The sequence below is a fragment of the Lytechinus variegatus genome, chromosome 11 (assembly GCF_018143015.1).
Source record: "Lytechinus variegatus isolate NC3 chromosome 11, Lvar_3.0, whole genome shotgun sequence".
Classification (NCBI taxonomy): domain Eukaryota; kingdom Metazoa; phylum Echinodermata; class Echinoidea; order Temnopleuroida; family Toxopneustidae; genus Lytechinus; species Lytechinus variegatus.
The window spans coordinates 19086647-19158735 of NC_054750.1; the positions used below are offsets into that span (position 1 = coordinate 19086647).

Here is a 72089-nt window from a genome sequence, read left to right on the forward strand (position 1 = left end):
TGATCTTTCTTCATAAAAAATATACAGCAAGCCTGGTTGGTCCACGTAGTGGACCTACACTTCATAGGATAATGTGAATTTCTGTCGAAAAAATAACCTATCCTCATTCGATGTCCATTATTCACTTATACTGCCAATAAACAATAACAAAACAAAGTCGGCGAATGGCACCCCCACGATGTTTAAAACTTGGCTCAAGAACAACTTTCAAATTAACGTCAAACGTAACGACGGCGCCAAAATTTTGACATGAGTTCAACGTCTATTTCCATCAATCAATAAAATCGATATTTCTACAGGGGGTGCAACTTTTGTTCCGGCCAGTTGACAGTCACATTCCAACGCCTTTTCTATTCAGCTTCTTTCATTAACTTTACCTGTTCATTTTAAAGTTTTCCAACATCCTCGAACTTATCTCCCTTCTTCCATGTAATGTAGGTCTTTGTGGCGTTTTAGGTAAATGGGTTTAGGGTTGGGATCCGGCGTGGGCATTACGTAATGCGCCGGCCGGTATCTTTTGTTTATAAACACAACCACGTTGTTGAGTTCCCGCGCAGATGCCGTCTCACAATGGTTCGGACGGTGAACTTAAAGGGGAATCCAGCCTTGGCCTTAAACAGTTGTGTTGGGAAGGAGAAAAATAAATTAAACAGAATGGTGAAAGTTTGAAAGAAATCAGCCAAGTAGTAAGAAAGTTATAGCTACTTTAAAATTGAAATCACTAATAATATGTAGATTCCAAATTGGCAACTGGGTAATTAAATTATGACAAGGGGCAAGGACAACTTTCCATAGGCCATGTACTTTATTATCAGGGATTTGTGGTTTTCTCCTAAGTACCCATTCCCCTGGGGCAGTAATCTTAATATAACCCAGGTAGTATATTGTTTTATGTCCTCATGAAAGAAAAATATAATTTGAAATAAAACTTTTGGGAAAAATGACATTTTAGCCATAATATGTATTGGAGTCCATGGAAGAGTAGTCCTTGCCTTACATCACTATGACATCACATATGCGGCCAATTTGAAGTCTCCATGGGTAAAATGATCACCAATATTTACAACTTTTAAAAATTCATAACTTTCTTGTTGTTTGTCCAATATTGTTCAAACCTTCACCTATCAACTTGTCTGATTTTTCTTTTTCTTATAAAAACAAGTTTTTATTTGGGTTGGATTCCCCTTTAATAAGATAATGACCCTTATTTACTTGAAGAAAATAAACACAGGAGATAAAACCCGAGGCTTGTGGTGATTTATTACTCTTATAGTCAATAAAGTAAATAATGGTTATTAACCTTATAATTCTCAAAGATGTTCTGAGAATCAAGTCCGCAATCAAGTCACATTCACAAAATTACCATGAATTTGATTTTTAAGCATTATTTAAATTAACTGGTATGCAAACATTCTGATATTACCATTTCTGCACAGCATAACAAATTATAAAACATTTGATTTTAACATCGATTTCGTTAATTTGCTTCATATGAGAATTTTCGTATAGGGCCATTATAACACTAAATTAGGCCTAAAAGTGATCATGTTTTCATTATGTCAGATAGTTATAGTCATAGGAGTATTTTAGTATCGAATTAGGTTAAAAACTATTCTTTAATTTAAAATTATTGCAATGTTTTCTCGAAGATTCAACGGGGTTGTAGTAATATTTTTCCCCTTTTGCATCATGCCGAAGGTAGGGGGGATGCAAGAGAGAGAGAGAGGGGAAAAAAAGAAGAGGGGATGGAAAGAGAGATAGGGAGACAGAAGTAGAAAGGTTTGGGGTTTGCATGTCATGAAATCATGGAAAAATAAACATTATTTGCAAGTCATTCTTGGTGTACCAAGAGTCAAGACCTAGGAAAAAGAAACATATTGGACTTTGAACAGCGTGATTAAACGTCTGAAGTCGAGAACTATTTACAAACACAGGTCGATTGGTTCCTCAAAAGATTTTCATGAATGAACGTTTTTTCCATTGTAGCGTTAATAGTATACATTCCTGGAATGCCACGTTACATTGTTATGATTGTATAGTTAAAAGCTATCCCGGTAAAAAGCCGGGTCTTTATGCTTACTAGTTTCGATCCACCCCCTTACTAGTTTCGATCCACCCCCTTACTAGTTTCGATCCACCCCCTATGATCCGCCTGACTTACTTGCTTTGTTTTATACAATTTCCATTTTCTGTATCATCTTAAATAGTCTTTATTTCGTCCTTTTTATATGCTTGCGTGCTAACCTTTTGAATTAATTAATTTAAAAAAATAATAAGTAATTGGAAAAGCCAACAAATCCAGGTTTAAAATGGTTGATGTGGATATTCCGTGCATTATTTTTATTTACAATGAAAATGAACAAGGAATTGACGTTTGAAAAACTTGTATTTTTTAACAAGATATATTATTATATAGGGCCTACAGCCAGGCCTAGTGTTCGTAACTAATATAGGCCTATTGGCAGTAAAACATTAAACATAAAAATAAACCTACTTCTGCATAATTTATAAGCCTATTGGCAGTAAAACATTAAACAACAAAATAAACCTACTTTTGCATGAACTTCCTGTTCTATTTGGGAGTACAAATGTTTAAAAAATTAAACAACAATGATAATCTTATGAGCAAAACGTTAACATTGTTGTTTGAATATGAAACATTTTGCATGAACTTTTCACACTATCACAGTCGGTCATCTTCAGGCTTAAAACCTGAAGATACATTTTTATAACGAATGATAATCAATAAAAATTGCGACTTCCTTGAAATCATTCCAGTATACAGTATATAGGTTGGATGTGGTTTAGCAATATAGGCACGACATCCGGTACAAGGGCATTTCCTCAAAACCATCCTCAATTAATACAAAGTCTTGTTTTCCATGTAAAACATACCAAGAAGGAAACCAAAATAATGTTCGATTCCTCTGACTGATAACAACACTTCACTCTTGTACTTTATGCGAGGGTATATAAGACTGTGGAAAATTACTGAGAGCTCATAACCACAAGAGCCTCGCGTTTAGGATGCTCGGTTAACAGGAGATGCAGGCCTACACTACATCCTATTCGCCATATCAATCCACTTCGATCCTTATATCATGTATATAGAAATATCAATTTAAGAATCTGGTATACAATTTTATATGTTGTCACTAAGATGCGTGAAATAAACACAACAAGAGAGTGAAGAAAACAGTTATAATTGTCATAATCTATGTCTAATGAACGGATAATTACAACACACGAAGGATTATGCATGCTATATCAGACTCAAGACTAAAACGTGGGTGGAAAACCACCGTTACATTGGGCCCATACTTCCGCCTGCATTGGTGTATTTATTTACAAACGAGGGCGTTCACCTCGGGTCAAAAATATTTGGATGCACCAAACTCGGAAACATAAGAATTGTCATTCTCACATACTGGGAGCTACTATCATTTCCAAACAAGTTGTCATGCAGACAAATTACAAAGCCTTGTTTTTTGTTGAAGTTGTGTTGACATTGGTATTTTTAGAAAACTAATTTCAGAGCGGTCTGTAACACAAGTTGACACCATAAAGATGCAGGGTTGGTGAAGAAAACATGGCCTTTAGTCATGGTTGTGTGTGTTATTATTTTCATTTTGAAGTTGATGTAGGCATTGCAGTTGATAAGCAATAAGAGGCGATAATAAAATAATGCTTGTTCAGCCGCTAAATTACAACGAAAGGTATACCGTATGTCCTGCATGCCTCGACATTGATAAGCCAGGACCTGGGCTACTTTTATTTCCTCTGTTGATTGTGTTTGTAAACTGCTATGTAATTATTTTGTTTTATATGTCATCTGATTCTTTATGAATATCGAAATAATCAATCTACTCTAGGCCGACCGTTTTAGGCTCCCGTCATGTGTTTTATGTATCAAAATTTAAACAAATACGACCCCTATATCCTTACAAGATAATATTGTATCCACATTGCCAACAGCAAATTATCATTTCGATAAACATTTCGTACGAAACAATGTGTTGCTCTTATGATAATTATCTTCAATGACTAATCGTTGGGTCATCAACAAAGCAAAAATAATTCTTACCAGGAAATGTTGGTCACGAGATATGCGGCGAAGAATTCTATTCAGAATCCACAATACGTTACGTTAGTGTTATTCTCGGTGCGGTCATTCATACTCCGAAGCCCCTCCCCAATCTCCTTATTTGGATGATCACGCGGACGGAGCGTGTGATTTTGACGAATCAGAAGACACGCATCGCAGCTCATGAATATTCATCCACTACGTGAGCACATGTCTTGTGTTTACTAATACATGAGTTCGCCCGGGTATATAGTAACGGTTCTCACGGAAAATTTCCAGAAGCAATCGTGATTTCATCGGAGTAACATCTTTTCTTTGCACATTTTACTCCGGATTCATACTTTCTTTGTTCCAGTTACCATTACACAGCACTAACTGGATATTTTTCATAATTTATTACTCGCCTCATTATTATTCGTGCTGATATTGATATTGAAAACACTTGGGTCTTGTTTTGATTTTCATGTTTACATCTGTATTTTTGTTATTGTGATCAAATCGGACTTCATCATCAGCAAGACATCATGTCTGAAAAGACTAAGTCAGAGAAAACGGCCTACTCCGAAGTGGTAAGTTGTATATTGGAGTAGATTCTCAAACTTTCGATTTTGTTTATTTTTTTAAAATCTTATAATTCCTGTTTTTACATTTATCTTGCGAATTGCTATTTTCTTATTCATCTACATGTACGTACCTTTCTATTCTAGTCAAAGTCTCCCCAAGATTGAAGAAGCTAATTATTTACATGATTTAAATTGAGCTTATAGTGATACAAATTCTCTATTTTTATACAAAGTATTGTAACAAAAATATTACGATGAAATGTATTTTTTCTGATGTTTGTTTTGTATCTCTATAATCTCTCGATATAATACTGCCAAAGTGCTCTCTGATTAATCTGAGCTCTCTCCTGTATTCTTCCTCCGCTAACGGCGCCGTTGGGAGGGCCGCTATCAAATTAAGGCTCTAATAGATGCAATCATGAAGTACTGAGAAAGTTTTGACGAGTTGTGTGGAGGTTTAAGACATGTAAGAAGTATAGAATAAGCGTATGTAATTGGGTTTTTGTGTTGCTGCTAATACGCCCCGGTGGTAGAAAAAGGACCGACTATACGAAAAGAGCAGGGGTAGATTCAAAGCATGGTCCACTTTGAACTGCTTGGTGTTGGGATTAGCCTTAACCCGCTGGATAGTCTGCATAGATGCAAAAAAACTTGAAAACATTACTCTTGTATAATACACTGCATTTTAAGGCTAATAAATTAATATGCGTATTTTTCATAACACTGATTTTCAAATATCTTATTTTCCTTTCTAGCCGCAGCAGCAAACTCTGACAATGAAATTGAGCAACATTCCTGCTACTCCTCAGAAAGAGACGATCGAGTCGGAAGATGCAGATGATCGTGGCAACTGGTCGAACCATCTAGATTTTCTTCTCTCCTGTATTGGATACGCGGTCGGACTGGGAAATGTCTGGCGATTTCCTTATCTTTGCTACTCCAACGGCGGAGGTGAGTTGATGGCATTTTCCTATTTTGATATTCAAAAAATAACCACACGTCGAGCTTTTGATTTAAGAAAATCGCTAAAGTGTTTTTTGTTTATGTGCGATGAAAATGAATGAAGATATTGTACTAGCGAAGCCAATGAGTGATGCTATTCTTAACCAAATTTTGTACTTTAAGCCAGAATACAATTTTTTTTCTTGAGCCCAGGCATTATCTGGTACTTGCAAATACAATTAATGTTTACAAGGTGATCGTTAAAATCTATATGCTCCGAAAAAAATGTAATGGATCGTATCTGATTTTCTAACCTAATTCTTTTGATAATTATACCCCTATGTTGTGAATCATAGAAATTGCTGGATGAAATAAGGGAGAATTTGACAAAGCTTTTTTCAAGTCATTATAGTGCCAGTTTGTCTAGACTCTAGACTGAAATATTGAACAAGAAAAGCTAGCGTGTCGAAAAAGCCGGCTTATTACAAAACGCCGGTTGAAAATCACAACAAAAACGCCGGGTGCCCAGCCCTTTGGCTCCGCGCCAATTCTCATTTACATATTCACCCGCCTTCTCTGAAAAACGTTTCCACTGCTAGCGTGGGTAGCACGTCAATGACACACCTTATAAATATTTAGTTATTGTGACGTCAATATGGCGATGAGCCAATGGATGCTCGTATTCCGGGGGCTCGTCCATTGTGATTAATATTCATGAGTAACCGTCATCAATGAGTATCTGAGTGTGGGAAAATTCCATGACGTTAGTCGCCCTGGCAGCCGCTAATGAGCAAGCCAGAAAAGGCGGGTATGGACATTCCTGCGATATTAAAAGTACCTCTCCCTTTCGTATAAGGAAATGAATGTTTGAATCTGTTTCATACTATCCTTCTTTGAAAAAAATGAATTGCCATAACGAGGAAGTACTTGTAGGTTGATTTAATCGGAATATGATAGTTTAAGATATAAATATTTCTTTCTTAGAATATTTGAGGAGATTCTTATTACATTTTGTATTTTCAATCTCAAATGCATTTATTTATTTATTGGTTGGTGATATATATTTATTATACATGTATATATCACCAATCAATATATATTTATTGGTTGGTTGGTGTTTATTCTAACGGCGTTTGCATTCCAAAAGAATATTTACGTGCTTTCTGATCATATATATATTACTTTCGATTATTAATTTTTATTATCTTCATAGAAATATCAGTATAAAGAGCACAAGTTGCAAAATCCAAAACAAGGCAAAACCAACACAAAATAAAACATACTGAGCCTAGGAAACATAAATGAAGGTTATATGCTTTATTCGTCGGCCTACATTGCCTCATGAGGCGTCATCTACTATTCTACATCGAAATATTTATTTTCATTATTTTGATTATTGTAATTAATATATAAATGTGAATTTTACATTGGGGGATGAGTTTTATTTGATTCAAATGTCATACGATTCTACCCCGTTCTGTTTTCATAAAATAAAGCGTAAACTTGATGAGTCATTTTTCCCCAACAGTGTGAGTAATATTTGACTTTCGTTTTCATATATTTCTCCAGGAGCATTTTTGATCCCTTACCTTGTTATGTTGTGCCTGGCCGGTGTTCCGCTCTTTTTCCTCGAGTTGGCTTTCGGACAATACTGTAGTAAAGGACCAATCAGAGCCTGGAATGCTGTCCCTCTTATGCGAGGTAAGTGAACATTGACCAATAAGTAAACGCGATTTACTATGATTATATTAGGTGCGGTTACCAGACCACACTAAGTAATTTGGAGACCGCGGAATGTGGTTCTATTCATAAAATGTAACTTTTGTTGGTGGATGGTGGTGGTTGGGCAGGGGAGGTGAATGTGGGGGGGGGGGGGTATTTGGAGTCTGTAGCCCGATTTATAAAAATCCATTTCAATAACAGTAAATATGAGCGATTGCATTATCTTTAAAGTCCTTATTGGAGATGAAAGAACCCATCAGCCTTTATTTCTCTTTTAAAAAACTATATTAAGCTTGAATAACTATTTCATGTTGATGATTAAAACTTTGAATCTTATTTCATTCAAATAAAAACAAAAATTTAATATAAAACTGTCCTTTCTGTTGAATCTATTCATCTAGGTGTCGGCTATGGCATGGTTGTGGTATCCGCAATCGTGGGCATCTACTACAATGTGATCATCACCTACTCGCTCTTCTACTTCTTCAAGTCTTTTGCGAGAGTCCTACCCTGGGAGGGGTGCCATCACAGTTGGAATACACCTTACTGTTCTCAACTCGTCCAGGAATGCATCGAGTCTGGCGGCATCGTCAACGAGAACAACACCTGCGTCGCCATCGGTAACCTGACAGTCGCCGAGCAGGAGAGCTACAACATTACCTATTCCGATGATGGAAACCTCACGGGTTATAGCGACCCCCTCCATGCGAGCCGCCAGAGCGCCTCCGCAGAATTTTACAAGTAAGATAGCATGTCATCATCATTATTATCATTTTGTGTGGTTTTTTTTCGTGAATTTATGTTACTAGTTATTGCATTTCATGCCTTGGTCTACTTAACACTTGCGACAAAAGTGGGACAATCAGTAGCAGGCGTCCTCTTTTTTTCACAATGTCGATCACACGCCCTATGCGGAAGCTGGGTAATTAATTAAATAAACATGAGTCAGCAAAAGCTTATTGAGTAAAGAAGCAAGGACTGGGCAAATTACATCACAAGATGGCGCTAATCAATTCTTGTATCTAATTTGTTTGAAAATTGCCTTTTCGCTCACTGTTTTTTTCTCTCTCTCTTTTTGTTGAATCTTCAATAAATATTTAATGTTTACAGTTAAAAGCCTGGATAATTGAGATTCTCACCGCTTCCTTGATAATCTAGATTATTTATCATTTCACCATACCATTGTTTAATAGTTAATACTGATGTTTTTAAAACTCTTCTTGTCCCTTTTAGGTATGGCATGTTGAACGAATCTGGTGACATCAGCGAACCTGGTATGATCAGCTGGCAGTTGACTCTGTGTCTTCTCTTCGCGTGGGCCCTCATGTTCCTCTGCTTGGTGAAAGGTGTCAAGTCCTCTGGCAAGGTTGTATACTTCACCGCTACCTTCCCATACGTGGTCCTCTTCATCCTTTTCATCAGGGGTATCACCCTGGAGGGTCAGATCGATGGTATCAAGTTCTTCATCACCCCGAAGTGGGAACTCCTCAAGAATGCCAAAGTTTGGAAGGATGCTGCCGTCCAGATCTTCTACTCCTTGAGCGCATCCTGGGGAGGACTTATCACCCTTTCCTCCTACAACAAGTTCAAGAACAACTGCTTCCGTGATGCCATGATTGTCCCCATTGCCAACTGTGCCACCTCCGTCTTTGCCGGTTTTGTCATCTTTTCGATCCTTGGTCACATGGCTCATGTCCTGAACAAACCCGTCGGGAGTGTTGTCGATGAACGTAAGTTAATCAGTCAATAATTTTCTTTGAACTGTTTCGACTACATTGTCTATAACCATTTCAATTATTAAACATACAAATGTATTTATAAGATATTCGTAATTTCAATACATACTCTAAAGTTTTCTCATCGGACCAATAATTTTTTTTTCTAATAATAATGAATAATTACCGAATCGTCCATTAATTTTGTTATCAGTTTTCATTTTAGATTGGAAGAAATTATGTTTTCACAATTAATCATAGCTCAGCAAACCCAACTCTAATGGTTTCTTCTTTCATGTTTTTCATTACAGAATTCGGTCTTGCCTTCATTGCCTACCCCGAGGCTGTAACCCTCCTGCCAATCTCTCCTCTCTGGGCCATTCTTTTCTTCTTCATGCTCATCACTCTCGGTATGGACAGCCAGTTCTGTATCATCGAGACCGTCACCACCGCCATCCTTGATGAGTTCCCATCCCTCCGTAAGAGGAAGCACCTTATCGTCTTCCTCTACTGCTTCATCGGGTTCATCTTCGGTCTCAGTTGTGTCACCCAGGCCGGTGGATACTGGGTCATCCTCATGGACAAGTACGCCGCTGACTTCGCCCTTCTCATCTTTGGTCTCTGTGAGTGCATCGGAATCGGCTGGATCTACGGAGCCAGGAGGTTCATGAACGACATCAGGACCATGCTCGGTGATAAGATCGTTGACCACCCACTCTTCAACTTCTGGCCTCTGACCTGGTGCTGTATCACTCCTGGTGTACTTCTCTTTGTTCTTGGTTTCAACTGGGCTACCTGGACCTTCCCTACTGCTGGCGAATACGAGTACCCTGCCTGGGCCCATGTCATCGGATGGCTTATGATTTGTTCATCTCTTATCTGCATCCCAGCTGTTTGGGCCATCGAGTTCGTCCGTGCTGATGGAGGATTTGTTGATGTAAGTACAATACTTAAGCCATTGTTGATTTAAAAGAAAAATAGTCCTGTGGTGCTGAATAATGAATACTCTAAATTAATGTTACAAATGCAACTTAACAAAATTTTAAATCTAACCACTGGAATTACTATACCTGGAAAAAAATCAGATCACCTGAATTTGAAGTTGTATACTGACGATGTAGACAGTCCAACTTGGAGTCTAAAAACTAATGATTTGTATTCTTTTTTTTTCTTTTGGTTGCAGAGGATAAAATACATGGTAACTCCTCGACCAGAGTGGGGACCTCTTCACCTTGCCGACAGGCGTGAGGCCATCGAGATCCACAGGCAGAACGGTACTACCATGGGGGGCGTTCTAGACCCTAGCCTACCTGAGAAGAACGAGAAGGACTTAGAAGGGGGTGTCGCCATTCCCCTTCATCAAAACGGAGTCGTACCCATGCAGACCATCGATGTCAATGCCTTGCATCTAAACGGTGCTGTTGGTGGACCCGGAAGCACGGTATAAGCATCCTCGTGCCTTAGATGTTGACTGTATGTTGCCATGGCTGCGGGCTTTGCGCCGATGATGCAGTCCATGGTAGTTAGGGGATGAAGGGGCGGTGAGATGCTTCAGCCGGTTGAGACACTTCAATGATCAAGAACCTATTGCCGAATGGTAAAATAACCATTCTTGAAGTCTACATGCAAGACTGCGCAGGCTTTCTGAAGTAGCCTCGTGGAAATTCCGGCAAATCCGTCCTCGTGAAAATGTCTAAAGGTTATCTGGATGCCATTAGCGTCTGAGATCTTACGTACTCTTGATACAGGGTTACAGTATTTAGAAGAATAAGATATTGTCCTTCCAAGGCATCCAGTCAGTAGAATCTATCAATTTTCATGCAAGAATGCTACACCTATTGCCATCTCCTGAACATGAAATAGTCTCCGTGATACACGAAATCTTTTGCGGAGAAGATGCTATTTTCGTTGTTAGTTAAAATGTATTGAAATATTTACTGATGCTGTTTTAAGTACCATCTTATCATGTATGGTAAGCTCACAACTCACGAAAAATGCCATTTTGTAAACGTAAAACGTTTCTTAAAAGTTGCTTGTTATAATGAACAAAAAAAAGGAAATCAAATTTCATTTTTATGTTTACAATTTGTAATATGCACTCTTGAATGGTCTCGACATCGTCAAATATTTTTTTTAAAGACGCAACTGCTCAATGAAATGTTGCGAAATGACCTTAGCCCACAATCATTAAACTCCTAGCTGGCATTATTTATTACTATGAGAAGGTTGATATTGTAAGAATGAATCATATTACGTGGAATATATTGTTATGTACCGTGTTGTGCAATATTCCATTATCAGGTCGACTCATCAAACGTGCTATGAATGTAACTATATCTATTCATTACGTAACTACTTACCAAAAATCTAATCAGTGATATTACTTTGTAATTATGCTAATGAAAATGGTAATCAATGTCATTCTATTTATTTTGGGTCACCCGAAATCATTCTGTATCTCGAAGCCTTCCAATCCCCCCCCCCCCCAATTAGCTGCACATCGACTGCTGTATTTATGACTGTACATAATTATTGAACAACCATTCAAATACACTTAGCAATACCTTGTACATATTGTAACATAGTCCATGTAAATATTTAAAGTTATTTTATCTTCCAACAAGCACAAGGCCATGTACATTTCAAGTTTTATATTTGCTTGTATAATTGTTTTGTACTTTTTGTTTCTTTTTGGTGCAGAGCGGGTGAATCGGTGATGTGTTGGTTAAACATCAGATAATTCATACAAGTTCTTACCATATTTTTTTTAAGCTGATGTGTGCTTAGTATGTGTTAAAGCTTAAAATGGATCCATACGACTGTATTTAGTAATTCATTCAACGTGAAATCAAATGTTGGATGCATTCCGAATTGAAATGGTTTTGGGTTATTTTAAATTTATGCATTACGAGTATTGGCTAATTAGCAAACTGACAATTAGAATAATAACATGCACGACCTCAATATTAGATTCTAGTAGCGAGACTTGATCTCATCAAGATTAAAAACAAAACGAAAGGTGGGAAAACATGCCCTATTCAGAAGAAATCTATAGACTTAATCATCGCTCTCACCTAATTGTTGAGTTGATTGTTACGGTATATATTATCACTTGCCTAATCAATCATAACTTCATAAACCCGTATAGGCATCGAGTAATTCTGTTTTAATAACCATAAAAACAGTACAATCAAAACATATTACGATTCTGCCACAATATCACAACAGTGTTAGTGGTGTGGGTGTGTGTACGTATGGTGTGAAATTATTTAAGAACTACTTGCCTTCATCCAAGACTATGAATACTTTTGAAAAAAAGCAATGAAGTGTATATACTGCTTTTTTGCAGCTGTTATATAAATGTTGATATGTATATTGCATAAATAATATTTATTTACTTTTTGAAATAAACAACTGAGCCATAACTTAATGCATATGTTATTTGTTTGGGGGTATGTTTTTATGCACGTAAGCAAGTGTGTGAACCCTTCATTTTACATAGTTATTCGTGGTGCCTGATGATGAGGTTACGAATTGCGTAAGTTTCTCTAGATCATTCCATGTACTATAACCGGCATTTCTATTTATAATGATATGCCGTGGGAAGCATGAATTTCGATTTTGTTAGGAGATTAAAATTGAAAGAAAAAAAATCACTGTTGGGGGGGGGTAGAGCTTGAACATATTTTCGATTTTTATAATATAACGGCGATTTTTAAATTGGGAATTAAATATTATAATCGAAAAGTAAGTGAGTTGAGAGGATAGAGCGTGAATAGTTTGAGCATCTCGGTTATGATAAACAGTAATTCTTTTCTTGGAAATAAACGAATTAACAAATTTCATGTTACTTCAATACTCTGCTCTAAGACATATTTTATGTCTGCACAAAGTACCAAACTTAGCAAAATTTTGTATCACTGTTTCATGGGCGGTGCAGGGGTATTTTGTGGAGGGGATGGGGGCGAGACGACCTAGAAGGGACGTAACTTTGTTCATACTTGAAACACAAAATTATGTCTGCACAAAATACCTTAAACTTAGCAAAATGTTGTATCACTGTCTCCCTGCTCTTGTATGAAATAGTTCTGGAATATTTCCATGAATGAATAGTGTATGTTTGTGCGTAATTTTGCAGAGTGTACAAGCTCGATTAAAATGTTGAAATCAAAATCACTGAAGTGTCATTTGTATTTATTACTGTGTGTATCATTCTGTGGACTGTGTTTGAGAAGTCTGAGGCCCAATCTTTCCAATTAGTGTGAGTGAACTGTGGTTGAGAAGTTTGAGGCTCAATTTGTACAATTAGTGTGAATGAACTTAAGCGAGCATACAGGAATAATTGTCTTGATTTCATGGGCGGTGCAGGGGTATATTGTGTGCGTGTGGGGGGGGGGGGAGGGCGAGACGACCTAGAGGGGACGTGGCTTTGTTCATACTTGAATCACAAAATTTACAGGGGTAATAATGTCACCTCTTCTTTCTGGAAAACCATGGGGGTCGATTACCCCTCCCTCGCCTTACACCCCGTGACACCACCCCTTGATAATTATATACAGTGGCGTTTGAGGGGCCTATAGATATGGCATATCGGGCAATGAATTTTATTGTTCTTTTAATATTTAAAAAATAATATCACATTTCATTCTCCCCTTTCCCTTTCTCCTTTTTTTCTTGGTCGTGAATCTTTTTTTTAATTAATGTTATTTTTTCTTTGGGGGGGGGCATGGGCCCCACGCCCCCTCTTATGACGCCAGTGATTATAAATATTACAATCTTGCCCGAATTAAATGGATAACGTCAAGATAGTATGTGAACAAGTTAAGGGCATAAGTTGTGAAAAGTCGGATATGCACGCAGTAAATGAATCTTGTTACGAGTTTTGGTTCAAACTTGAATTGAATCATCGCAATGTGGGGGGGGGGGGATGGCTTGAACATACAATGGAGAGAGAAAGAGAAAAAAACGACATCAAAGTTCAGATGGAAACAATCGAGTGAAGTCAATCAAAATAAAACTTGACATGTTTGACATAGGCCTGTACAATGTTATTAAAGAAGTTAACTCTGACCCCCCCCCAAAAAAAAAATGTTATAAAAAAAAGCAGAAAAGGATATTGATGAAAGTCAATCAAATATTTTTTAAAAAGTTATTAGAATCTTATATTCTCTTCTGCGACGTCATATGCGAGAGTAGTTTTCACGTTATCGTTGAGTAAAAGCATCAATGAAATTCCATTTTCTGTAAAAATTTACTTTTTTATTGTACCTTCAGTATATGACAAAATATTGCACAGGCACTTCCTGAAAAAACCCTAGTAGTTAGTCAATTGATTGTATGCATAATTATGTTACATAACTGTCAGTATATCTGTTTCCCACTATTTCCCAAGAGTGTGGGAGGAATTAACACCTAGTCTACGAAACGATTTTGTCCTGGTCTGTGGATCTTTAAATCCATGGCTAAGATGCTTACGGACTGAGTTATTTGAATAAGATGTATAATGATTACTGCAGGGGGGGGGGGCTCTATGAGCAACAGAATGGAATATTGGTCAGCTTCATCTTTCCTATACTCACTGCATTAATTTGTCTAATCTAATGTTCTTTAATCCATTTGCTTTTATATACTTTTAGTTTGAATTACGTTAAACAATGTATATTTATTGTAATTCCTAGTGAACTGTTAACCTGACAAATTTCTGTTTAAATATACACTCATTTACCGGTACATTATTCTAATATTCATATTTTCTTCTTTTTATTAATTTCAAATCTTATGAGGTTTCCCTTTTTTTACTGCTTATACACCTTCCCCAATACAATGTTCTTTAAAGTTTATATTTACCTGGCTAATTCAAATGTATATCTAAATACCAATTTACTACAACTTCTTTAAGTTGCCCTTTAATTACGTTTCAATCACACTATATTGCATTGTTCTTATACATATCAATTTCAATATGCTTTTTCTATATGAATTATTGCTTGTATTAATATAATAATCTATATACATGTTTTTATTCTTGGGGTGTTTACATACAGGTCCAGGTCGGGAAGGATAGCCTGCGGGCTACAGTTATTTATTTAACTTTTTCCTTTTCCAGGCAACCTGGACTTGTTCTGCAAACATCCCTTTCCACTCTGTAATTGTATTTTCTCCTGTAAATTGATTGTAAACTTTTTTTTGTTGAAATGCCGAATAAAATAATAAAAATAATAATAACAATATATCATGTCACATATTAAAAACAAAATAAAAATCTTGTAACATTCTTAATCTTAGATGGACAAGATTTTCCTCAAAGCTTCACCAATACTTTATCATTTTTGTCTGGTATTTTTGCAACTATACAAACTTTTCTTCAGGGTTCACATCCCCTTTAATGAAAAGGAATCCAACAGTTTTCAATAGAGGGAGACATTACGGTTTCACCCACTCACCGAATAGAGTTCCTGTTTTATTTGTAATTCACAGATATTTCACGATTATTTACTGATAAGAGGAACAGTAGCAGTGGTACACGAACCAATTTTTGTTATATGCAGTCATGGCTGTGCTCAAAATTCAGCGCACCCCACCACAAAATGCGCGCTTTCAGGATGAGTGTTGTAAGCCCGGGGGGGCCACTTCCATTCACGAGTGGATACCATGGGGTCTCGAAAAGCACCCTAAACACGTAATTTCCATATTCTGAAAATGCACCCCTTAACAAGTATTGGCGTGTGAAACCTTACCCTTTACAAGTATTGGAAACAAAACGATATTCTTGGCAAATATTCCTTGAAATGGACCCCTAAACAGGTACAGGAATGTTTTATTGTTATACAGTAAAAACGCTGTTTAAGATTTTATACAACGCTGTTTACTATATGAACCTTACAGTAGTTGTTTAACAGTTTAAACAATCATGTCTAATTTATTGAAGATTAGATATTGAAAATTAAACTTTGTTGTATAAGATTTAAACACTTGTTTAAACTGTTTAAACAATTAATGTAAGGTTCATATAGTAAACAGCGTTGTATAAAATTTTTAAACAGCGTTTTTACTGTATACGGGTCCTTCGGTCGTCGGCTTTACCTTATTTGGTTTAGTACGACCCCAGCTTCTACACCTCGCGCAAATGGACTCTAAACACGAAGTGTTGGGGCAAAAAGGACATCCTTTATAAAACATTTTAATTTTGTTTTATCATCCCGCAAATTCGACCCTAAACACGTAATTCTCCTAGCGAAATAGATACCCCTTTTTCATTATTTTTGTGTTTTTGACACCCTTATCACGTTACGTACGTAACGTGCCCTATCGTGAAAAAGACATTCTTTTTACGTGTTTTTTTGGTCGCGCATGGTATCCACTCGTCAATGTAAGTGGCCCCCCCGGGGTTGTAAGTAATAACTCAATGTCTGACCAGCCCAGAGAAACAAACTTAATTGACGGTGATATTTTATCACCCGATTTCACGATAAATATCTAAAATATTGCAGAACTTAAACACTTTAAATATGTTCAGCTTCTGGTGGGGTACACTAACATTTTAGCACCACTGTTAATGAAATACAGTGCGTATCAAAAAAAACGGGACAGATTTGAAAAGTCTATAAAATTTTTGTTTCAAATTATGATGCCTATATTTTGGTGTTAATAGGTGCTCTAAGGTGTTATCTTTCAAATGCTATTAAAATTTATAGTTTCGTTCATGCTTGAGCGAACACAGAATGTTTTTGTCTGGGGTTAAAAAGGAGGCTTGCGCCAAAATGGCATAAAATGATAAATTGATGATCGGACTTCTTGCTAATTAGCAGACTTTCTCTCAACCTTTTCGTTATCTTTGCCATAATTTTCAAATCATGCGTTAAAAATTTACTTTCAAATCTATTTATTTGCTTGAAATTATTCTAATGTTTCTTTTTAATATGCTCTCTGTGAGCTTTGAATATTCCTTCTTTAAGCTAAAACAATTTTGTTTCAACCAAATTATGGGAGAGCGTGGATTTTTTTCAAATCCTTTCATTGTGTGCTACAAAGTTTGTGGTGCCTTTTGAACCGGGCCACACAGATGGGCGGGTGTTCAGGATGCTCCCCCCCCCCTCCTCCAAAAAAAATCATGACCAAGAAAAAAAGTAGACAGGAAATAAAAGGAAAGATAGGAAATAATATATGACATTATTTTCTGAATATTATGTCAAAATCTATCAGAAAATGTGATATTGTAATAAAAAAGTGGGAATATTTGCGTGCTCACTTCGCTCGCTCACAACTTTTTAATACATTTTACCCGATCTGCCATATCTAGCTCCTTCAAAATTGACTCAATACACCATTCTCATTGAATACATGCATCCCTTCTGTTTCTGTGTGTCCTGTCAAGCAATAAAACTTGGTCAAGGAATCAATGACCCCTTGAAAAAAGATTCATGTCTTTTAAAGTTACATAATTTGTTTCACATAATAAAAGGATTTGAATAATCACAAGTTTTCACAATTAATAATTCAAATCTTCTTGCTCGGGATGACATTTTTTTTTCTTTTCTCAGTTATGAAGGAAAATCAAAAGGTAAGAGAAGTTTAAATGAAAAAAAAATAATTCATTTGAAAAAATGAATTTGTAAATGAAATTTGACAGCATAACTCGAATATTGTGGCACAGATAATGAAAAAGTACAGAGGAAGTCTCCTGATTAGCAAGAAGTCTGATCATCATATGACTTATATTCTGCAATTCTGGCGCAAGCCTCTTTTTGGACCCCCAACAAAAACGTCCCGTGTTCGCTCAAGCATGAACAAAATTTATTTTTTTTTATTGCATTTCAAAGATAAGACCTTATAGCATCTATTAACACCAAAATATAGACATCACAATTTGAAACAAAAAATTTATAGACTTTCCAAATCTGTCCCGTTTTTTTTGATACGCACTGAAATATATAATCCAATTCGTTTCTAAATTAATCTAGATATTCACTCATGCAATAAAACAAACAAAAACGAAAAATGATTTGCGATACCACAAAATTCAATATATTTTAAACTCTCTCAAATTCTTTCATTGCAATTACCCTAGCCTTGACAAATAAAACAACAATAATGATAGTATCAGTCGGGTCGCGTGCGCGTGCGAAATCACTCGGGTTTTGATTTTTGGAGATTTTTTTTTCTAACGATGTCTTCAATATAAACACGCTGGGAAAATAACATTCAAATACGAGTTTCCTCTTTTTCCTTCATTTTCCCTCAGATTTGCCGACGGGAGCGCAAATTGCCAATGGAAACGTAGATTTGCCGACGGTATGAAGAATAGAAGGGATGTCGCACCCCCGGGCTCTACGGGTGACAAAAGTTACATCAGAATAACCGGATTACGAAGGTTCTCCTTGTTTAACATGTTTAATCAATGTACTTATAATGGATGAGGGAGGGGCTATGGGTAACGTAAACAGGTTTAGTTAAACATCTATTTGAGTCACCGAGGAGACATTACGTATTAATATGGACAATTCTTGAACGTTCGAACGTAGCCCCAAGAGATAAGGCATTTTTTTTTAGTTTATAAGAGTGTGAAGTAAAGCCGTTAAATCATGTAATTTGAAAAATAATAAAAAAAGGCACATATATCTTATGAGCAGTCATCCTTCATTGTCTACTTTTTTCCTCTTTTCTCCTCCTTCTTGTCGTTCTTGTTCTAGTTGTTGTTCTTCTACATGTTCTTCCTCTTCTTGTTCTTATTCTACTTCTTTTTTATCTTCTTCTACATCAACTTTTTTAAATGTAGGGAATTCTTCATTCAACCTTAATCATTCCCATTTCTTCCTAATTTATTTTTCGCTTGTTATTTTTTATTCCTTCCCCTTCCCTTCTCATTTACATAAAAATAAATAGGCTTAAATAGGGCCTATATATAAAGGCCTAAACATATGCATGCAATGCAATATTAAATTTCTACAGTATTCATGTTCAAAAATGAAAAAAAAAACACAAATAACATAAACAAACTGTATGTATGATGACCTGGGGAGCGTTTCACGAAAGGACTTGTCGGACGTTTCATCCGACAAGTCCTGTTTTATCCGACAGTTACTATAGTAACAGTGCTTCTCAACCAATCAGAATCCAGGAAAGCTGTCAGATCTAACAACTTGTCGGACAAAAATATTGATGAAACGCCTCCAGATAGGAATAGCCCAACAATTATCCCAAATGGAAATTAGACAAATTGGAAATAAGACCAAGTGGCATGTAGACGAAATGAATGTTAGACTATCAGGATATTAGACGAAGTGCAAACCGAAGTGGAAATTAGCCGAAAAGGAAATTAGACTAACAGTAATATAGACCAAATTAAAAATATACCAAGTGAGGATTAGACCATCAGGTATTAGACCAACTAGTATTAGACTTACTGGCATTAGACCAATGACGATTAGCCCAACTGGGCATTAGACAAATCGTCTATTATGCTTTTCACATTGCATTTCCTTAAACCCATACTATCCTTAACCCCATACTATCTTTTTTTTTCGATTCACACTGTCTTTCTTAACCCCATACTATCCTTTTTTCGATTCACACTGTCTTTCTTAACCCCATACTTACTGCTCAACCGTGGTTAATGCCTTAACCCCGGACCGTCTCCCTCAGCTCATGAATACTGCATGGTTTTACCATACAGGGCGTGATTAACGTGCAATTCGACTACTGTGATTGGTTAATGCTTAGCCCCACTTTCCTTAGCCCTGTTTCGTTTTCACACTGCATCTCTTCGCACCGCAATTGTGGTGCTAGCACCACAATAAGCCGGCTAACCTTGCTTTTTTTGCAGGGCCAGATAGTAACGTACTATTTACCGTGCTAGCCCAATTTGCTACAACGTAGTGTGAAAACGAAGTGGGCTAAGCTTAACCCCGGGAAATTGGTGGGGCTAAGACCCCCCTTAGCCCCACCAATTTAGGACAAAAAGTCCAGTGTGAAAAGCATATATTAGACCCAGTAGACCAATTAGCTGTTATAGGCCAAGTGGTCATTAAACTAATTTGCTATTAGACCAAGTGGTCTTTAGAGCAAATGAGAATTGGATTTAGCCCAAGTACATGCAGTTAGCCCATCTGAAGATTAAACAAAGTGACATTAGACCAACCGTTAGTAAACCCTGACCGCCTGTGAAAATTTTAAATACACCCCTAAGTTCCAGCTACATAGACGATGTGACGTCGAGACCCTTCTTCAAAAAGGTTAACACGGACGTGGTAGTGGTCTTTATTCAAGACGCTATAAAATTGCGAATTGACAGCGGTTACGCGCGTTAAAATCACGGGGAAAAAAATCGCTCCCCTCCCGTGCTGTGACCCACGGTACGCCGCTGACCACCTACATCATGCACCTATGGATCATTTTGTGTGGCTTTGAAAAAAAAACATTTGAAGACATCATTCCGTTATACTGAAGACACCATATCAGTGACCATGTGTGTTATTTCTTCTTCATTTACACACTCCGCTTTCTCCTTTTCGTTCGACATTTGCTCACTTTGTTTCTTTACTCTATGTTTGCATCCAATGAAAACGTCCATGATAAAACGGTCTTTGACGAAACACTTTTGGTAAACGGGAACTAGAATGCAAAACGACGCACAAACGACGTAAACCCCAATGCAGGTGTAGAAAGCCACGTCGTAAGAACCAGTCTGATCTACGCTCTCACCTGCAAGAAGAAAAAAGAGGAATGATAATTTATTGGTTATAGTTCGGTGATTCGGTCACAGATACCATTAAGGATTGGTACGAACGATATACGAACGACTTATAGACCATTAAAAAGATCTTTTAATAAAAGGCCGTACGAAACTACTATTCGCAAGTTAGCAGCCAATGCTGCACTCCGCACGCCATTGATAACAGCTGTTTTACGGATTTCTAAACGAACCTCATAAAATAGAAAGCTGGTGCACAAATTTACAGAGACGGCTGTTTTCGACCCAAGGGGGGGGGGGCAGTCAAATGTATTGCTGTAAACATGCGTGACCAAATTACTTCCAAACACCCCCTGAACGAGTTTTTCTGTGTGCAAAAGAGCCCCCTAAACAAGTTTTTCGCGGGCTTCATTTACACATTTATTTGGCCCCTAAACAAGTTGTCGCCACTGAATATGTACCCTAAACAAGTTTTGTGTACGTGCTTACAAGATGAACAATTGAAAAAAAAATCTCCGTGGGTATTGCATGCCCTCAGTGCAGTAATAGGGTAAAATACCACGAACAATATAGTAGGACCCGAACACTTTTCAAAAACGAGGAGGAAAAGGTCCCGGCGAAAAAGCTTGGGGAAAAAACACGCCTGGCTAGTCTTAAAAAAAAAACTTTGGAAAAAACATACCCTTAATGCGTTTGACCAGTCTTTAAAACCAAACTTAAAAAAAAAATCGGTATTTTGATACCATTAAAGGCCTGGTCACACCGCACGAATGTTGTTGGAGCGGTCGTGGAGCGGAGAGAAAAAATCATCACCGCTCGCTACCGTTCACCATTTTTGATTTCGATTGTTTTTTTTCGATTTTTGTTATCGATTTTTTTCTCCAATTTTGTGAGCGAAATTCGACCCTCTCTCCCTACCGCTCCACGACCGCTCCAACAACGCTCGGGCGGTGTGACCAGCCTTTGACGAGTGAACGCGCAGTCCGCGTCCAAAACTAAAAAAACGCCCCTTTAAATGCGTTTTTTGGGGTCAGGCATGTGTACAGCAGCAATATATTTGACTCCCCCAGGGGGTTTATGACTTGCTGAACGGCCATCATAGCGAAATGTGACTGTGCCATTATTCCATGGTCTTGTCCTAAACTTTATTTAACGTCCTTCGTGAGGCAGCCATACGAATGTCGCAAGAACATCGTAAGAACCATGCGAGATTTTGTATGGTCGAGAGAGTTTTGAAACCCTCCATTATTACCATGATCGTAAGAACGCAGTGCTCCAAAGAGGATTGCAAATATTTTTTAAAAAAATATCTTATGAAAGACGTACCTAGGAGAGAGGCTAAGATGAATCCAGCTCCATGGAAGAAGGCGATAACTGGTAAGGCATGAGTTCCTATAGAAACACCGAAGGTATTGTTGGAAACTGAAAACGGAAGACTGTCGCATACACTCATCACCGTTGCACCCAATGCTGCATTAAAAATAAAACAAGTGGAACAGTCTTGCCTACATTACACGATTCGATATAGCAGCAGTGCCAACTTTGAAAACAGCTATTGAATAAATATTCACCAAAAAAAAACAGTTATATGATAATGAAATACTATATCCATTGACCCAAAATGACATTTGACCATGATGATCTGATCTAAGAATTATGTGCAAAACAACCATTTATACTTGATTACACTTATGTCTAAGTTTTATGAGATAGACACAAACTTTCCAAGTTACGATGGTAATTCAACAAATACCCCCAACAGGGCCAAAGTTCATTGACCCTATAAAATGACCTTTGACTTTGGTCGTGTGACCCGAAACCAAGGAAGGATGTTAAGTAATACTTGATTACCTATATGTCCAAGTTTCATGAACTCGGTCCTTGCACTTTTTAAGTTGTTATCATGTCATTTCAACACTAAAACTTGATGTTCACGGCGCGCCGTCCGAAAAGCGGCGCCTATAGTCTCGCTCTGCTATGCAGGCGAGACAAAAATTATAAATGAACATACGGTGTTATGATCGATGAAACACCATAATAAAAGTTTATATTAAAAAACCCATCGTTATCCATGTTCCACCACAAAAACTGTTGCGCTGATTTGTATAACCTACACTGAAACGATCGAGGGCCACCTAAGTCAACCAGCAATGATTTTTTTTAATATAAGTTAGAAAATATTAGATTTATTTATAATTTGTTGTAGCCCTGCATGTAATCCTACCTTAATTCTTCCTTTTCTTAAAAAAAATGTACGGAAGTTACGAAAGTCTCCTGTCAACTACTTGCATGGTCTGACTCCTGCCCCGTTAGGAAATACAAGCTATCACTAACCTGCCGTCATCACCAATAAAGCGACGAGTTGATGCACCCATAGGAATGCAAATAGTATACCAGTTCCGATGAAACTGGAGATTGGGAAGAAGCCAATTTTAGGAAAAGGTGCCATGTCTGCAAACAGGACTAGCAGTATTTTACCGATCATAACGGAGATGCTCATGACCATGACGGCCTGTGTTCCTTGCTCTGCCGTGTGCCCGATAGAAATCACGAAGTTTACCTGATAATTGAAGAATAACCATTATCACTTTGATATACTGCTGCTACATACACTTCTTCTTCCATGTCTACTTCTAGTCTTAATCAGTGTGATACTACTACTACTACTACGACGACGACGGTGACGACGAATTAGCAGTCTGTAACACATACAGAGTGAGGCACAATGCAATAATCTTTACGGTATGGCAGTACGCTATTCAGATATGGATTACTATGGTAAATATCTAGGTATGTGAGTGACAAATTAGTCTGAAAAGTACAGGCAATACCCATCTAAAGGTTTGAAAATATGATGACACTAGTAACTGGAAAGACGTTGTTAATTTTGAATCTTGGACAAACTAATTAACTGCCATTATCATTTTTATTGATCTCATTTTAAGACCTAGCTGTTGAACCCACTACGGTACCTATATATCAGTGTATATCAACTACTGCCTGAATGTGTTAATACAAACATAAAGAAATAAACATGGCAGAAAACTAAATACTTGTCCCGCTTACGTCAACATTGTACAAGCTCCTAGAGCACATCATGTGCAAGCAAAGGCCATTGGTGACATTACGCCAACGTCTCTAAATCAAGGGTTTCGATTTGATTACTAATTTCCTACCACCATGACCACGGTATACGACCCTATGTTGGCCGTCGATAGGACAAAGCACGTCAGTATTGATAATAATGAATTTCGATGGCGCCCCCAAAGCAAATCACCACCAAAGTTTCCCACTGAAAGATCAGTGACCCTCTGCACCAATGTCAGTAGGAGATGTCCGCAAATAATCCTCGCGACCGATAGGGGATTGGCATCAATCTGCACCGGTTCATTTTTTTTTACCTGGTATCCAGCAGGGCACAATCCTCGACCCGTTGGTCTTCCTTTAATGATTACAACCCAGCGTTAGAAATAGTCTAACCGCTGATGACGGATTACTTTACAGACAGATCGATCAGCTCGCTAAGATATTGCCTTATAAACTGGATAAGAGAGTTGAAACATGGGACATATCATTCAAGTCCCAACAAATATAAGTCCAAAACTTTATCACCAAATAGCACAAGAACACTTTCTTCGTTAAGATCTCGGAATGGCGCGAACGTAGGTTTGGAACCTATCTATTCCAGGCACCAACCTCCCAAATAATAGCAATCTTCACTTATGCTGCAGACTGTCTTCGTTAGCCCCCTCTCTCCCGTTACATTATACCACAATTACAGGCCATCCTGTGCATCTTAAGATAACTACACTGTTTACTTCGGCCACTATTCAGCTACTACTACTACTACTACACTGCTACTACGAGGACGACGACGACAACCGCCACTACTTCTAATATTTCTACAACTTATACTATTACTATTACTACTACTTCTTCTGCTACTACTACGTACTGTCCATCACCACCACCATAACAAAAGCTACTGCTACAAATACTCACGTGCCCAATTACATGAATAAGGTCACCATAGTTTAGTCTGTCGGAACTTGGATCTTACTTTGCACTCTGTCATGTGATTATATTGACGCCCAATGGACAGTCTGGTTAATTTCAAACTAATGAAACTATGGTGCCTTAACTAAAGCGACATGAATCAGCATCACATCAGCGCCACAAAGCTCACCAAGAACGTTATTGTGACTGTTATAAACCGACTTTCCATTATCGTCAGGAGCTCATTTATGTTCATGCAGTGCGTCTAAAAAAATAAACTACACACTTTTAAAATTGCTGTCAAATAAAACATATATCACTTTGGGGTAAAAGACCTCTATAACATAAATATGGAAAGCCGATAAAGCCGACTTTCAAATTACACCAAAAAGTTGGAAAGCAATTCATGCGTGAGTGAGCAGTACCCACAAAAACAAAGAATATCAAAATTAGGCTGGGCAGGAATTAACCATTTCAAAAGTATAAAGTTGTTTTAGACGCACTTTCCTTGAGTCACAACATACGAATATGTGATGCCATGATTAAGTTCTCCAGGGTCCCGTAACACAAAGGTTAGCGATTGATCGTACGCTTGATTTTCATTTGTATATTGTGAATTGCAATCAATGGAATCAATCGCAGAAAAATGTTCTAAGATCATTGCTAAGTTTTGTTTTACGGGCCCCAGGTGTCTCGATCTGGACATTTCTTTAGGGCTTGTCCCAACGTACAACAGTTTCGCAAAGACAGAACACTTCAGAGATAATATTTGCTGAGCTTTCTCGCGCCATATCTGAACAAAGCTTCTGTCTCACCAGTTGTATGACCAAAAAGGAGTTCACAAGACCATATCCGAATACAGTAAATGAGAGCAATAAGACATCTGGATACAATAGAGTACGAAGAATGCTGTAAATGGGATTATGATGCGAGTCGCTTTCTTGATACGTTAGAACTTTGATATCCGATGCTCGCCGCTCGCCTTTCCTCAAGGTGTTGTTAAAATCATCAGACCCAGTAATGATGTCGTCCGTTTCTGGGGATATTTCATGCCTCGGAGAATCGTTTTGAATTTCGATACCCTCGCTTTGATTATCATCAGCAATATCCTCTTTCGAAGAAGCGATCTCGGAGTATTTCATCGTTCCAATTCCGGACGCCGAACCTGTATTGTCTTCCGTGTCGGATTTAGACGGCGGTTTCAAAACCAGAAAACTTAAAGGTATGCAGACGACCCCGATCAACGATCCCATAATTCTTAGCATGTTCCTCCATCCATATCGTGTCTGCAGAAAGTAGGTCAAAGGTCCAAGGGAAAACACGCCTGTAAAATAAAAAAAAAAAAATATATATATATAAAAAAAACCAATGAAAATTTTCAGGAGAACATCAAAGTCAGCGCTGTGAGCTTACATAATTAAGTATTTTTTTATATTGCGGTACAACTAGAAGATACGTCCATCTAAATTTAGGGCCATTACGTCGGTGGGGACTGACGGGATGGCACCGTAACAGCGGCTTTGTTCGGATGGGTTGTTGCTAATTTTGTAGTTAATTTTTTCATGGTGATTTTTTTTTTTTTATAAAAGTCAAAGAAAAATTATTAGGGTTGTGGGCCTCGATTTTGACAAATAGCAGAGGCGAGGAGCTTATGAATCCGTGCTGACTATATCAATCGTATAGTCTTCTTTTACATGCGCACGGATCCTGCACGGAATAACGTTTGACTCCACATGGGCATCTAGGGATATAATTACCAAGATTCGTGTTAGCCATGGGTATGACTGTGGCTCTGGTTGAATTCTTGAGGGGGTAATAGGCGAGGATGAGATTGAAGCAACCAAATAACGTCATCCCGGATCCAAGGCCAAAGGCTAAGCTGAACGAGAAGTACATCGGTGAAAGGGATGGCATGAATGACGTCACAATGATGCCAACCGATGAGATCGCCGATCCTGTCGCGACGATAGCACGATGTTCAAAGCGTTCAAGCAGAAGATTGGTTAGGGGAGAGCAGAGACAGCAAAAGCCGAAGGGTATAGAACCAACCCATGCTGTGGAAGTAACAAAATAATGGGAACACGTGGGTGGGGTGTGTATTTAATCACGCATGTCCATACAAAGTTATATCTTTGATGGGGTAGCTATAGGGGTGTGTAATATACAACTTATAAGGTTGTTTTGTTATCTGATTAGTTTAAATAGAGTCACGGGATATCTAATGTCGTGCACTATTACATTTTACAAAAGTTTTGTAAAATTATACATTTGTAATTCCCTAAAGATTTTTCTACATTTTAACATTGGTATAGATCCTTTTAAGCAAATTACGATATAACTGTCGAAAAATATTTCCGCTTGAGTGAGCACCACTTGCTTTTGAAAAGTTAGTCTAAAATGATTTGCGCAGAACTTTGAAATAGTTATGCGAATAAAAAAAGACCTTAATGATGAAGAACAAATGGCATTTAGCTAGTAAAATCGATTTGAAGATATTTTTACTCTTTTTAACTTCTTTTCTTGCCCAAAACACTTCGAAGAGTGCATTGCGCCCCATCCCACTCCCCCACACACCAGGGCCATTGAAACGATATTTGTTTTACACTGAGCTATGATTTACATGAAATGGCTTAGGCTTGATTTTCATTTTGTTTATCATTGTCAAGCTTGGGAAAAGTGTGGAGAAACAAGTACTAAATGAAAAATGAAACGTAAACCCAAAACCTTAGTGAAAAAATGCTGGAGATGTCTGATAATAAACTTTTGTTCAGATTAACTTATGTCCTCAGATCAAGCTGCAAAAAAATGGTAAAGGTTGTGCTTACTAAGTGTTGACATTTTAATTTGGGTGGCAAAATTGTTACAAAATGCTTGAATGTATCCGTTTTATTCAATTGACTAACAGTGCAAGGGAAATGTATGATAATGATTTTGCAGGGTAAGTTCGATTTCGCCCTTTCCCCTTGACACAGCGTGAAAAACGAGCATTTCTGCGCAAACAGATTTCTGCAACAGTGCTCACTCAATTGTAACATTCTCTCAAAACTTTTACTTTCTTTAGAAAAATGAGACCCAAACCCAAGATTATATGTAAAAAAAGTACCCACATGTTGTATATTTTTTAATTCCCAGGGCTTTTTCAAAGTGTAAACTTTTTTTTTGATACGCACTGTATAGCATCTAGCTTATACCGCACTCTCTGACGTACATGTATAGTATATAGATGATGCTTGGGTAACATGGGTAAGTTGGGTTAGAGTGTGATGTGCATAAAGTAACTTTGCCATGGCTTAGACCATGTAGACCAGGGAAATGGGATCGAGTAACTCCAATTTCGCTGGTTCTTATCCATTCTAAAACATTTCGCAACTCTGCATTGACGACATCAACAAGAACATTTGGATCTCTGTGTGAAAAGAATAAGTTAGTATCATCTGCGAATAAAATGAATGACAGTAAATCGGAGGATTTATGAAAATCATTTATATAAAGGATGAACAACAAAGGGCCTAAAAGACTCCCTTGCGGAACACTACAAGTAGTATTTCTAAAATCACATTCTTGCTCATTTGAATTAAAGGTTGCTATAGAGGCAAATTACATTGAACATTACAACTTTTAGATTGGATAATAGACTTGTAAAACAGGGACAAAATCGACTTATATCCAAATGGATATTCGTGATTGTGGTAGCAAGGTACCTGTATTCCTTGACCTGGTCAATGGGCTTTCCATGTATTTCGAGTGGCATGTGTTCAGTAACATTTCTTTTAAAGTCAATGATTATTTATTTCGTTTTCCTACATTTAAAAGCAAATGATGAGTGTCGCACCATTTGACGAAATGTGATACTTCTGAGAAGTAGCGGTTTGTGTCCACGGAAAGAAACCCAGATATTACAGTATCATCAGCGTACTTAATTATTAATCATTTGTTATTTGTGCTAACACAGTCGCTTGTATATATTGAGAACAGGGCCGGGGAAAGAACACATCCTTGGGGCACCCCGATATTAACTGAACTAACACCTGGGGCCCGTTGTATAAAACCCTTTACCTAAGAAAACTCAGGTTGTTTTTACCGCAGTTTTTGCCCTGTGTTTAAGTCAATGGCAGAAATCAGACTAACCTTAGTTTTCAGTTTTTACCAGAGTTTTCTCAGGTAAAAAGTTTTGTGCAACAGGCCCCTGATTTTATCTGTCCAACTTTAACCATTTGTGGTCGGTCGGTTCAGCAAAAAGTCAAGAAGCAGAAGTGATAATATTGTGGATAAACATTATATTCATCTAGTTTCTAAAATAGCAGATGTGGAACCAAAGAGCATAATGCACTTGAAAAATAGATAAATGTCGATCTCACATACGTTTTAGCCTTGTATAAATGAGAGAATATTTTGTGTAAGCGCAGTAGAACTGCATCTTTTACTCCCCTGTTTGATCTATAGGCAAACTGTAATGGATCTAAATGAACCTCTGTTTGTTTTAACAGATATTTTAACATCAGTTTCTCGAAACATTTCATTATACGGCATGTTCACGCAATCGGTCTATAATCATTCATAATCAACCGGGTTCTTGACTTTTGGAATAGGAACTATGGATGATGTTTTCCAAAGTTCCGGAATAACTCCACAATCGAGGGCGATTTGAAACAGTTGTCTGAAAAATACTAGCGAGCTGGTCTTTACATGTTTTCAAAACTTTATTCGGGATACAATCTGCATCGGGTTAACCTTTACATGACCTAACGACACTCTTACGTCATGTTCCGTCAAAACAGTTCAATTGCTTTCGTATTCATCCATCTTTTTTCCTTTTAATTTCCTAACTAGTTCGTTGTTCTCAAACGAAAATCTTTCCTATCGAATCTGCAATAAAATTCATTTAGATTGTCTGCAAAAGATTGACACATAGGGTCATGCAGTTTTCGGGTCATTATCCGTGAAACTTCTTTCAGTCTTTTCTTATACACACCTTTGCACCATTTGACCTTTTCTTTGATTAGTTTTTGGATATTCTTTACTTCAACCCGAATACAGGAGCATAATGCACTATTCATTTAAGTCTCTCAGTTCTTTTGATACCCAGGGTATATTGTTTGGGTAGTTTTTCGATGACTTGCAGGCAGGAGCGGAAATCTCTCTCAAAAGGTAGGGGGACAAGTGGCTGGAAAAATTGACAGGCACAAAAAAAGATTATCATCCCAGGGGTAAGGTCATTTCGTCCTAAAATACATGTTTTATTTCGATTTGAATGATGTATTTCTTACCATCATAAAAGACCACAAATAATAAGGGGGACATTTGATATTGTGTCCCCCTACTATTTTGAGTAGGGGGGACACGTCCCCCCCCCCCGGGATTTGTACAAATGAAAATGATATTTTATCGTGGGGGCGTCGAGGTCTCTCTCAATCATAATGACCTAGGTTTGCGTGTTTTCCTTCGGCAAGAGATCTACCTACATTGCGCTGCACTCAACCCAGGTTTTGTGAATGGGTACCCAGTAGGAGTACGTCCTCTGAATGCACTAAGCGCTAGAAGGCTGCCTGAGCTAAGCTGCGCCTCGGAAGAATGGTAATTTAGGCTGGTATGTAGTTGTACTCCTGTGTCATGTCCTGTCTCTGTCGTCTTGTCTTATATGTCTTGTCATCCCCTCTCTCTGTTTTTTTCTTCTGTCTTGCGCAAGATATTCTTACAACGAAGACCTCTTTGTGTGAAAAGCTCTGCATTTGTTCAGTAATTATGTTTGCATCAATAATGATTTCTTTTGTTCTCTTTTTCTTTCCTGTAATACATGCATGTTCGCATATAAGAATAAGTCAACAATAATTTCTTCATTTCCAAAAAGGGGGATCCACACTTTACAAGCTTTGCTTTTTGGTGGATCCCATTATGCTCCATATTATACTGTTTTCTTTTTGTCTGTTTTATGAAGAAAGAATGCCCTTCTGTAAAATTGTGCTTGATTTGTATTGCTTTATATTACTTTTTTATGTTTTGAATGGAAATGAAATAAAAGAATTGAATTGAATTGAATTATAATGCATGCACGGTGAAAAAAACATTATTGGGTAATTTTTACCGCCCGCTTAGGGTGATTGTGTGTCCAACAAATTTGGGGCAGTATTTTACCCAATGCAGAAAGCATAATGTCCAGTAGGATAAAGAGCAGCAATTACTTTAATATGGGCAAAATTTATATCAGACTGGATAAATGATAATCCCAAAAAGAAATGCCCAATGTTGGTTGGACACATAGTTGCCCTCGTCGAGTTCTTTTGCCCGATTTTTTTTTTAGTTTGCTTGATATACATATACATACGTGAATTTAGTTATGATATATACTTCTTGAAATTTGAAAATGGACTTGAACTTGCTTTGGTTGGTTGGATGGATGGACTGCACTAGTTGGTTGGATGGGTTTGTTTGGTTGGATGGATGGGCTTGATATGGTTGGTTGGGCTTGTTTGGTTGGTTGGATGGGATTGATATTGTTGGTTGGTTGGGCTTGTTTGGTTGGATGTGCTTGTTATGGGGGTCTAATCTGATTAATGGGGTTTTTTCTTATATCGGTTAAATTCCAACATCAGGGGAAGGGACTGTATACTAATTTTGTCCATAAAATGATCGGGAGAGGGGAGCCCGACTCCCCTAAGTCTCCTAACTTGGAAGCCCGGCTGGATGTTTACCCCTTCAAAGAAGTCACGTTCATCTCTTGAAGCCTCTACCCCAACTTATTTCACACACACGAGATAACCTTGTATTGAATACATGATCAATGGAAATAGGGGGAATCCGCACTCCAGGAAATACCTGCCCTGGAATCCCGGTTGGATGTCTTCCTTCTGGGAGGTCACGTGACCCGGTTTCCCTCTTTTAAATTGACCTCCTTGGATGAGGTCTCTACTGGTTGATTGTGGCTTGCATTATTCAGTACCTTTTTACAAAAATTGTAAATGTCGCTTTCATCTGGGAATATTCCCAGTGGCAATATAAGCTGAGTAACGGCAAGTTCATGTTTATCTGTCATTGTTCTCGCAAGAAGTGTTTATTTGAATGTTCCTACATGACACCTTTTATAGAGAAAATTACTAGTACTTTAAAGTTGTAAAATAATGTAATCGTCAGCACTATGATCATTTCAAAATGATCAAGTTCTAATATTTGCTGCTTTAAGTACAGAGTTGAACAACAATGTCCAAAATAGCAGTAAATTATTTAAATATCATAACCTGAACATTTTCAAGATTGCTATTTACATTTTAAACATTTGTTAAAATCATATACATTTGTAATTCCGAAGCTTCTTTATTCCGAAGGGTCGACAATCCGAAAACGAAATGAGATTCGTTGTTCCGAAGGTTCGTTAATCCGAAAACGAAATAAGGTTCGTTGTTCCGAAGGTTCGTTTATCCGAAAACGAAATGAGGTTCGTTGCTCATTTCGTTTTCGGACTAACGAACCTTCGGAATTACGAGCCTCATTTCGTTTTCGGATTAACAAACCTTCGGAATTACGAACCTCATTTCCTTTTCGGATCAACGAATCTTCGGAATTATGCCACGAACATCGAGGTATACGCAATTTCGGAATTACGAAGTGTAACCGTTAAAATAGCTGGTGGTATGCGAGCATTTGTGATATGTGAACAGACATACATACCTGTTTGGGTAACTGTACTGTTGAATTCTTCTTGGAGGGCGACGAATACAATGCTGAAGACAAGCATGAATCCAAAAGTGAGAAAGAAAAACACTGAAGTACCGGCTACGACGACCCAACCCCACCGGTCACTTAACCACCGCTTCGTAGTTTCAATCCGTGATCCCATCCTTGCTGCCATGTAAATTACCAAAATGTTCAATTTACTAGAATGTGCCGATAGTGCACCTTTTGTCTGAAAGGATTTTCTGTTACCAAAATGTGCAGTTATAACGGTAAATTGCCAAGTCCTCCTCACATCTAACCGAATTGCCTGAAATATGCCAAGCGATGGCTGGCGAAGGACATTTGGTCTCTTTGTTAATCGTTTTCAATGACAACTGATAGTATATCACATTTCCCCTTAATTCCTGTTTGGATTCGAACACCTTCTGGATCAACTTAACTTAAAGGGCAAGTTCACCCCAACAAAAAGTTGATTTGATTAAAAAGAGAAAAGTCCAACAAGCATAACACTAAAAATTTCATAAAAATCGAATGTAAAATAAGAAAGATATGGCATTTTAAAGTTTTGCTTAATTTCATGAAACAGTTTTTTTTTCACATCCTGGCTGGTATGTAAATGAGGGAACTGATGACATCACTCACTCACTATTTCTTTTGCATTTTATGAAACTGACATAATCCAATTTTTTCCTCATTGTCAAGTGATACAACGATTAATTCCCCCCTGATCATTCGGAATTAGCATTATTTAATATTACATGAGTCAGTCAAGTTGGTCCTAATTGTCAAATCTATAAAAAAAAATGAAATATTGTATAATTCGAACAATAAACAAAAACACTCATAGTTGTGCATATCACTGTTAAAAAAATAAGCGAAACTTCAAAATGTCATGACTTTCTTATTCTACATCCGATTTTGATGAAATTTTCAACACTATTCTAGTTTGATTATTCTCTTTTTATTCAAGTCATCATTTCCCAGGGGTGGACTTGACCTTTAACTTAACCATGAACTGTAAAAAAATAATGGTAATTCCACATGTTCAGGGAGAAATAAAACTTTGTTTTAGCTTACAAGGAGAAAAATAGAACATTTCATATAATAAAATACAAAGGAAACAGTGAGTGGATGACGTCATCAGTCTGCCAATTTTCATACCGATCAGGATGTGCGTAATTATATCTTAGGCATTCGTGTTTTCTTAGCAGTCAGGTAAAAAAAATCGGTAAAACATCGGTATTACTGTTATGTGAAATTAAGCGAAACTTTAAAATGTCATAACTTTCTTATTTTACATCCGATTTTAATGAAATTTTCAATAGTGCGCCATGGCCATGATGGCCAACAGGTGATTTTTTTACAACTGCAGTCTAGACAACGTAAATTAATGGAAATTGGTAATTCTCGGTTTTGGGTTAAATTTAAACGAGTTAGAAATGAGGTTGATAATTTCGGTTAGCATCTTAAAAAAACAGCACTCTATCAATGAATTAGAGAAGAATATTTGTGATGCTGGACGTACTTGAAAAACTTACAAAACACATGCAGTCTAAAAGTTTATTTTGTACTGGATTGCGTACTGAAACTGGTTGGTGTCTTGCCAGAAGAAATTTATCATGTTTATGTGGCGAATTCCTTCACACTCTATAAATCACGGAGTAAGATTCTACCCAACATGCCCAATATTGGCTAGAAAGGGAAAGTGCAAGTTTCCTGGGTACTTTGTTTACCCCATATTGGGCTATTTCAATACAACGTTGCGTAAAATTTACAAAATATTTGGCATCTTTTTACCTAAGGTACATGCATGTTCCCATTTTACCCAATATTGGGGTAAACCTTTTTTTAGAGTGAAACGAGTATTTTTTAGGACACTGGACAATAGTTATGCAACCAGGCATACAAGGCCAAACCCAGTCACCCATAGTAAGTTCCACTTTGAAACGATAACTGAGGAGTTTGTTTCTTAAGAACTCTGACGTTATGCACCATTTACCAGTAAGCACCTAAAACATATTTTCAATGTCTCTATTTCAACTGGACTCTCAATGCCTGATTGGAAATGGGCAAAAGTCAACCCTGTCTCCTAAATCGGGTGATAAAAACCTGGTAATTAACTGTAAGCCTATATTTGTCATGTTTATATTGAGTCAATATGAAAATACTGGAATAGGCTAGTACATAAACGACTATACACATACATTGTATCAAATAACATACTTATATACATACATATACCAATCTGGTTTCCGAACTCTATTTTCAACAACCACTACATTGATAATGTTGATAGATGTGAATGATTATTTACGCGTCAATATTGATCATGGGTACATTATTGGGGCCCTGTTTTTTTTTTTAAACGGGCATTCGATCTTCTTGACCATACAGCATTTTACTTGATGAATTATTGTATATAATAATAATAATAATCCGCTTTTATATAGCGCTTAATCCATCGGAACGACGTTTCTAAGCGCTTTACAGATATATTATTACCCCGGTCATCGGATTCAATCAGTCATTCCCGCACACAATGTGTGCACATCCTCCACTCCCTGGGGAGTATTCCAGTCAGTCGCCTGTGAGGCGCACACAATACTGGACAAGCTACAATGACTTTCACATCCTACCGGGTACCCATTTAGCACCTGGGTCGAGAGTGGCAAAGTGTGGATTAACGCCTTGCCAAAGGACGCCAGACCGCGGTGGGATTCGAACACACGACCCTCTGTTTACAAGGCGAGAGTCAGAACCACTACACCACGGCTCCTCCGTATAACTACGGTATCCAGGATTCTGAATTGATATGGTTTAAAAATATTGATTGGGTCCCTCCCAGAGTGTTCATGTTAATCAAAGATTTGTGATGTTGGGGTAGGCTACCTCAGCCTGAGGGATCAATTTTGGGAACCCTACTTTTTTTGTTCCTGCTGATAAAAAATATAGTGAATTAAAAGGAGGTATTTATAACAAAGTCTACCGTCTCTGTACATACGAACTTTATCCCAGGTGGAGATGGAATGTCTAAATACCCTGTAAAACGAGCAACGAAAATATTGTCAAATATTCTAAAATTAGGAAAAGGTAAATTGCTAACAGAAGATAACATAGTATTAGCACATATACAGAACTTTTACAAAAAATAATATGAAATTCTTTAGTCTAGCTGTAACTCCGCATTTGGAATAGGAATATACATGTACATATTGGAATTTACGGTAACCCGTAGAATACATGCGCAGTATCATTAGTTTCAAGATGGAAAGTTTCTTCTATAACTCGAGATTCTTTCCATTTAAATTCAATATAATCACATGTCAAAAATAATTCAGAATGGTATCAATATAACCACAAAAAGTTATGGAACAAGATAGCATCATAATAATTAGAGTAAAAATGATGGAAAATTTTGTTATATACCTGTAAAACAGCAGGCAAGTAGACGATGTTATAAAGTTGAAACTCGTGAAACGGACTGCGAAGAGTCCTTGGGCGAGACAAAAAAGAAGGCTTTGGAGCGGGCTTATTGTATAGGTTTTCCAGATCCAATGTTCACTGATTGGAACCAATCGCAATCGTCCATGTACATTATTATGTTGGTAAACAAAATGTCTGCATAAGAATATGGATGTCCGATTAGGGATTTCAAATGACCATGACAGTTCAAAGTGTCCAAACAGCTGAATTAAATATCCGATAAGGGAGTTCAAATGTCCACGTAGATCTAACATGTTCAAAGTGTCCATATAGATATCAAAGTCCGACATAAGAGAGGGTAATATCTCACTTAGGAAAACAAATGCCGTATATGGATGTCAATTATCCATAGTTTGAAATAATGATTACTAGAACATATTTTCCATCTTCCTCTTTTTCATTTTCGGTCACTCAGCTTTCCCTTTCACTTCCAGCTCTATTCATTTGTCAGACCAGGGAAGTGTTACACTTCCCTGGTCAGACAATGGATTTTCGACCCAGGCCCCTATAGACTTACAAGATAGCTGACTCCCTTGATTTTTATATTTACTTTTTTGGGGGAAGGGGCTTTGCGGCTCTAGGCCCTGTTTATTGTTGTCTTCGTCTTATTTATTCTATTTACTTTTTGTTTTTTTACATTTTATTCACTTTTCATGAAATCCCCCATGCACCCTCTGTTTTGGAACCGTTTATTGCTTGGTGGGGATATGGCACCTTTTCGTATTATCCTTTCTCTTCCAACCATTCATTCCACCTTTTCAATTTTTCCTTCTCTATATGCATGGCCCTGGGAAGCCTGCGGGGGTGGTGGGGGTGCTGAAGCACCCCAAAAATAATCCTTGGGGATGCTGCGTGTAGTATTCTTCATAGACACCACATCCGGGTTTCTGGAAGATGTGTAAAAATAAAAAAATGTAACCAAAGTGACCTTCAATTTTGCTTTTCAATTATTTCCGGACTAATTTACATTTTGTTGTGAAAAACTTTTTTTTTAATTGATATCTTTTTTTTTTGCCTTTCAAAATTCTCGGGACCAATCTGGTTCCCATTTTGTAGTGATTTTTTTTGCTTTTCAATCTACATCAGCACCCCTACTAAAAAGAACGTTCCCGGGGGGGGGGGGCCTAGCGATATGGGAATATAGACAAAGAAACACATGTCGTAAAGTGATTTTATTAACCATCAATGGGCAACATACTGTCCAGACAACTGCTGGTTAAAATCTGTCTATATTGGGTAATACAACCTAATAGTTGGGTAATAAATCTGCCCGATTGGATAATGATTGCCCAGAATATATATATTTATTGTATTCTTTCATCATACATAATTATTTACTTTTAAGTTGGTGCGCTGATTCCCTTATCAACTATCAAGTCATCTTCGTGTTGAATGTTTCTTGCCTTTCTCAAAATACTAAAGTTTATGATTTGATGAGCCTGGATAGATCAGGGAAGTGTCCCTGCTCAGATCCTGGATGTTTAATTGAGGGGGGTGAACTTGCTAGAGACAGCGCAGAAGTACATCAGTCATGTCAGTGCTGCAAACTTATAATGGAGTGAAAAGCAACGCTATTACATAACAGGATATCACAACCGATTAAGAGAGAGAGACCATGGAGCTAATAGCTCTATGGAGAGACCAATACAATTTTCATACAAGTTATAAAAGGAAATGAGCTTTCTATTTCTGTGCAATTGGAAATAATAATGATAATATATACTACATTTGGAATGAAGTTAGAAAAACGTTTTTTGTGGGGTTGCTGTCTATGCAAATTACATGTGAAGTTAGGATCCGAGTCATCAGTACCCAGTGCCTGTAATAATTGAGGGCATCCGTACAAAATGCCCATCAATCATCACCGAACACCCCGCCGAACATTCATTTATCAATCACCATTTAGGAGACAACAGATCAAACAGAAAAACAATCATTTGTTATATCATTGAATTTAATTCAAAGGTCATATATAACCAAATCAATTTCACATCAATATGTCCATCAACGTCTATAATAAAAACGTGTCTCTTGTCGGAAAAATGAAAGCTCCTTCAATTATCTCAGGGTCAACAATGTTTGATCAGATTATATTATCATTAAAACCTGCGGTTTTATTTCGAGATATTCAGCACAAAAAATAATGATATACGGAATTTCAGCATATTCAAATAACTTTGTCACGTTGGTGGAACCGTTACAATGTTCACTTCTTAAACTTGCGCTAGATTTGGACGTATAATGGTGAGATAGTCGCGTATATAAACCACTAACTTGCTTCAGTCATGCGAGTATTACAACTATTATAAGAGGGCCCAACATATTTTTAACAGAATATCGAACTATATACTGGATCAAGGAACAGATCTTGTTCGGAAATGTTTCAATGCATCCACGCCTCGCTATATCTCTTGACCAACGCCATTATGTCCCCCAGCACCTGTCATTGAAAGAAGAAAATAAATAATCGTAATCAGTGGCGTAACTACGGGGGGGGGCCATCGGCTGGCCCAAAAAGGGGAAAAGGAGGAAAAGGGGATGGAGAGAGAGAAAGAAAAAAGGAGGAAGAAAGAAAGAAAGAAAGAGAAACAAAGTGAGGGAAGAAGAAATTATTGTATATTTGATAAACTAGTAATACATGATTTTATGTTATGTTACACTCTAAAAAGTGAAGTGCTAATTTAGCACTAAATGTCCTTGTATACTGACTAGACTTTAAGTGCTGATTTTCTAGTTAAAATTTGAATGACTAAATCAGCACCCAAAGCGTAGTCACTAAAGTAATAGTGCAAGGATATCAAGTGTTAAATTAGCACTTCATTTTATAGAATGTATGTTATGTATATCATTTTATAATTACATGTGAAATGTTTTTCATAACTATATGAAAAATAATTTGCTTAAGACCCGTGTTCATCATTCCTGGTGCTCGCATTGTCTGTGTAATGAGATATATTATCCTGTTGTGCTAAAATATCCCATTATATTTTCTCGCACTTTTCTGCTTCGTGCTTGAGTTTGCATTGGTGGATTTGGGGAGATAATTATGTCTGCTCTTCATGAATTCCTAAAACAGTTCTTCAAATGTCATCTTTTTCAGGTCTGAATATAAAACAAAAAGCTCGAGATTCGCGCTCACATAATTTGGTTAGTGAAATACGTATGTTCTTGTTGAATTCCTACAAACAATCCATAGAATGTCCCTCTTCAGGTCGGAATTTCAAAAATTCTCATCTCGCGCATCGCACTTGCAATGTTTCCTGTCCACGAGTCTAAAAAGAGCCTGTGTTTAGGTGTATTTCTATTGTATTAGACATTTTAGATGGCTATGGTGAGAGGTTTGCTCTTCACGAATTCCTAAAAATAGTCCTCAAAATGTTGGGGTTAATATATACAAAAATTTCAGCTCGCGCTTCGCGCTCGCATTGTTTGTTTACTGAGACAGATACGTATCATGATTACAAAGCTTGTTTGCACTCTTACATATTAAGTGCTAATTTAGCACATAATTTCCTTATATAGTGACGGCACTTTGAGCGCAATTCAAATTTGAACGAGAAAATCAGCACTCAAGTGCAGACGCTATACATGGACAAGTGCTCGCATTATTAAGGAAATTTGTTAGATACATATTTGTGGCACAGTCCTTAAAATGTCTCTATTAGGTCAGTATATAATGTTTGGAAATCGAGCGCGCTTCGCGCACCCACTTAGTGACTAATTTTGTTTTACTGGTGCCCCCCATAACGGACCCACGGTACGCCACCAATCATATTACATTCCCTACAGTTACAGATCATCTATGTTGCATTATTTAGTCTTGTGACACGCAGTTTTTTCTTACGACAATTGCTCCTCCACTATTTTCTCCGAAGATTTTTAATGGGTGGGGATGGAAGTTTGGCTCAGATTCATCTGAGGATGAGGATTGAGGATATTTTATAGTTGAACGATGTGAATTTTTGCACTCACGCAGATAAGCAAATGAGAAAAGACGCGATGTGATAAACTCATTTAACATTTTACAATTTATAAATAAATTGAAATCTGAAATATTTCATTTCTCATAGATGTGCAGCAAGGATATATTTCTTGAGCAGGTGAAGGCGGGAAGGTCAACATGTAGTAAAAGACTAAATAATCAAGATTGTATTTTAAAAGAAAATGTGAATGCAATTCAAAGTGCTTGTAGCTCTGACTGCAAAGGACATTCAAATAATAAATAAACTGTATTGAAATTTCTTAATTATGATGATTTATAAAATCTAACATATTGAGAGTAATTCTATACGGCTCCAGCCCGTAATAATCCGTACTCATTCCTACACATAAACATTCCAAGTAGCTTACCTAAGCAAAAGGCCACTCTTTGAGTCTTTCTGAAACACTGGCACGTTTGTCCATAAACGGTACAAGCTGTAACAAAATCAAGCAAATAACAAAACACTATTGGTTTCTTAATTCAAAATTACAAAGATTGAGTCTTATATTCAACGGTGCACGATCCCCGTATGTAGAGGGCGCTTTTGGACATGGAGTTGCGTACGGCGCCAGCTGCCCGTTGACAACGCGTTGGGGGAGCGTTTCATCAATATTTTTATCCGACAAGTTGTCAGATCTGACATCTTTCCATGATTTTGATTGGCAGAGAGGCACTGTTCCTATGGTAGCTGTCGGATGAAAAGAGACTTGTTGGATAAAACGTCCGACAAGTCCTTTCATGAAACACCCCCCCCCCCTGGTCTCCTGCTGCGTGAAGTGACGTCAGCAGATATTTGACCCAATGTTGATATGGAGCAAAAAGCAGCATAGCTTATTGTACTACGCGCCTGGGATCGTGCACCTTTAAAATTGACAATATCCACTCAGTAAAATTGTCCTCGAGTAATAGATGGAATATCAGTATCTCACACAAGTAATTTATTTTTGAGGCATAGAACTTTACAACACACCCTTAGCATGCTTACCGTCCAAGAAAACACAATTTATTACGGAATAAACGATTTTAGTTACACCAATACCAATTCTATATTATCAATGTATGCAAAACGACAATAAGGTCAGTGTAGAGTACGTATCAATCAAAAACTAACACTTTGAAAAAGTCCTGGGAATTGAAAAGATACACCATTGGGATGGTTTTCATCACATATATCATTGGGTTTGGATCTTATAAAGTTTGACAGAATGTCACACTGTCTTGCGTGAGCACTGTCCATTTTTGAAAAGCTCGCAGAAATCGGTTTGCGCCCAAATCTTCATTTTCAAGCTGCGTCAAGGAAAAACGGCGAAAACGAACTGACGGTGTGGTACATTTCTCTGATTTTTATTTTTGCATTTTAGCCAATCGAAACTTACACATTTTAACATTTTGTAACAACTTTGGAACTAGGTAAGGTCAACAGTTAGCTTTTTGTGCCAACTGGCTCTGAGGACATGACTGAATGTAATCAAAAGTTTATTTCAGATATCTCCAGCATTTTTAAAAAGATTTTATCATGTAAAGTGGGTTTACATTTCACACACAGACACTGATTACACACACACACACACACATATATATATATATATAAGGGGGTCGTTGTTGCCTTGACTCACTCCCCTAAATCCCCTAACATGTTTGAACCTCCTAATAGGAGCAATAACAATGCCCTAATTAATAAAATAGAATGAAAGAAGAAAAAATCCACTTCTGTGTATAATAAGCTCCCCATGAATTATTACATATCATCACGTTATTTTCAACTTACATTTGTATTTCCTCATGTTTCTGCCTCTCTTCTCTGCGTACAGCATGTCGGTCATGACAGGATCGCGCTTCATAAACTCGAGTTCGAATTCATTGTCTTCTTCGTCGTCGAGATCGGTGAAAGCACTCACAGCGACCACAGCAACGACCACCAGAAAGAACAGTGAGATGAGAGATTTCCGAGCCATCCTTTAAAAGAAAATGATATTGATATCTTTTGATGACTTGATTTATCTTTAAAGGGAATTTAAGATTCTGTTGCTTGCTTTTCATAGTATTCTTGGATCAGCTCCAAAATACAGTCTTTCATTTATCAATTTCTACAGACAAATTAGGTCTTTGTGCTCATCCACTTCTGGCTACCTTGTTATTCCAAAAGTTTCAAAAACTTGGGAAAAGATCATTTGCTTTTGCATGCCCCACTTTGTGGAATAGCCTTTCTGAAGACATAAAAAATGTACTTCTGTCGAGACTTTCAAATCATCTGAAAACTTTTTTTATTTATTTAACTATTCGCTCTTTAGGCATCTTGAGCACTCTTCAGAGTGGATTTGGCGCTTTATAAGTCAATTTATTATTACGATCTATCATTATTTCATACACTATTCCTAAGGAAAATAAAAATGAGATTTGTAATCATTATACGAATTGGCGAGCAATGCAGGTTGAGATAAAAGTTATCGCAGATTACTATATTATAACACCTATATAAAGCTATTGTAGACACCCATTATAGAAATGTTCTGTATGATAATTGAAATTATTACATACTACTATACTACACTACTAGTAGTAGTACTACTACTACTACTACTACTACTATACTACCACTACTACTTCACTACTACTAAAACTTCTGATGATTCTGCTATTTCTGGTACTACTTCTACATATAATTTTCCCCTTTTCTTCTTCTTTTTCTTTTGAATATTATTATTATTATTTTTATTATAATTATCATTATTATTGTTATTATTATTATTATAAAAACTGTTACCACTATCAATGATTATTATGGCAATATAACTATGAAGTGCGCACATCAAAATTATAAAATGTGCTAAGATGCTGAAATTAATCTAACATGTGAGGTAAAATTGCATGCCCGGAACGCAATAAAACGAAGTAACGTTAGGCATGATAGTGGTAGAATGGTATAATAGTGGTAAGACTATTGATTAACAACTTTTCCCAAACCCTCTTGAAAATAACCTGCAATGCAATACCACTATCGAAGCTGGTCGAGTTGTCTCACAAGTCTTCACAAATAGCACCTCAAGAAACACGATGATTTAAAAAACAAGACAAGTTAATTTTCCTGAGAAAGTTATATGAAGAAAGTAAACTTTACAATGCATGAGAACCATGTACCGTATATCTGAAATTATCAATTCCATGCAATATTCAAAGTATAAGGAAATAAGTGAGTGCGACACGACAATTATATGTACTAGATGATAAACTTACGTAATGAAGATGAGATGTAACAGGAGTATGCTGTGAAAGAGAAGATTCACAAATGACGAGCAGAGTCACAAAAAATTGTATTAAAGCTAGTTCCAGATAACGCCTGTATTTATACCTTCCATCCCTCTCTCTTTTTCCATATTAGTCAACAAAAAAAGATGGGAATCAAATAATCACTAAAGGTTCTTTGATTAGTTCTTAGAGGTCACTATCTCATCTCCATGATGTTAATATCCTTTTGATGTTTATGTCAAGGGGTCACTTGCTAGATCTTTTAATGAACTTTATCGCAAGGATAATAAATTTTCGTTTTCGCCCTGTCTGGCGTCTTTATTCTCCGTTTGTCTTTCTCTCTTTCTCCATTCTCTTTTCTCTTCCCATCATTCCCTACTTAGTGGTTGATTTGTATTTCTTTGAAAAAAAATATACGATTATGAGTACCAAGTCAATTGTGACATCCGAGACGCGAGATGATTTCTTTATTGTGAGAGTCAAAATTTCCAATAACGTATTCGACAGGGACTTAGGCCTGATTGATCCCTACCATATCCGGATATGTCGTAATTGCTGGCCCGTAAATGACACCTTTCATACAAGTTCATTAAATTATACGTTTGATGTATATATCAGGCTCGTTCTAGAACAATGAATTCCCATTCGAGGGTTCATATCTTTTAATTCTGAATTTCAAGTCAAGGGGTTGTTATCTTTTTATTCTTGATTAGTTAGAAGAAAATCACAATCTCAAGTCAGTGTCTGTATTTTTTTTTTTAATTTTGGGCCGCGTTACAGTGTCACACTGACACTGGGTGCTGGTTTGCTATTCGGATGAGCACTCCCATAATAATTATCAAACTAAAAAAGGAGAGAATATAATTGACAGACTTTGAATGCAGTATTGGTTGTTGTATTGTTTGACGATTGGCTATCGTTATTGTTGATATCAAGCAGATGAAGGTCACATACACTGTAAAAAAATTGGATAAAATTTTAACCACCAGCAGGGTATATGACTGTGTCCAACCGATTTGGGGCAGTATTTCACCCAATGCGGGTAACATATTGTCCAGTAAGGTTAAAAAAGTAAGCAGCATTTACTTTAGAATGGGCAAAATTTTCATCACACTGGATAAATTAACATGCCCAAAGAAATGCCCACTGTTGGTTGGACACATAATTACCCTCATGGAGCAGTTTTACCCAATATTTCTTAAGAGTGCTATAGACGTTCAAAGGGCAAACTATAATATCGAGTTGATACGATAAAATATTGTTCCATGATTTGATAGTCAATCTAGTATAGGTTACAAATTAATTCAAAATAAAATGACGATTTCTTTCATTAACGACCTGCGTAACGACAATGTGATGTGCAGTTTTCCCTATCTAAAAAAAAATCTCCTAGATTATTCAATTACTTAAAGGGGTGGTCCGGGCTGAAAGTATATATAGCTTAATAAATAGAGTAGAATTCACTGAACAAAATGCCGAAAATTTCATAAAAATTCGGATAACAAGGTAATTGAATTTTAAAAGTTAAGCAATATTTTGTGAAAACAGTCGTCATGAATATTCATTAGGTGGGCTGATGATGCATGTCACATCCTCATTTGTTCGGAAAGTGGGGATGTGACATCAGCATCCTACCTAATGTACATTCATGACGTTTGTTTTCACAAAATATTGCTTAATTTTAAACTTCAATAACTTAATTATTTGTTGTCCGATTTTGTCGTATAACACCTATCTGGTGTTAGACCAAACCGAAACTTCTCTTGTGTGGACATAATAGATTCCGGGCTGGTGTTAAATCAACACCGGAGTTTTTGAAGTGTGCTTTAAAACAGCAAAACAAATGTTAAGTGGCTTATCTGGCAAAAATGATGTTGAATAAATGAAAACTCTTGCTTTCTTATAAATTGTGCACGATATGGAAATATCTTATTATTTTCGTACAACATATTTCATGATGGTAGAGTGTGTTTGGAAAATAGCAGGTTTTGTTAATTGGTTTTGCGATAAACTATAAAATGAATGTGGCAAAGGACTTAACTTTCTTAATTTAGCTCATTTAGTTTTGAAAATAAGTGAAAATTGTCAGGCCAGTTGAAAAGGGGAAACTATAAATAATCCTTATTGTTATAGCAATAAGAACAATTCAAAAAGAAATTGTATCGCAACCCTATTAAGACAACTGTTAATATAGTTACTACGAGGACAAGTTGCCTTTGAGTGGTATCCAACTCTTTTTGTCTTTGGGATTAGATCTTTGAATTAACCCCAAATTAATCTCCAGCAAAGGGAGGATATTTGACGTGATTTACTAGATGGCGATAGTTTGGACTGTGTAACTTTTAAAAACTGACTTTGGGTGATTTTGTAAAATTCTATTTCACCACATTTAACCTCTCTGGAAAAATAATTATAGGCATGAGTGCAGCAGTGTTCCTGAAGCTGATATTTAAACGTAAATACCGCCATCTACAGTTGATAAATCATGAGATTTTACCAATGCCATAATGATATTGAATGTATGGCATTCTTCTTGACTTCATACTAGCAATCATCAGTCCTGAACTCAACCGAGAAAGTGCTACTTACAGCTGGACCAGTAGTGGGAAATTAATCTACAGAACCTATTCATTTCATGCAATTAAGTGCATGAATGATGACAGCTAACACAACATTCTAATCATGCCCTAATAAGTTGGACGAGGAAATTCACTCATGGGATATTGTAGAAATTGCAAATTTGCCACAGTAAGTCCCTTCAGGTTGATTTGAGAGAAAGATTTATTGATCATGTTGTATTTTTGTGGGGGGGGGGCTTTGTTCTAATTTTGTTTTTATTTTTTGCCTAAAATAAACGAGATTTCTTTAAATTGAATTCATTCCTACTTTGAAAAATAGAAGAAAAAACGAGTCAGTCGTTCAAGTGGCTAATTGAAAATAAAACAAGCTATATGAATATAATTATCACGTTAAATGTCAGTATTTACTCAAGGTAAGTACCTCAGCTATAAGTTGTCCCCCCCCCCTTCCCCTATAATGTCCCTGCATCGAGCGCCTGACAAAATCCAATAAAGGTACCATTTTAAAAGTCTGATCAGACTTGGTCGGGGATGCACCCATTACCCTCCGGCCTATCCATGGGACGGGAGCACTACAACAATACTGAACCAACATATTCGGTTCTAAAGTTCAAAATGAGGTTTACAGCAAAAAAAGATATCAAGAATATGTTTTGAACATATGACTGCAAAGCACATGGGATATATCCATATTAGTCGATTTACGCGGCAATATTGATTCTGTGATATTTTAATTGGGGAAAAACATATACGCTCCAGTGGATAATGATATTTTGTTTCTTCGGTTCGGTGTATGCACATCAGGCTTCATTCAGTCTTGTGTGACGACATTGGGCAGTGGTCTGTACCGTAATGATTAATATTTCTGACAGTCTAATTAAAAACAAAATAGGCCATGATACATTCCAGTGCTTTCAAAACTGAAATGGGGGACGGATTTGTAAGAAAACCATTGATATTAAATCAGGGGCGGATCCATGATTGTCAAAAAAGGGGGCACATTTTCCCGAGGAAAAATGAGACAAGCACAAAAAAGTCTTCGCTTTGAAGGGGGGGGGGGCTTGTGTTTTTAACGGCATTTTTACATTACAAATTTGAATTGTGCCTCTCAAGGAGCGTGGTGGGGCACTGGTCAGCTTTGCCCCCCCCCCTCAATCCACCAGCGTATTAAATATATCTGATTGGTCATCAACTAAACAGACTTTATAAGGTCTTGGGGATGTGACTCCTGGTTGAGATCATGATGATATTGATTTGAAAATACCTGTAAACGTGTGTAAGCTGTCCATGATTTTCTCTTCTTAAAAAATCGACTAAATAATAATTTTGAAAATTAGTATGCTCATTTTATTGATGTATCATGTATTATGTGAGGAACGTTGATGGCTAGAGCGATTAAACTGTTTTTTCGTGTTTGAAAGTAAAATCTATTTATATCAATATCCGTTTAATTTCTTACGGTTTATGTTAACACTTCATTTTGTTTTCTTGTGTTCATATACAAAGATTATGAAATGTGATTGTCCTTCATATCAGAAGTCGTATTAATGGTATAGCGATATTTATATTCCTAAGCATGTATAAATAAAGTCTGATCCACTTTGAATCTCATAATTGTACGCTAATTTATCATGTGCTTATATTTTTATAGTGCTGGTAATAGTTGTTTTTTCTGGGTATATGTGTGTGGGCAGAGTACTGATGATTGGTTATGATCGTGATCATGACGATGGTTGTTAGAACAATATTTGGTAAGAAAATTATCTTTTGTCATTTCATTACGTACCAATAACAAATGAATGCATTCCCCCATTAAAAAGGTTGTCATCATAGCCTATATGAAAAATGGTATGATGACGTCAATTTTGGGGCGAGCATCCGGAAAATATTTGTTGAAGGGAAAAACAAAGAGATGGGATGTAAATATTGTGGGTACTATGTTAATATTTCTAATTCTTCTCACCAAACTGGAAACATTCCGAGGTACCCGCGCTAAACTGATGCTGAATTTCACACCTATAGATGTCGCGATTTCTCGGATTTATTATTTACAAATTGTGGATATTATCTATTTACGTTGTATCCTATCTTTGAACCCAAAGTTATTGATTAAAATGGAATGGAATGGTACTAGACAAGAGACAGAATCTATCAATATCACTAATCTGGCAATAATTTGTGAATGCTATGTTCACATTCCCTGAGCTTCCGAGGTATGGATGAATCGAAGTGATTGTGAGCAAATAAAAAAAATATGCTGTCAAGTCATGTACTTTAACAATCAAACTACAACTATTGTCCGAGATGGAAGTAATATTTTGGGGCTTAGCTCTCGAACACTTAATCCTCATCGGATCATCTTTGGGATTGAATCTTATCCTGATCATTGCCTGCTTCTGTTTATGGTAAGGAGAATGATTTTGTTCATTGTTTAAATGTGAATTGATTTATTCTTTGATTGTTTAGATACATTACTTTTATATCATGTACATTTGAATATTTCATTTGTAGTAAAATCACTGCCTTGCACAACGATGCAGGCAGAAATGGCAAATCATCCCAATGTGAGTGACTGCTGCAAGATTATTTTACTGCCTAGTTTTCAAAAAGGCAAAGTACTTTTCCATAAAACGATAAATGTGCTTGATTAGATTATACATAAAAAAACGTTACATCAATCTGATATGGATCTTCTATATTAACCTTGTTAAAAGAGGATAAGTCTCATTTTTACTATTCATATGCAATCAAACTCTGATGAGTTTGTTTCTTTTGTTTTGTCAGTTGTCGGATTCGACGTCGAAAGAAGAATACGCTATCGGAGAAGGTATATATGGACATGACGAACATGAATGATAACGACCTCGGCCACGACTACGAAATGGCCGTCATACCAAGCCGTGCGACATCTCTCAGCGTCGGTAGCGACTGTGAGGACCAAACTGAAACCGTGACTGACGGCATCACCGTTGCTCCAAGCAAACCAGTTCGAGGTAATGACAAAGGAAGCGAATATGAATCCGGTGATGATTACGAGTATGCCGAGCCACACGCTATCCCTGCGAGACAGATGGAGGTGGTCGATGACGGCAAGCAACGACATACGAAAGACGAAAAACGGAGAAGTGTTCCATTACGTTACATAATACATGCATTCCACCAAGGGAGACAGAGTTTAAGACCTGTGTATGTAAACACAGTTGATTATAGATCCTAGCCGTATCAAACCTGTCAAAGCTCTGCGTCTGAATTCGGCTTGGTTTAAATATTAAGGCGACCGCACATCTTACGATCGGTCCGCGACTCAATTTTGGAATAAAACGTAGTAGAATTTGATGTTAATATTGAGACTTGAAATATCTTACTATGTAATGTTCAAAATCATCATCCGAATGCCTATGTTTAAATCTGCGACTATGCTATCATCATTCCTAGAATAAAAGCAAAATTTAATATCTAGTCGTAATGACGTCTTAGCAGTCATACGATTGGCTACGATTTGAAACTAATTTGGGATTTACTCCCAAATAAAGGCTTACAATCTTACAAAATGTTTATATTAGTATTCTTTCAATTAATTTTAACCTCAAATAAAATGATATGTTCCATTCACATTTTCAGTATAAATAAGCAAAATGCGATTTGTTCCCAAATCGGATGGCGAACAGTCGTAAGGTGTGCGGTGGCCTTTATACCAAAGTAAAATGTGAGGTTTAAACAGATGATGACCCGTGCTCATACTCCGACCTTCGGAGGAAAACAGATTTGAATTTGCAAACACTGATCATCATGAAAAGAAGATGAAAGATGAATATCGATAATTTATTGTTCGAAATCGAAATAGACATGAAATGAAATACTCCGAAAATTTGCTTTGCCCAATTGATCGTGGGCCCGGCAGCCGCTGTGCAGCGCCAGATCGACGAGGCTCTATCCCTTTATCTCTTTAATCGTTGAACGCCAAACAGGGTAGCAACAACTCCCATCTTTTAACGTCTTTTTGGTCTGACGCGGTCGGGTTTGAACCCCCGACCTCCCGGTTGTGAGACGGACGCTCTACCAACTGAGCCAACACAACGGTCCATCATGCATAAACAATGAAATTATAAAATATTTAGGATTCAGATTTCGTGTTTTAACTTCGTGTATTACATTAAACCTGAAACTTCAAATAAAAACTTGTTTTAATCGTTTATCCTGAACAAGAAGTATAGTGGTAGAAGGCATCACATGGGATCAGCTAATTGCTGGATTTGAGACCTTAGTGTATAGGCTCAGCGGATTCAATGATATTTCACTTGATATAGGTAATCTAAATTATTGAATTGTATACATTTAAACAATCATTTTGAGTTTGTGTAATCAAATCGCATTTAATTGAAATTTAAATCATTGTCAGTGTAAAGTCCACGTATTTCAGCCTCTGCACTTAATTATTTTTTTTTAGCTGAAAACATAATCTACCAGAGAATTTGTTTCAAAGCTCTCTTCAACCACAAATCATATTATCTATTTACATATTTACCATATCTATGTGGCTAACGAGGTCCCTGGCGATTTGAATTATTCGACAAAATTTCCTTCTTTCTTTATCTGAAAACAATCGTCTGTAGCGAGTCATAAAACTGGGCCCTAATTTAAATGCTATCGTTGTACGGGAGGAGATGACAATATCGCATTTCAAGCAATCATCTTTTAAATCAAAATCACTCTATTCTATTTTTTTAAATGCAATGAGACTGAGCCGACTCGAATTTTCTAATTAAATGTTAATAAGTATAGAAAACATTTGATTCATTAGTTCTGACAGTCTTTATTTAAGTGAAAGCGACTTAAAAAAAATCTGAAAATATGTTTCTGAATCCCTGTCTCTGCTACCGATCGTTATGAGCTGATGATTTTATTTTCAAATTGTGAATATTTAGATGCTATATTTCGTTGGAATATCAGTGTCGTTACTACGACCGAGGTGTACGAGTTACCAGGAAACAACGACGAAATGACAAATTATATTAATTACTATATAACATGCACGGGATTGTGACTCATTGTCATGTTATGGAACAACAACAATAATGATGGACAGTGGGCGGGCTATGGAATGAAAATTATTTTTAAAATATATTTCAGTGAATATACGTAAATTTTTCACGCCTTTCCTGCAATTCTGAAGGCAAAAACTGAATTGAAATAGAAGAATTACTTTCAAAGGCAATTTCTGATAATGTCGATGGTGATGGTACTAGTGTGTAGATGAATAATAAGCTCGCTGTGGTTTATCTTATGTCATCAGGCAGAATATAGATTACTTATTCACCCCTCTTTTGTTGATGCTGTTGACGTCATAATGTTTGAACTTATTGGAGATACATGTGATATATTAAAATAATTGAATTGTGTATATTTTAACAATTATTGTGAGTTTGTGTTTCGCTTCAACAGTTTTCTGACTCGAATATATGTAGGCTCAGTCTCTAATGGGGTGATTCTATAGCGCATACATTCGTTATTCCGAAGCTTCGTTATTCCGAAGGTTCGGATATTCCGAAGGTTCGTTAATCCGAAAACGAAATTAGGTTCGTAATTCCGAAGGTTCGTTAGTCCGAAAACGTAATGATTAACAAACCTTATTTCGTTTTTGGACTAACGAACCTTCGGAACAACGAAGCTTATTTCGTTTTCGGATTAACGAACCTTCGAAATAACGAAGCTTATTTCGTTTTCGGACTAACGAACCTTCGCAACATCGAACCTTATTTCGTTTTTCCGGATTTATCGAACCTTCGGAATAACGCCACAAATGTTCGGATTAACGAACATCGAGGTATAGGCAATTTTCGTGTTTCGGAATTACGAAGTGTAACCTTAGGCAGGTATGTCATGTTGAAAGTTGAACGGAATTACATACTGTTGTGTTAAGAGGGGAAGGGTGCTATTCCCCCCCCCCCACAGAAAAAATATGTATTTTTATTAAATCTTTGTATTTTATTTGGGGCTTTTCACGGAGCATAATTTCAACAACAACAAAATACATTAATATATCGCCATTTATAACATGTGAAATTTATATCTGATAGATAATGATGAAAAATGAAAATACTTCCCGATTTATTTCCATTTTATATCTTATATTTTTCATGTATTTATTCATTTATTAGTCATTTTAAATTTGATTCATTTGTTTATCCATTTTATTTTTTATTTTTTTAAATCAATTTTTAGGGGGGTCGCTTGCATCACCCGCTCGCATTTTCCCATCTCATAACGCCTCTGTACTATTAAATACACACACTAGCCCACATGCCCTCTAATACTCTTTAACCTTTTTTTCAACATACGCACACTCACACCCATACACAAACACCCTCACCCACACACAACCATAATGGAATTCCAGGACATCTTTTTTACAGAAAAATGTGTCACTTTATAACCGAGGACCTCTGTGTTGTTATTAATCTCGTTGTCCAACACAATTAATTTCTTTTACTTCACAACCGAGGACTCCTTATGTCATTACTAATCGAAGACCATTAAAAAAATGTGGCCCTTTATGCTAGATCATCATGTAATTTAGGACCTTTTGCAATGTTGTGGTTCCTCGGTTAAAATGTGAAGTTTCTGTGTATGTCCTCGTTTTCCACTGTGGATAACACGTCGCAGGTAGAAATACATGATTAATCTTCACCCTGAAGAATACGAATACAAGGACAAAGTCAAGCTTATATGGAAGGGCATTTATTATTCTGGCAAATTCACAATTTTATCAAATCATGGACATTTTTACCACGGTGGGATCGTCCGTACACGCACGTGGTCTTCCAAAAAAGGACAGGGCACTTTTAATACAAAAATAAAGACTTCAAATCTGAGAGAAGAGGAAGCTTGCTACCTCCTGTTGGTTGGAATTGACTCCGGTGGGTGGATGGTGGCAGGATAAATTTTCAATTTGGTTTCTCATTAGGATGAAGGGGTGATATCGAGAAGTGTTTAGGCCTTTCCTGTAATTTATAAAGATAAAAATAGAAATACACCATTTACATGCGTCATTTAGCAAGCTCTGACCACCACCTCGAAATGAAAAATTATATGATTTATATTATGCTTATGATAAAGATAAATAACTAGATTCGTGAAGTTTGAAAATTATGTGAGCTGTAAATGCCTTTAGACACATTCCATTTTATATCACTGACTGGTGATTATAAATTTGACATTACTTTGAATATTCTTCAGGAAATTGAATTGTCGTACAGTGTATTTTTACTGAATTAAGAAGAATAATTGAAAATAAGTGCATTTTTATTTAATCATTTAAATTATTTTTTTGCTAAATGTAATAACTAAGTGACTCTTAGATGTCTATGTTTCATTGTGTTCTAAATACCACATTATTTTTAGAAGAGTTGGACACAAATGTAAAGATTTCAAGGACAGTGAGCAATAATAATTCACCTGGAAAAAAGGTTCTTTGTACCATAATCTCTTTTTTAAATTAATCTAGTCCTTGCAAACAGGCGTTGAGAATGGTAAAAGTCAGGAAAGCAACTACGCCAACTACGACGATGGTCTAATTTAATCTATCACATTACAGTCCAGATCAGTGGCGGTTCAAGGGGGGGGGGGCACATCTGAGAGTCGTAGCCAATATTTTTAATGTTAATATGTCGTTCATTTACCGGTGTGCCCCCACCCCATTTTATGGTGAAAGTTAATGTCTTAAATAGAAATATGTCGTTCATGCACAAGTTAGGACGTTTTTTTTGCTTGTCAAATTTTCCGTGGGACTTTACGACCTACATATTTTAAGTGAAAATTTTTTCCTTTTCCCCTTATTTGCTTGTCAAATTTTGCTGGGAAAATGTCCCCCCCCCCCTTTAGAAAATCCTAGGTCCGCCCCTGATCATGCTGATTGCGATTAAAAAGAAGGTTTCCTTGAATCTTACTCACGATCGGATGAAATCTTTGGATGTTAAAAAGATTACTGACCCTTGCCATTGCAGAAGACAACCTTCCTGGTCTTCTTATTACACCAACAGCTATTCTGGCCCTTCATACAGACTGTAATGGACAAGAGAAAAGAACGGAGAAATGTTATATTACATTTAATTTACATTTATATACAAACAATAACTGTCAAAAGTGATCAGCTAAAGAGGCGTAATCGTTGTTCGTTTGTGTTGTTTTTTATTGAATTGGCTTCCCGGTGATGTCCACATTTAAAAAAAATAATTCGATAGTTTCTTGTTATATTTTAGTATTTAGGGTCTTTGAGTGTACTGATCTTGATGAAGTTTATTCTACACGTTTTGAACCATTTAAAGATATTTTGTCAATAAATGCACTTTAAGGTTCGGATGCCGGGAGTCGATTATACCAAGAAAAAAAATATATACCACTGTCTGGTCGTGGACAATACATCAGCTTAAAATAATAATTTGACCAGTGAAAATTAAAAAAAAATATTGCAGTGTTAATCGTCGAAAGTACGGGATTTAGGTTTTCTGAAAAAGTATACATCCTGAGGAAAAATCTGAACAAGCCAGGAATATATTGCAATTGTCTCATGTAATTCATGAAATGAATTTAATTTTCAAGCATTTCTTTCCTCCTGATTTCCGAAGAAAGTTAGGAACCACGAAGTCAAGATAGATGACAAAAATCTTAAAACGGCGGCCATTTTCCATTTCAAAATGGCGGCTGAAGGTGTGCTCGGAAAAAATGGTACCCTAAATTTTTGAAATCAGGATCCCCAAATTGACAAAGTAAGCTAATATAATCCATTTTGGCACGAAAATCTAGCTGGAACCAGATATCTGACACAAGGGTCTGTACTAATGTGGTCCAACCTGAAGATAGATTAGGGTTCAAAATTAAAGCTAAGATGAATGAAGCAATTCTAATTACAAGGAAAACTGTGTTTTTTAATGTTGATTATATAAGGGATATTCAGTTCTAAAATAATTTGGTAACAATATGATCATGCACGCTCATCAGTTATGCCATTAAATTGCTTTTATAAAACGTCAAAATCTCTCTTATTTTCTTATGTTACTGTTTATAATCATTACTATTGGTATCACTATGATAATCATTATTTCATTCACTCGTTTATTAAACGATTTACCTTTGTATGGGATGGGGGAACAAAATGCGTTTTTAGTAACGAAGAAGGGCGTATATAAGATTTATTTCTTCACAGGGAAAATCTTTTTTTTTACCTCAGTATTCTTAATGAGAAATTTGAATTGGTGCTCAGTCATAGTGGAAATTTGATCATATTTGTAACGTTGAATTAATTCATAAATTTTGCCCTTTTAAAACATACTGCTGGAATTCTAATCATTTTCTTTTCTTGATTTCTTCGTTTATCAGTAAAACATTTCTAGACATAGTTATCTTTATAACTTGAATAAATTTGATAATATTTCGAATTGTGGTTTACAATAAGAACCTGTCCAGCTTTTGATAATTATTTTTTTAAATCTATATTAATATAGTTATGGTCATTCCTGTATTGACTGCCTCCTTTAATTAATAAAAAGTCAATAAAATGATAAAAATGGTAAAACGGTTTAAAGCGAGGAACGTATTCTACAGCTATAGGTATAGGGTTGACGAAATCATCCCTTTATTTATTATCATTATTCTTTTTTTACCAAACGAGTGCTCACCAAGTTACCAATAATGCATGTAGCATTTCCATTTATTTGAAAGCAGGATAAAAGAGCATTGTAGATTAAACGCCTTGCTCACGGGCATAGGTGCCGCGGCCGGGAATCGAAACCCGGACTTTTTATGTATAGCCTTAGATCACTCGGCCACGGCACCTCCAGTTGTGGTGGTGCCGTGGAACTTGTCATGCTTCTGATCGACAGGAATGGATTTTGCTATTGAGAAGTGCTGACTAGAGACTTAATTAAACGGGCTAGTACTTACATCTGTACTTGTTCATCATGCTTCCCCTCTTCTCAAAGGAGAGCATCTCATCAAGAGCTTCTTCATCTTCGAAGTCGAAGTCGGCGACGACAGCCACGATGAGGACGGCAGCGAGAACGAGGAAGAGAGCCTTGGCCATGGTGATTGATTCTGTTGAACATGAACGAGGGAAATAATCGAGGAAGTAATACTTTGAAGGTAAAAAAATAGAATGAGTAACAGTTGTTCTACAAAACGAATTATTAACCCCCCCCCCACACACACACACACACGCATACACGGGGCGGATTAAAAACAAATGGGGGATTTTTTTCCGAATTTCTGACAAGAAAAAAAAATCTTCACTCCAGAATGATTTTCTTTCTGTGATGCACCACTTCGATCGAGAGTTTTCATCATGCTAATATTTCTTAAATCATTTATCGGTTTACAAGTTAATTAATTACACAGGTTACACCTTTTCTGCGATCTTACTTTATTTCTCCCAGAATTGAAATTTCTCACCCTAATTCACCCTTGTCCCAGAATTTAATTTCGTCAATCCATTCTCTTACAACAGCAGGGTTGCATGACACTATTGCGATTGTAAACTGATTTCACTCCGGATTCCTCAAAATAAGTCCTTAATCCTTTGAAAGCCAAAAGATCATTTTTTTTATCATATCTTGGATTATCGCAACAAGAATTGTACACTGCAAAAACTCCGGTGTTGATTCAACACCAGCCCGGAATCTATAGATGTCCACACCAGAGAAGTATTGAAACAACACCAGTTTGGAATCAATCCGATGCTGTTTTAATACTAATTGGTGTTGTATAAACACCTATCTGGTGTTAGACCAAAACCAAACCGGTGTTGTTTAACACTTCTCTGGTGTGAACATAGATAGATTCCGGGCTTGAGTTAAATCAGCACCATAACTTTTGCAGTGTATAATGCGAATTGTCAGACGATACGCCATCGTAGTTAGATCGTAAATTGTTCGTTCAGGAAAGTTCATGAGATTAGTTGCAGGTCTACTTACCGGTTACGGTGACTGGAAGACACTTCTCAAATTAGATGCTTGGAAATTGCAAACAATGCCACCTCTCTTGCTTCCAACATCCATTTATACCATTTCCAACCTTCGCTTTCCAGACGTCTCAATTAGCCATCCGTTTATGCACAGGTCGTCAACTGCCGCAGACATCTAATTCCCTGGACAGAGATACGTGAACCGTCGACCGTGGCCATCTCAGGGTTAATTTGACGAAATGGTAATTAAGATGCATCTGCTAAACAGGCTAATACACAAGAGTGAGCTTGAAACACGACATGTAGAAGGGTGCCATTCTGAAATGGACTCATAATAAAGAGTTCAACGGATCAGTGGTCACGTGACATTTCAATCTGACGAATCAATTTTCGTCATGTTACCCCCGTGAACAGGGACCATGAAATTGTTATTTTTACGCTCGTTGCATGTCTTTATTTTGTGCTTACAGGGCATAAAAAACTGTTCCTCTGACGCAAATTGGTTTAAAACAACGCAATAAAGGAGCATATTGTTCGTAATGAATAAGGACATGATCAAGTCTATTCCTGCTGGCTTTCTGGATGGCATTCATATGATTAAAATAACATTCCCTTTTAGGGTGCATTCTTATTAGCTGGTATGTTTGTTACAGATTACACCTCACTATGACTGAAGTAAAGTTGAGGAAACCAAACTAGAAATTCACTCATCAAACATATCAAAATGAACAAAAGTGACGCAATAATACTTGTCCATATTTAAGATATTGTATGGTTACCTTCAAATTTAGAGAATCATTTCGCAATTGCGCGTTTTTCAATATCCGACAAAACCCTTACCATAAACATAGATCTCTAAAAACTATGAAAACGGCAAATTATATTGGGTCCTGCAGATGTTTCAAAAAGAAGGTCCTTACAAGAAAAATGGGGATGTTGATTATAAGCAATACGCCTTCTCCTAAAATCAAGAAAAACATATTCAATGTACACATGTACATACATGTACAAATAATAAATTTTATTCAGTTAAGACATTCAACTGAAAGAGGATAATTATTTTCTGACAAAATAGCTGAAATGTGTGAGTAGTTTAAAGATCTTAGCGATGAAGACAAATTTACGTAGATAATGAAACTTAATGTAACATAATTGACAACTTCTGTAAGTTCATCACTGTCATTATAAATATGGGACTGTTTAATAAGTAAATAATAAATACAAAGTTTCATTATATTGCATTATGTTATACTTTCACTGTTTTAAATTTCAAAACGTTATTACTCTTTGTATACAGATGTATATACATTGCTGATTTTCTAGTTTAAATTTAAACAAGAAAATGAGCACTCGTAGTGCTCTCACTATGCAAGCATTGTAAGTGCGAAATTAGCACTTCATTTTTTTACAGCCTATGCATATACATGATATATATGCATATTTCTTTTAAATGATTAGAAATATAAGAAAAACGTAAAGATCTATTGCTGATGTGTTCGATGTACTGAACCGTTTTTAGTATTTTTTATGTTATCATTGTATATATTGTAAAACGAAATGTTCAGTCAAGTGAATAAAGTTTGTAAGAAACCTCAATTCAATTCATTTCGTATGTATGTTCTTCATGGTAAACTGATCTTTGTATGAATTTATGTTTACGAAAAATGTAGAAATTTGTGAAAAAGAAGAGAATAAATGTTTATTTGAATTGAAAAAAATGTGTGTTTTGAGTACCAGTATAACCTAATATAAATCGTGGGCTTCCTTCTGTTAATAAATGCAACAGAAGTTGGCGGTAAGTTCTGCTACACTACGTCTTTACATAAACAAGCTTAGCAGGTTCAATTTTTCATAATGACAAGGGCTATTAACACGACTAGACCATCATTGATTTTTTATGATATTGGCTAAAGTGTATTAATTAGTATACCGTTGAAATTAATTTTATTTGAATAATTATGGGTTTTCCATGGATTCAAGTATTCAATTTTAATACATTTGTAATAAAATCATGATAATACTTTGACGTAATTTGTTTATATTCTAGGAAAACACTTTCCTTAAGGAAGAGCCATGGCCATGAGTGATGAACAATTTTTAACTACCGTTCTGTGACCGCGCATCTTCGATGTCATTTTCTGACTATCATAGCATCGTGTCAAAGCAATCAGAACCCCATTCTGTGAAAATCAAAACTTGAGCTGAGATTTTTTATGGGAGACTCCCTTGTTTTCACTTAAATTCCGATATATTGCGTAGGTGGCAACCCGTATGATTTTGTAATAATGAAGGTGACGGGGTGAATACGCAAGGGTAATGTTGTTTTTTTTCGATCAAGAGAATGACTAAACTTGGGTGATTTCTAATTTGCTTGAACTACACTTCTAATATGTTTAATATTTTTTTCTCTCCCTCTTCTCCTCTTTCTTTTTTGAATATTATTTCGTGTTTTCTTTTTCGATTCATCATTGGCTGAGGTCATCTTCTGAACTATCTTCCGTAGTTAACCGTGGGTTGTATGGCATATTGAGTGTCAAACTGGAATAATATTTCAAAGAAGATTTCTATTTTAAATTATTATTTTGCTCCCTTTATTTCAGCAATTAATGGAACATATACGAGCAACAAACGTCCGATGTTTGTTATAATCCTCTGGGCATTCTCGCGACTCACATCCACTTCAGCTGAACGACGGAAAAAAGAAAAGGAAGATAAGAAAAATGGAACGTCTATAAATCGTTAGTAGCAATAAAATATAGATAAGGATGTAAGCGTAACCCCTTCGGAGATGTCATCCGTTTAACATTTACGCTCCATACTACCTGCGTCCCTTCTTTCCCCGTATGTTTTCACAATTTTTTCACAAATATGTGCCATTTCTGGAGCGGATGAAAATGGATGGTGCCACCCTCGAAATTTTGCTCGTCCACTGTGTCTTTTATTAACACGTTTTGTGTCCATCGGCCAGTGGGACATCCTGGTTACAACAAGGTCTTAGAAGACCAGTTTTCACTGGAGTAAGAAAAAAAAATCAGCTAGCTCTTCGCGCTCGAATTATTCGATTGGTGATATATGTCACTTTTTCATGAGTCGCTAAAAGTAATCCTTATCCCTTTTCAGGTCAGTAAGTTAAAAACTTCAACTTGTGCTTCGCACTCGCGCAAAACGCATCTTTTTCATAATAACCAAACTGCTCTGAATTTTTGATTTTCAATTCTAAATACAAGTCCGAAAAAATTGATCTCACGTTCGCAATATTTATTTAGACCTGTTATGTTTGTAAAAACGAAACTAAGATGTACTTAAAACTTAGGTCATTAGTTGGACTACCAATAAAAAAGGAAAACAATAAAAACCAGCTTTAGATGACGAATAGGGGAACATAAATTATGGATGAAAATAATTTTCTGGCTCAGCCTGCCCCTTGGCAGAAGATTGTGTTTTTTAAAGCCAAAGAAAAGTGTCGACGGTCACACAAAATATTCGAATGTCCTTTGCTCGAAGAAAAGTTGTAATAAAACTTCAAATTTCAAGCTATTTCCAAATTGTTCACTTGCTAAGCTCGCTTGCGGAATAGTTAAAGCCGAAATGTATGTTTAATCAATCAAAAAATTACTTTAAAAGCTTTTGTTCTATAAAATTAATTACCACTAAACACAAAGCTACTTCAGAAACTTCCCAGAAAGGATCGTAATTCGATTGTGAAAATATCTTTTTCAACCCAAATACTCATTTTGACATACATGTATAAGTTTCCTTTATTTGCTTTGCCCCCAAACGAAAATCTCCACCCCCCCCCCTCCCTGTACGAGAAGTATGCTCATGTTCAAAAAAAAAGAAGAAGCACAGCGGTATTTGAATAATATCGCTAATATATTAAGCCTCACGTAGAACAAAATCTAGTTTTATAGGAAATGTCGATATGAATCCTAAATTATGTTTTTTTTAATGAATTCAGACAGTGCGTTAAATAAAAGGTTTGGAGAGCTGTCAAAATTACCTCGTTTATATTAACAGCTTTTCCAATATTTTCCCCCATCAATACGCAATGCCCAAAGGACATACTTTTAACTGCACCCTTCTTTTTACGGTAACGATGTGCATCTTCAGCATATCTGTCGGTTCGCATGGGCTAATGCTAATCAGTCGGGGCGCGTGCGCGTGCGAAATCACTCAGGTTTTCGATTTTTGCCGATTTTTGTTTACTTCGACGTGATTTTTTTTCTAACGGTGTCTTCAATGGGACAGATAAAATGAAATTGAAATTCCCATATGTGGACATGCCTACATGCCTGGCACCATGGCGGGACCTGGCCGCAAATTATTTTTCCCACCGCAGTTCCGGGCGCAAATGTGAATATTCATGACTTGTGTCTTCAGAATAAGAGTATACACATGCGCGTGAAAAAAAATTAATTGAGGCTGCCTTCACGTTTAACGTTGCCAAGAATGAATCAGCACCCTCAAATCACCGGTACCCTTACATCATGTACATAAGCCCCAGGCTTAGATCTATACCTAGTTCCATTTTGTGAACACTTATCAAATTGCCATTAATGACAAGACGAATTGCTAGGCTAGACTAACGTGACCATAATCAATTTTTTTAAGATGAAGTCCAAGCGCATGCGTACTCTTATTCCGGAGAGACGCAAGTCATGAATATTCATATTGGCGCGCAGAACTGCGGTGGGAAAAATAATTTCGCGACCCGGCCGCGGTCGGACACGACGTGCATGGGGAGCATGGAGCAAGCTAACGTTAGTCGAGCAGAGTTAGATCCAACGTTACAGTGCTGGCTACTTCACCCATGAATCAATTCGAGAGAGAGAGAACATAAAGAATGCAATGTAAAACATGAATAACAAATAATATTGAGATTTTTTTTATTACCCGTCACTCTCTGAAGCCATGTCGTCTGTTTGCTGTATGTTTCCAATCCGAGTTTAATCTAGATTAGTTTTCAGTACGGTATGATAATTTGCATTTTCGTCGCGCGAATTTTTACCGTGCGAGCGATTTTCATTTCTCTGGAGGAAGAGTGAGGACGATAATAAGACCTGTATTAAGACTGAAAATTAAAGTGATTCATATATCATATACGACTTCTGTCTGATTAGCTTTTTTGTCGCGCGCAAATCATACCCCGAACGATTTTTTTTTCTCTGGAAGAAGAGAATACCGTAGACCTTAGAATTTCATGTTTTTGTGACCAATAAATTCAATTCAGTATACCTCACGATCAAAATCAAATGTGAGGAGAGAGAAGTACATGTTGGAGTAAGTGGGAGATAACGATGTCAGATGTACACAAAATTCAACAGAAATAATCTCAAATATGTGGAATATGATTATGTTAAAACAGTAGTCAAATTCGCTTTTTATGTTAAAAGAGTATTCCCGTACATTTTATTAAAGGCACTTGACGCCTTTACACGAAACTCGAATTTCAATTTCATTTTATTTTCCCAGCGTGTTTGTCCCATGCATTGAAGACACCGATAGAAAAAAATCGCATCGAAATTTACAAAAAATCGCCAAAAATCCAAAACCCGATTGATTTCGCGTGCGTACGCGACCCGACAGATTAGCCTAAGCCGTTAGCATGTTGGGCAGTCAACCCTGTCCAACAGCTAGCTAAACATGAAGTCAAAACGAGAATAGTTTCACACTCCATCGGAGTTTTTTGTTCCATCCTGTTGGGTACACATCTGTTTAACATGTTCACTCTGTTCTTTTTAATCACTTAAAAATGTAATCCTACCTAAGTGGAAGTATTTTAAGAATGAGAAAATCCTTTCAATACAAGCGAGAGTCACAGTCACATCAAAGAGACCGAGTTGTCTGTCGTTGGTTATAAACGGAAAAGATTAGATCTGGCTGAAATTAGCTTCGCCGTTTTGAACATTGTGTAAGTTATGATTAAAAATCTCTCTCATATTAATGAGAAAGAGGGATTCTACGTCAACATTAATCGAGTTAGATATAAAAACAATCATTAAAGAATGAGCCCTCCTCATTGCTTGGCATGATTCATTGCGCCGTGTTTGTCGTGGGTGTAAGTTTATTTTTTTGCAGACATTTCTCATTCACACTCTGATGCAACAATACGGACACAATTGATGGTACGACTGCTTACAACCGTTGTGATTGGTGCAACATATATTGTGACCAAATTGATCGCAAACGATCGCAAGAGCGATTGTGAAAGCACCTATAGTTCTACTGTTCGTGAGCAAAATTTCACTTGCTACTATGGTAACAGCGACACGGTCGATTCACAACCGTCATGAGCCAAATGGCCGTCTGTCGTAGAGTGCCTTTGTACTGTGGAAGCAACAGCCAATCAGCGCGCCTGTAGATAGATTCTTTTCTTCTTAAAGGCCTGGTCGCACCGCCCGAGCGTTGTTGGAGCGGTCGTGAAGCGGTAGGGAAAGAGGGTCGAATTTCGCTTTCAAAATTGGGGGAAAAAATCGAAAACATAAAAAAAACAATCGAAATCGAAAATGGTGAACGGTAGCGAGCGGTGATGATTTTTTTCTCTCCGCCCCACGACCGCTCCAACAACGCTCGGGCGGTGTGACCATGCCTTTACACCTTGAACAGGGAAACTATGCCCAAATATGAATTCTTGATTCTCCCATTTCCCAACATTTTCATCAGTAAAAGGCTATAATGATTCAAGGTTTTAAAATGAATAGAATTTATTTATCAACACCATATGTTTTCTAACAATGTAAGAATCATATTTCTACCCCCAATTTGGGTGAAAATGATACATCATATGCATTAACGTAATGCTATTCAGACATTTGCTCTTAGGATCTCTTAGGACCATAAGCGGTTAGACATTTTAGAGTTAGGATTGTAATAGAGTTTTTGGTTCAAGATAAGCATCAGGTCTTTTTGAGTTTTGGAGGTGATCGGCTTTAGGTTTTCCTTAACGTGCAGATTCCCCATCGGAGCAATTGTCGCCGGAGCAAATGTCATGGGACCTGTCTACTCCCATCTCATGGCTTCTCAACTGGACAAGAATCAATGTCTTGAAATACAATTTGTTCCATTTTATTGATGTTACGGGGTCACATGTCTCCTTCTACAACCAGACAACCGAAGCAGTGTCCTCTTGAACCAATGTCAGAATTAATTAGAATGTCCACTGGCAGAAAGTCATACCTCCGTGCTTTCATTATTAACTTGTCTCGCTAATTTTGACCTTAATCAGTGATTTAACTTGTAATGCATGACGTCGAAGATGGCGATGCGTATCGCGGTGGTGTGTGCAAGTATTTTTATGAAAAGTGTTTTTTATATAGTCTTCACGGTCGGATGGTATACCTGCAAAACAAGCTTTTCCTGATTATTAAAAGAATTTAAGAATATCATTTTATCAATGACGTCATTCTATTAGTCCCCGCCCTCAAGAAATGAATTTAAGAACTGAGGGGTTAGGTGAGAGGAGTGAACGAGAACACACACAGAAAGCGCCACTACGGTACCCTCATGGAGTACTCAAAAAAGACTGCGGGTTTAGGCGGCCCGATATACCGACCAGATATACCTGGCTTCATTTTAGAGCACAGAAATAATTTTCATTTGGAAAAGAACGTGAAGATAAGAATATGCAATGCAAATAAGCCATAGTAAAGCGAATCATATTATTCTGAGGTAAAATGAGTAACAATATTAGCAATTAAATATCTATGGACTCTAATTTTCAAGGACTCCAAAATAAACCCAGAGAAGCTGGGAATAGTGACAGGTTAACCATAGGGTATATTCGTATCTTGAGGCCTGAAAATTTGAAATTTCAAATGATTTAAAGTCAAATCTTTGAAATAAATCCAAAAGGTTAAAATCTGTATGTAATTTCCGCCGTGCTCTATTTGCAGCCACTCTGAAATCAGTTCTGATCATTTAAGTCTATATCAGAGTTTATGAATTCAACGAGTACATGGGTTGAAACATTGGTTGAAGGTTTTGTTCATGACCTCCTATAGAATGACAGTTACACTCAATCGGACAATATTGCTTGCCTCATTGTATGCAATGTCAATCAATATATATTATATCGAATTATGTGCCGAGGCGAGGAGGTTGTTAAATTTAACATACCCCCCCCCCCCATACTACGTTAAGTGATACCCTCGTGACCAATTAATAATTTCATGAATTTCCGACCGACCTCTTCTGTGGATTTCGCAATTTTATATTTCATTCATTACTTCCCTTATCATCCTCTCACTTTGTGTTTTCCTTTCCCTCTACATATTAGAGTGTATGTATGAGTGTGTGTGCGCGTGTGTGTGGGGGTGTCGGTGAGGGTGTGTGGGAGCAGGGATGTGTGCGTCGGTGAGCGTGTCTGTGCCTGTAAGGCAGGATGGGTGTGTGTAATGGAGTTGAATTAAGAAAATATCTCATGGTATTTAATTTTATTTATTTATTTATTTATACATATATATATATATATGTATTTATTCTCGAATTTTTAAACAGGGTGGCCTGATCAGCATAAAAAACATGATAATGAATAAATTTTCCAATTAAGAAAGAAAATCCCATGTAAATTATGACTCTCTATAATGACCAAAGTGTTCATAATTGGCTCAAGAGTCATCTGGGTGAAGAAATGAGTTGGAATGACGGCAAAATGAGTGGTATTGTTTTAACCTAAAAAATATTGATTTTTAAGTGGAAGAGCCATGGTGTAGTGATTCTAACTCTCGCCCTGTAAACAGAGGGTCGTGTGTTCGAATCCAACCACGGTCGGGCGTCCTTTGGCAGGGCGTTGATCTACACTTAATTATACCTTGTCCAGTACCATGTGCGCCTTACCGGCGACAGAATACTCCCAGTGAGTGGAGGATGTGCACACATTGAGTGCAGGAATGACTTATTTAATCCGACGACCGGGGTAATAATTTATCTGTAAAACGCTTAGACACGGCAATGGCAATTCCGATGTATTAAGCGCTATATAAAAGCGGATTATTATTGTTATTAAGTAAATTCATGTAGAATGTTTATCAGTAACGCCCATAATCTTATCATTTTCATCTGACTTAATATAACAGTCACCACAATGTCTGACTTTCAAACCTTCTGCCAGCATGGCATGCTAATCATGTTATAAATAAGATCTACATAATCACCATATGTCAATGATCACGCCCATGCATCATCAGCGTGCCTATGCCTGCAATTCAAGAAACGTATCCAGCCTATCAGCATAATCATACCGTACATTTCAGGATTATTGATTGAATAATCGAAAAAGTACATCAATTAAAAATAATTATCAAGCAGCAAAATTTATCGACAAAGCACGCTTTTACGTTTATCTGAGTGAATTTTTAAACAGATAAAATACGATTGGTGTATGCCCTATATTGAATACTTTATAAAACTAAACAAAATATCAATATATTTTTATATTTATTTGTTTGAAACAATATCTCTGATATACATTTTGTTTAGGTTCATTTTAGTGTGATTCAATTCAATCAATACTCAACGTCTTTTTACATGGAATTTCATGATGTGTAAAGTCTCAAAATGTAGTTCGGGTTCCATATTAATCCAATTGAGGAGGTGTTTATGCTTCCCTCACAATTTTATGAGTCATAAGATAACAAGGCTACTGTACTTTAGAAGTTCGCAATTACATCCCACCCGCTACATCTTGGAATGTGGATGACTTACTAGCAGAGGGTCTTTCATTGGTGGGTGAGCTTTTCTCGCGCATGCTCAGCTCATTGCTACTCCTTCCTCCACCGACTTCGAGCGTTGGCGCACTGGGGCCCGCGTCTGTCATTGGCTGAGTGAGTTTTCTTGCGCATGCTCATCTCCTCGATGTTCCTTATATACTTCACCAATAGTTGTTAAACTGATAAGCAATTGTGGTAACATCGGAAGGGGCGATGTCTGGTACATACCATCTGTTTCTAAACGTTCAACACACTTTTGTTCAATGGCCCGTGGTGGGACAGGTAATAGGATTTGTGCAAAATAAAGACAACCTATAGTTTAAAGGATAAGATATGAATTTTGCTTTAACGTATAACTTTCATTAGGGTTTAGCATCTATATGTTATTATCTTATTCGTCATCATGATTATTGTACAGTCTGTAGCTGATCAGTACTACTACATTCACTACCCCTGTTGCTGTTCAGCAGCTAACACTTCTTATCATCATTATCTTGTTTATATAAAGTGCCTCAAAGATAAAAACCCGAAAATTATATATTATTTATCCTAATTTTATCATAATTCATCAATCTAGTATAATGACACTTCATTTACACACGAGTGAGTGAAAGCAATTCAAAGATAAATGAACGTAGTTGCAGCAAAAAAAAACCCAGAAGACTGATTTAAGGAGGAACTCTGTAACACTACGGTAACTGATGAAAAAATAATGATGAAAATCAATATTTTATTGTTCGAAATATGGACATGCAATGAAAAACTCTGAAAACTTGCTTTGCCCAATTCATCCGGTCCCGGCAGCCGCTGTGTGGGGTTAGATCTATCGCTTTAATCGTTGAACGCCAAGCAGGGTAGCAGCAACTCCCACCCTAAACATATTTATGGTCTGACGCTGCCGGGGTTTGAACCCCGACCTCCCGGTTGTGAGACGGACGCTCTACCAACTGGGTCAACACATCGGGTTTAGTAATTGTCACTACTAAATTATCATAGATCTAGATATGGCACAGTTGCATTAAATGAATTTTGTGAAATGATGAAACCTCAAGATCAAAAACAAATTAAGCATATGCCGGGCAGTGTATCTTTATTCCTTGAAAAAGAACCAAAAATCTTGTTCTTTTTTTTTGCTAATTTCTCAGCAATTTTTTCCAGAAATATTTTTATTTATTTGTACATACAGGCTGTGAAGTATGCTATTGATTGTCGTTGAAAACTTACATTTGAAATCGTAATTATAAACTGGTATTATCTATTAAGAAAGGAAACCAAAAGCTCATTTGGCGGACATTATAGGTGTGACAACTAACCTGTTAAAGCATTAAATTTTGTTAAGGAACAGCGCCTGATTATTCAATTTTTCCCTTTGATTAAAGTATTGAATCAAAGAGCAAATATTGATAGAATAAGGCATTTTACTTTCTTTTTGAAAGTCAGATACTGCCCGCAGAGTTATAGGTTTTCAAAAAATATTAGATTTTTACGAGTCACCACTTTTGGCTTTCTAGCAAACCACAATACAATTCAGGCAATATTGAAATGAGCAGATACATTACCCAAAGGTATGATTTCCAGCAACATAGTATCGTAACATTCCTGTACACTTTTAAGACTTTCGATATCATAGACAAATATTCTTCAGAATACATAAGATGGTACTCTGCTGTGCTGTGAAACTCCTGCAAATATGATGCAGAAATTAATATCAAACATAAGTGACATGTACAAATTAATATCAAACATAAGTGACATGTACAAATTAATAAGTCAGCATTAGTTGTTGCGTTCCACAGGGAAACATCAGTGGTTCTCTGTTATTCATCGTGCACATAATAGACTGTTCGATGTTTAATCTTTCTTGTCATTCGCAGTCAACTAAAGCCTAGTTACATCAATATCCAATCACGCATTAAACAATACAGTCATGACAGTCGGATCTGTAATGTAATAGAATGGGCAAAAGTTATCGAGCTATCACAAAAGCCATAACGCAAAAATACATTCCAAAATGTATATGGAAATATATTTTTTCGACAACACGTCCCTTAGGAGGGTCACAACAACAACAACAACAAAGAAAAATGGTTCTCGCCATTTACGATGAATAAAAAATGGAACATACACATATATTCAAAACTTTTTCATAACAAATATTTGAATAATGATGTATTTGTTACTGATGTTTTACTGCACGATTTTCTTTGAACATGTTACCGTATCATGTACATTCTATTTTAAGTGTAAGGGTCATAAATCATCCATTTGAGAAACTTTTAATCAGACAAAATCTTTAACATTTAATATTCAGGGAAAGGATAATGTATAGGACTAAATATCGTATTATCGATTCCTGTACCCTTTTGAGGGGAGGGGGGGGGGGGGGTCTTCGAAAAGTATTGCGTCCAATCCAGAAAAAGGTTACGCTTCTGATGCTTGTTTCTTTTCGGTCCTGGGTGTGTATAGCGGTATACTTGAGTGTCAGCAGGGCTACCAAACTGGTCACACAAACTCACCATGTTTACCCGACCTATTTATTTAAATTAGTTCCGCCCTGTTATTTCCTTTGCATCTGCTGTATGGTTACTCTGTGATATCTTTGGCCTCTTCGCCATCAAAACTGACAGGTCTTCACACAGCATGAGGGGTTTAAACACGATGGCATTATTAACTTTTTTTCAAAAATCTATAGGCCCCACGCTTGAACAGTTTATGGGGTCACAGCCCTTTCAGTCTTTTGCATGCCTTGTTTTAATGCATAATCTATGAACACCTTAAACTAAATCCTGAAGATTTTAACCTAAATAACCAACTTTAATCACGCATCAACACTTCTGGGGCAATGGTCTTTCGTCCTCCAATCTGTATAAATAGATGAAAGTCTTCAGTGATACATACATCATCCCAGAAACATCTGATCCATCCACATCGCCTCTCCAGGTGAGTATACACACAGCAAAAACTGTGGTCTTAACCGGTGTACATAGAGGACCACACCAGTTATTTTACACCGGTGTTAAATTGGTGGTGTTAGTTTTACACCTATAGGTGTTATTACAACACCTTTGGTTGTTACATTTACACTCTTTGGTGTTATGTTCAATCTTTAGGGTGTAATTTTAACACCTCAGGGTGTGGTCCTCTATTAACACCAATTGGTGTCAGTTTTAACACCACAGTTTTTACAGTGCGGTATTCGAAGCTCTTGGAAAGTGTATCTAATGGCACTGTCACATTTTGCCTACGGCGAGTCGAAATCAGCCACCTTATTCATTTTCATTCACACCACCTATAGCTGGTACGAAAAATGTTAAAACGGCTGTTTTCGACTCGCCGTTCGGGAAATTGTGACTGCGCCAAAACTCTATGCATAGACCACTGAATTTCTTATTTTTCATGTACTCTTAAAAGAATGAATGATCCCCTCCTCGGATGGAGTGAATATAATCAACTGAATTTGGAGTGACTTTCGCTTATATATGAGTCAATTTCATCCTTTTAAGTTAAATTTGTACGAAGCCTTCGTTCTTCTAAAGACATGAAAGAAGCATCTGGATCCTAAACAAAACATGCAGCATGTATTCTCGTTGATCATGTTGATAATTCAGTTATGAATTTGACAATCGAGTCACTGATTATTCTATCCTCGTTCAGACATGGGTTCCTGGGTTCGGAGTAAATTCATACTTTAGACGAATTAAAATTCCAATGATATTTATCTCATCACGACCAATGGTAGGCTGTTTTGGTCCGAGTAACACCGGAAGAATGGTCGGAGGAAGCCCAGATGGAGAAAAAATTGGAGTCGTCCTCGTGTGGACAGAGTTACTCCGACCTTCTTACTACGAAGATACCCCTGTTTCTTTCCAGGAGTACATCACTATCACGTACTACCACGACGTGCCTGTCGGCATGGTCGGAGTAAATTACCCTTGCGGACAAATCTCGGAGTATGACATTAATACGAACTCGTGTTTGGGGTCAAATTGACATGTTGACATTTTTGCTTATTGGCAACACGACGTCTACATTGCAGTTCGAAGTCTAAAGAGAGTTCGTTGTGTAATACTAATAAGAATGGCGAAGAAATTTGTTGACGGAAAGAAATAGAGGGCGAATTGGGGAAAACGGGATACCTGAAACCACTTCTGGAAAATACTCTTGACCCAATCCTCACTACCCCCCCCCCCCCCCCCCCCTCCCCCCCCCCCCCCCCCCCCCCCCCCCCCCCCCCCAGACGTAAATAATCATATCTGATTGATACACGTCTGACAAAACTCAAATACACACACACACTAAAATTCTAAAAAGGAAAAAATAATGACTCTACATTGTGCGTTAAAGTGAATCGTATTCATGGTATTGTTTTGCCTTTCCTCTTCTCTCAGCAATAAAGACCGACATCAAAATGGCCAAGGCTCTATTCTTCGTTCTTGCCGCTATCCTCATCGTGGCTACCCTCGCTAACGAGATGGAGGAGTATGAGAACACCCTGGAAGACTACTTCATGGCCGAGAAGAGGGGAAGGAATCTGAAGAAGTACAAGAGTAAGTAATAAAACATCTTCCAAAAAGAAAAAAATGTGACTGAGGGAAATAGAGATAAAACTGAGGATGTTGTATCATAACCCAATGTGAGACGAAAGAAAGAAACCGAATATAATTGGAGTCAAACTGAATTTCAGCTTAAATAATTACATGTCAAGGGTATAATTTGGTTAAGTACGTTGAAATATACAACAATCCAAAGGATATCTGATATAAAACGCTGTTGTAGCATTTGTCCCCCCCCCCGTCAGGATCGTTGCCCCCCAAAAAAATATATAATAATAATAATTGAAAACTGATAAAATGTATAGTAAATGCTGTCATAAGCATCTCACTCAACAAACATGCTCAAACTGTAAGGTGCTCCGAAATATCATTCGCACTCATCAAATTTTGAAAGATTTCTCATCCAGTCACTGTTGGCACAGTTCTCTCTAGTCATGTCATAAAATTCAAAATTTTGCTCGCGCTTCGCCCTCGCAGTGGTTTTTCATTGGGATGAATAAATTATATATTTAATAGGATAACATGGGGATTAAAGTTCATTTTTTAATTAACGTACACATGTTATTCTTCTTGTAATTTGAGTTTTCATTATTTATTTTAGCGAGATACACACCCTGCATGTTTCATAATGACCAAAAAGTGATGGTAATTTTTTTTAGTTTAAAAAGATTGATTAGTACGTTCAGTTATATCTCTTGATATTGAGAATTTTCCGCTCGCGCTTCGCTCTCACATTCATGACATTATTTATTTGATGAGATATCATCTTCATGAGTCACTACATCAATCCTTAACGAGTCCTTTTTCAGGTCAGTAGGGTCTTTAAATTAGAAAGTTAGCTTGCGCTCGATTTTGTGAAACTGACTTTAAAAAGTTCGTGTCCGCCCTTGTCCCCCACTATTTTCTTTCGCCCCCCCCCCCATTAAAAAAAATCCTGGTACCGCAACTGCCTTTACATTTTAAACTATTTAATAATTATTGTCAATATCGTGCATCCGACTGAATTTTGTTAATCTGTTTGTAAATTATGCATCATTTCAAGCTGAATGATTTGTACTAAGTACTTCGGTTCTCATCCGCTAAAGTTTACGTAGGATTCTGTATCAAATTAGAATTTCTAAACCCTCTTTCGATTTCTGATAAATCCCCGAAAGATATCTGTCACTGGCCGAGTTCATTCTTTTTCATGTGAACGCACATATCCTA

General features: G+C 36.9%; 3 protein-coding genes and 1 long non-coding RNA gene across 5 annotated transcripts; 2 read left to right on the forward strand and 2 right to left on the reverse strand.

The window, feature by feature from the left end:
* Positions 1 to 4350: 4350 nt before the first annotated feature.
* On the forward strand, positions 4351 to 13199 carry LOC121424436 (sodium- and chloride-dependent glycine transporter 1-like). The gene is made up of 7 exons (XM_041620122.1): positions 4351 to 4653; positions 5403 to 5598; positions 7159 to 7290; positions 7713 to 8052; positions 8545 to 9041; positions 9338 to 9963; positions 10210 to 13199. The coding sequence occupies exons 1-7, from the start codon at positions 4609 to 4611 to the stop codon at positions 10471 to 10473; spliced, it is 2100 nt and encodes a 699-aa protein (XP_041476056.1). The 5' UTR covers positions 4351 to 4608; the 3' UTR covers positions 10474 to 13199.
* A 6731-nt stretch (positions 13200 to 19930) lies between these two features.
* LOC121424488 (monocarboxylate transporter 12-B-like) lies at positions 19931 to 36065 on the reverse strand. 2 transcript variants are annotated; one of them, XM_041620194.1, is made up of 7 exons: positions 35806 to 36065; positions 32374 to 32547; positions 26469 to 26765; positions 25527 to 26035; positions 23050 to 23275; positions 22042 to 22185; positions 19931 to 20726 (listed from the first exon to the last, which is right to left on the reverse strand). In XM_041620194.1, exons 2-7 carry the CDS (start codon positions 32540 to 32542, stop codon positions 20461 to 20463), a joined length of 1611 nt encoding a protein of 536 aa, XP_041476128.1. In that variant the 5' UTR covers positions 32543 to 32547; positions 35806 to 36065; the 3' UTR covers positions 19931 to 20460. The 2 variants fall into 2 exon arrangements, with proteins under 2 accessions (XP_041476128.1, XP_041476129.1); XM_041620195.1 differs by lacking the exon at positions 32374 to 32547 and having other exon boundaries at positions 35806 to 36062.
* Positions 36066 to 47955: 11890 nt separating this feature from the next.
* LOC121423639 lies at positions 47956 to 48903 on the forward strand. The gene is made up of 2 exons (XM_041619047.1): positions 47956 to 48074; positions 48454 to 48903. The coding sequence occupies exons 1-2, from the start codon at positions 47974 to 47976 to the stop codon at positions 48884 to 48886; spliced, it is 534 nt and encodes a 177-aa protein (XP_041474981.1). The 5' UTR covers positions 47956 to 47973; the 3' UTR covers positions 48887 to 48903.
* A 3488-nt stretch (positions 48904 to 52391) lies between these two features.
* Positions 52392 to 56740, reverse strand: LOC121424088. The gene is made up of 4 exons (XR_005971342.1): positions 56634 to 56740; positions 55609 to 55758; positions 53659 to 53730; positions 52392 to 52670 (listed from the first exon to the last, which is right to left on the reverse strand). It is a non-coding gene; the product is annotated as an uncharacterized LOC121424088 (long non-coding RNA).
* Between the last annotated feature and the right edge of the window lie 15349 nt (positions 56741 to 72089).

Bases quoted from the DNA above. Each gene is read 5' to 3' on its own strand.
- LOC121423639 (XM_041619047.1), top strand. From the start codon at position 47,974: ATGGAAGTAATATTTTGGGGCTTAGCTCTCGAACACTTAATCCTCATC. The intron at 48,075-48,453 runs GTAAGGAGAATG...TTGTTTTGTCAG, and splicing joins ATTGCCTGCTTCTGTTTATG to TTGTCGGATTCGACGTCGAA.
- LOC121424436 (XM_041620122.1), top strand. From the start codon at position 4,609: ATGTCTGAAAAGACTAAGTCAGAGAAAACGGCCTACTCCGAAGTG. The intron at 7,291-7,712 runs GTAAGTGAACAT...CTATTCATCTAG, and splicing joins TGCTGTCCCTCTTATGCGAG to GTGTCGGCTATGGCATGGTT. The intron at 8,053-8,544 runs GTAAGATAGCAT...TGTCCCTTTTAG, and splicing joins GCCTCCGCAGAATTTTACAA to GTATGGCATGTTGAACGAAT.
- LOC121424488 (XM_041620194.1), bottom strand. From the start codon at position 32,542: ATGGGATCACGGATTGAAACTACGAAGCGGTGGTTAAGTGACCGGTGG. The intron at 26,766-32,373 runs GTATGTATGTCT...TTACTTCCACAG, and splicing joins CAGTACAGTTACCCAAACAG to CATGGGTTGGTTCTATACCC. The intron at 23,276-25,526 runs GTGAGACAGAAG...TTCAATTATCAG, and splicing joins CCTTTTTGGTCATACAACTG to GTAAACTTCGTGATTTCTAT.